Source organism: Hemiscyllium ocellatum, chromosome 12 (assembly GCF_020745735.1).
Source record: "Hemiscyllium ocellatum isolate sHemOce1 chromosome 12, sHemOce1.pat.X.cur, whole genome shotgun sequence".
Classification (NCBI taxonomy): domain Eukaryota; kingdom Metazoa; phylum Chordata; class Chondrichthyes; order Orectolobiformes; family Hemiscylliidae; genus Hemiscyllium; species Hemiscyllium ocellatum.
The window spans coordinates 58,167,271-58,239,359 of NC_083412.1; the positions used below are offsets into that span (position 1 = coordinate 58,167,271).

The 72,089-nt window shown below is 40.0% G+C and overlaps 1 protein-coding gene across 1 annotated transcript; it reads right to left on the reverse strand.

Annotated features, from left to right (window-relative positions):
• Positions 1–1,058: 1,058 nt before the first annotated feature.
• Positions 1,059–43,133, reverse strand: LOC132821070 (sodium/potassium-transporting ATPase subunit alpha). Its single transcript, XM_060833585.1, has 23 exons — positions 42,991–43,133; positions 26,800–26,916; positions 26,642–26,701; positions 18,496–18,699; positions 18,278–18,391; positions 18,047–18,181; positions 17,489–17,606; positions 16,492–16,760; positions 15,954–16,152; positions 15,059–15,168; positions 14,185–14,319; positions 13,383–13,575; positions 12,472–12,647; positions 11,176–11,312; positions 10,545–10,695; positions 8,414–8,582; positions 7,498–7,652; positions 7,194–7,317; positions 5,114–5,259; positions 3,615–3,745; positions 2,936–3,037; positions 2,694–2,785; positions 1,059–1,265 (listed from the first exon to the last, which is right to left on the reverse strand). The coding sequence occupies exons 1-23, from the start codon at positions 43,000–43,002 to the stop codon at positions 1,237–1,239; spliced, it is 3,078 nt and encodes a 1,025-aa protein (XP_060689568.1). The 5' UTR covers positions 43,003–43,133; the 3' UTR covers positions 1,059–1,236.
• Positions 43,134–72,089: the final 28,956 nt, after the last annotated feature.

The window sequence follows — 72,089 nt, forward strand, 5'->3', positions numbered from 1 at the left end:
CTTTTAAGGGACTTCACAGCTCAGCATTAACCATTTATACATGCATCGGATTGCATTTCTATCAAATGATACCCCTCATTCTCCCCACTGTACTAAATCAGGTTGTAATCTTCATTAATTTGTTGTCACATTCATGAATTGGGGATAGCTTATCCACAATATTATATTACCACAAAAGAAAAACAAGTCCACTAGGGAACCTTTGTACTCTGGGAGCAACTGGCCTCCACATAGAGCAACTATGATTAATTATATCCCATTAGTCTAACTCAATCATTTCCCTATCCACCCAAGGATACACCAGTATTCTGATACAGGGTGCCTTGCATCAGGTGCAGTCAATTTCTTTTGCAAATCCAAACATAAAACATCCACAAGATTAACAATATCTACTAATCTGTAACCTTTGATAAATTAAGCCAGGTTGATGAGCTTTAAATATTTCCCAAAAACATGTTAGTGTTGCTTAATAATCTCGGTGTGTCACGAATGGGGCATAGAGTACACTTAATGAGCTCTTCTGGCAACCAACCTGCAAGTCCCATCAAGCTAATAGGTCTATTAATAGTGTGTACATGGGCTTTTGTGTTGCAATGGAAGTGTCATAACATGCCCAAACAGATTTTTAAAAAATAATTTAAAGTGTACCTCAACACTTGACAGCAATCTGATATCTCAAAAATGGATTATTGGAAAGACTCAGGTTTGGTAAGACTACATGGGAACTCATAGGTTAGGAAATTAAATTGCAGAAGACTACAAGTGAATTAGCAGCACAAAACCATTCTGTCTCTAATGCCTGCTCTGCCACTTGATAAGCTCTTGATGATCTGATTGCAGCCTTAACTCTTCTTTCTACCCCTCAACTCCTTTGTCAACCAAAAATGCACTCTCTCTACTACAAAACTCTTCCCCAGACAGCAAAGGCTAAATTGATAACAGATACTTGAAAGTAAAAGAAATGAAGGCAAATAATTTAAAATAGTTTTATTACCCATTGCATTTGGTGTATATTAAATGGTTGTGCAATTAAAATACAAAAAGAGTACACACAACACTGACATAATCCAATTTATTTAAATTATACTTGTAAAAAGTTTATATAAAACCACTGACGTTTTCAGTTTTGTTTCTTACAAAACAGTCTATCTCCATTCACCACAATTAGCACTTTAGTAAATGTTTAATCGTTAAGGCAGACAAACAAACTGATGAAATTTACTAGCATTTGTTCTTCTAGTAATACGTTTCCTGTTCCACCCAACCTAGAACAAAAGAACAAAAATCAGTGCAAAGTACATAAACTAGACTGAGAAGTAATGTGCAATCATGCAATTCTCATTTATGTTTTCAAGATTTACCATCCTGGTTCCCCAAATTATTTTCTCTTCCACTTGATAAAGAACAGTTTGTGATCAGACAATCACAACAGTCCTGACTATGCTCTCACCCAACATCCACATTTGCACATTTCCAAGTAGGTTTTAACAGACAACAGTTAGAAGCCAAACTTTATGTAATTTTCTCTTGCCTGTGTTAATATCACTAGACCAGGGAAGTTAATGAATAACTGCAGGCGGAGTGGTGGACGTGATCTATATGGACTTCAGTAAGGCTTTTGACAAGGTTCCCCATGGGAGACTGGTTAGCAAGGTTAGATCTCATGAATACAAGGAGAACTAGCCACTTGGATACAGAACTGACTCAAAGGTAGAAGACAGAGGGTGGTGGTGGAGGGTTGTTTTTCAGACTGGAGGCCTGTGACCAGTGGAAATCCTCAAGGATCGATGCTGGGTCCACTACTTTTCAGCATTTGAATAAATCATTTGGATATGAGCTTAAAAGGTATAGTTAACAAGTTTGCAGATGGCGCCAAAATTGGAGGTACAGTGGACAGTGAAGGAGGTTACATCAGATTACAACAGGATCTTGATCAGATGGGCTAATGGGCTGAGAAGTGGTAGGTGGAGTTTAATTCAGATAAATGCGAGGTGCTGCATTTTGGGAAAGCAAATCTTAGCAGGACTTATACACTTAAATTGTAAGGTCCTAGGAGTGTTGCGAACAAAGAGACTTTGGAGTGCAGGTTCAAAGCTGCTTGAGGGCATAGATTTTGGGTGAGAGGGGAAAGATATAAAAGACACATAAGGAGCAACGTTTTCACGCACAGGGTGGTATGTATATGGAATGAGCTGCTAAGGGAAGCAGTGGAGGCTAGTACAATTGCAAAATTTAATAGGCATTTGGATGGGTATATGAATAGAAAGGGTTTGGAGGGATATGGGCCAGGTGCAGGCAGGTGGGACTAGATTGGGTTGGAATATCTGGTTGGCATGGACGGGTTGGACCGAAGGGTCTGTTTCTGTGCTGTACATCTATATGACTAACTGGCCCACAACAGGTACATCTGATAAACCTGTCCCAAACCACTGAGGAATGAATTTATTTAATATGGGTAGTAGGAACATAAATCCCCAAAACCATTAACTATTTAACACAATTTCAAATGTTAAGAATTGAGATCAAGCAACAAGCAGCAGTCTAGACTCTCACGACAAATAGAAATAAATCACAGCAGAGTCTCAGTAAGGCACATTAGCCTTTGAGTTAGAGACTGCACATGAACCTAAATAGATTACTTACAAATTTACACTAAACACTAAGATGCACTGTCACAAACAGTTGTAGATTACCTCCAGGGTTCCTACGGATGAGGAATCTTCGCATTTCATCATAAAGAAATATGATAAGACTGTATGGAAAGGCACAGAACCACCAGTTTGGTCTGAAAGAAAACAATAGTAAGGATTAACAAGGAGGATATCAACCAAGAGAAAATTCCAGTAAGAAAACCTGAACACAAAGGTGCTTGAAATTTGAAACTAAAAGCAATCACTATTGCATGAAGCAAAACAAAAAAAATGGGAATTCTTACTTGAGTGGGAACATCCTGATTGCAACATCAGTGCCAGGGCAGTATGAAAGGAAAGCAGCAAGTGCTGTCTCCTCAAACAAACCAAAGATGAGAATTTTGTTCCTGCAAAATAGGATATAGGTTATTGAAGCAATGCAATAGAAAACACTCAGAATACCTCTACAATTGGCACTCCTGAACATAGATACTCATATGGGGCAGTTTCACTGGTCCTGGAATAACAAGCTGAGTGACTTGTCGTCCATTTGAGTTTAGGTAAAATCAGGTTATTCAAATCAGTGGCACCAGACACGACATTATCCTTATGCTACTTCCTCTTCATCATTTCAATAGCAGAAATATTGGAAGATTACAACTCTCCCAAATTCCAGGTGAAGGTGACAATTATATCAATACAGGTCAAAAATTTGGTTGAGGCCTAATACTGATATGACTTTTTTAAAACAATAAAACATTTTGCAGGTGAATGTGTTGAGCAGTAATAACTAGATCACTTTGCATATACTCTAGCCCAAATTTAACCTGTAGCAGTTGCACTTCTATTCCATTAGATAAAAATAGAAAGAGAAGATTAAATTTCACAGTTAGCTTTATGACTAAAGAATTATGGTTATTGCATATTATACCATTAATTGCCAATAGCCAACCACTCTCGTGAATATAATTTTGAAATATTTACTTCATTCCCTGCTGGAAGATGGAGTTCCTTCTGGTCTTACAGATAATTAAGTCAGCCCACTGTACAATCACAATGCTGACAAAAAAGGAAGTGTGGCAGGTGTACTCCACAACTTTACGCTGTTGGTAAGTCTGAAAAAGAGTAGAAATATTGTAGACATGAGTTAAGTTATAAATATGCTCAGGGATAGTCAAAAAAATTCAAACTTGATATAGGAAAGAAGTGAAATAAGACTTTAAACTATTCTTATTTCAATGGAAGCACATTATAGAATGAACTCCCACTCAGTGATGGAAGTTTTCATTAAATCAGTGAGTGAGTGTAATACTCCACTTCTGACAAAAGAATCACATCAGACTCCATCTATGTCTCCATAATCTTGTTTCTCTTCTGAACAAAATTGTAACTCTTCCTTTTATCTCCATTCATAAACCTTCTCTAAATTATGGGAAAACCTCGATTATTCAATATGTTAAATGGATCCTCCAAGCACTGACTCATTAATGATCCATTAATGATACTTGTTAGACTTCTGGAGTATTGCTTACCATTCTGGGTGCCACATTATACCAAAGCAATGGAAGGGATGAAGAAGTGATGTATAAGGTTGATTTGAGGGATGAGAAACTTCAGTTATGAGGACAGATTTGAAGAAATTGGGACAGTATTCCTTTGAAAGAAAGTGACTAGAGGAGATTTGATAGAGATCTTCAAAATCATGGTCAGCTGGACAGCGTAGATAGGGAAAAACTATTCTCCCTTTTACAAAGAATGAGAAAGTGAGTGCACATTTGAAGTGATTTGCAATGGTTAGGGTTTGAAGCAAGGATGATTTGAGAAAAAACTTTTCACTCAACAAGTAGTTAGGGCATGGCATGAAATGCATTACCTGGAAATGTGATACTGGCAGGTTCCATTGAGGCAGAGGCCTTTAGATAAATATTTGGAATGTAATAATGAGCAGGGAATGGGGACATCATGAGATTGTCATTGGGCATGAATACTCTCATTTGAAGCATCACTGCATCACAATGGGCAAAATAGCCTTCTTCCATGTCATTAGGCTTGAGATTCTGTGAAATCTTTACTGAACAATTCTTCCATCTTAGAAAGAGGAATCAAAAATGAAATTATCAGTAGTCCCAATCCCAGTCTTTTGGAGAAGCAAGCCTCATCAGCACCAATCCTGCAACAGTCTGCTTAAACTAACTCAAAGACCTTGTTTTTGTAAACTAGTCCAAACCCAGTAAAAAAAATATGGTCTGTCAAGTTCCAACGTAAAGTAAGATTATTACTTCTGTTAATAAATTGCTCTAGATAATGTTTGAAGCCACTTGCCAGTTAAGTGCGTATTCTTTGATAAGGACTCAGCTACACTAATCATTAGCTACTATCATCACTGAGGGATGGTGTTCCCCCCAAAGTCAAAATTAACTATATTACTGGAAATTAGGCTTTGGTTCTCTCAAATACATGACTGTAAGAAGGTTTGTACATACCCACTGTTGACCATAACTGTCTTCTACATCACTGATCCACCGGTCATCCCATTTCACACGCAATCCTATTAGATCCAATGGGAGAAATCCATTCTCAGCCAGGATCACAAAATATGTGAAAAAACCACCCAATGCCTGGATCATTCCTGGAGAGAAACAAATCACATTGATTTTCATTCTTGCCTTTACATTTACTCAAAAAAACTGTTAGATAGTACAGATGAAGGAAATTTCATAAGTCCACCAAGAAACATTGATTAAATACAGTTTAGTAGGCAATGAAAACAATGTACAGAATTAAGGAAAATAAGTATGTAATTATGCAAAACAGTCAACTGAGGTACACAGTCTCATGCTAAGAGGGCAGAGACTATTGCATAAAAATGAAATAAAAAGTCGCAAAGCAAGCAAATTTAAAAAATTTGGAAAGAACTTACAAAGGGTAGAAAGACAAAAGCTAAACTGCCATTGTGAACACAGAAAACACATTTATAAAAGACAAGTGGGAAGTGATACTATAATTGGCATTAGGAAAGAGAGTAACTTGTTAAATTTGTATTTTATATCTTCACAGTAAATAAGGACAAAATCCCTGCACTGAAACAAAATAAATCAATGGAAGAAATTTAATTAGAATCATTCCAGTGAGAAAGTTGATCATTTGTGATCAGTAAGTTTGAATAATCTAGCTGCATTTTTAAAAATATTAACATGTTATAGAGTACTACTAACAGGATATTATCTGTACATATATACCCATAGTGAAGGGATTTGTGAGGGTTTCCATAGGAGTACAAATAAGTGCTCAGGAGTGGAAGTAATTATGCAGCATGAACTGAAGATTGATTGAAAGATAATAAACAGAAAAGAGTTGAGATAATGGGCATGTGTCTAGATTATCAGGATGTGACCAATAAATATTCTCAAAACTGTCCATACTGGGACCCCAACTTTTACATTTACCTCTTCAAAGTATGCCTACCATTACATCTGGTTGGACAGGTGCATGAATATGAAAGGCTTAGGAGGGATATGAGCCAAATGCAGGTAACATGGACTAGTTTAGTTTGGGAAACTTGGTTGGCATAGATGAGTTGGACCGAAGGGTCTGTTTCAGTGCTGTGTCACTCTATGACTCTATGAGCTGAGTTTGGCACGTCTCAGTTCTGCAACATTTAAAAGAAAACATTTCAGGACTTGGAGGACTTCAAGTTTCACTCCATGTAACAATTCCGTTTTAGAGTAGTGGATTAATTTGATTTTGAGACAGCTAACATGCAATAAATGCAATTTTTACATAGAAATGCCAGAAAGATGACAGAACTATTTAGAATGAACCATCCTGCTCTTAAACTCTAACAGAACTTTCTGGCAAAGCAGTATTCAAATATAAAAGAATGACGTAAAACCAATCATAGTTGGCAAAACTATTTGGCATGAGCAGACTGCGGAGTACAAAATATCGAGCGCACAAGAATTTTGCATAGATAGGTCAAAAACAAACCAAAGAATGATTTTAGTCTAATATTAATCACTTACTCCGATCATTCCACTATTCTGCTTTAGGTTCTACAATTAAGTGTGCCATTCATCATTTTACTGATGCTGTAATGTATTTCTCCCCTTCCACCTGGGGGTGCTTGCCCACAGCAAGTTGAGAAGGTCAACATGCATTACAATCTACATCATAGCATATTGCACACCTCCCAATACTTTGTCTGAACAGCTACTCTTTACACTTTAAATTCTGCAGAAGCAGCATATTTCAATGCAGCAGCTCAATCCAGTTTTCACGTGATAGCCATTCACAGACTCTCTCAGCAACAATCCAGGAATGGACACTTTGGCTTATACCCCAAAGCCTGAGAACATTTAAGCCAAATAGAACACTGTAGAGTTGACTGGATTCAACCCAGATTGGAGTGGGAAAAAGTCATTCTTCACAGACATGTCTGCATTGAATGGAACTTTGAATTTTACTATTTTTTTGAATAGGCTTCACCAAACCAAATCTTGTGAACAGTATTTGCATACTTTTCAATACAAGTCAAAAAAAATCAAAAAAAACACTATCACTCACCAATCTGTCCATAAGCCATACTAATCAATCGCTCATTCACTAGTTTGTCTGTTTTGGGATTGCGTGGTTGCCTCTTCATTATGTCACTTTCAGCCTGTTCATAAGCAAGTGAAATGGCAGGAACCTGCAATGGACAGCACAGAAATAGTTAATGAGTCATCCTCTTATGACTGGGTAAAATGAGCAATAAATAGTCTGAGGTGATGACAGCCATTGGGTGAAGAAAAAAGTATCAGCGTGTCACGGAATCTTAAATATCTATCTACAAGTAGTAAATACAACAGTAAGTGAAATGGAGACTCACCATGTCAGTACCCAGGTCGATGCAGAGGATTGTAACAGTTCCGAGTGGCAGTGGGACGTTTGCAATAATGAAAATCAGAAAAGGTGTGATTTCAGGGATATTGCTAGTTAAAGTATAAGCGATGGATTTTTTTAGATTATCAAAAATCAGGCGACCTACAGAGAGATCAGATTACAATTCGGAGAATGAAAATAATTCCTGTACAACCTGAGTTCTGTACTTTGTATTGATTACAAAATAAAAAAAAGTCTTCACAGCAAGATGGGATTTCAAAAAAATATAGGTAATATTCAGCTCAAGATGCAACTGTGACTGAATATTCTTCAACATTACTTAAAGAATATACTTATAGCACCCTTTGTCCTATTAAAACAAAGGTCTCATTGCTTTCTCTTACAACCCTCTACCCTTATCCTTCATCTCAAGATGATATATTATGCTGGAATACATGAACAAAACTAGCAGCAAACCTTCAGAATTTTAGGCTGCACAGCAAAGTGCCAATAAGTTACTGAAGCATCACAGCTGAATCAATTTTATTCTGGTTATATCACCACATACATTTTTTTTTAGGATTACTGAACACAAAGGAGGAGCTAAAACCGTGCTAACTGAGCTGCAGCCCTCTTCAATGAAGCATGATTTTTTTTTAAATAGCCAACTGTAACTTGGAATCTGATCGGGTAATAAACTTTCCATTTAACTGATTTCTACTCAAGTAGGACAAATAGCATCCATGCAGTAACAGCAGAATTAAAGGGGATAAGTACAAATCTGCAACATGGAAATTACTAAGTAAATGTTCTTTTGAAATGCTGATTTGATATGCTCTAAACTTCTATCATTTTCCATTTTTATTAGAAATTGAAATAGCCCAAACACAGATGTTACCATGTGTTCAAAATATTACCCTCACCTTCTTCTACACCAGTGACAATAGAAGCAAAGTTATCATCTAGCAGGATCATGTCAGCAGCTTGTTTGGACACATCAGAACCAGCAATACCCATAGCAACTCCAATATCAGCCTTCTTCAGGGCAGGAGAGTCATTCACTCCATCACCTGTCACAGCTACAATGGCACCCTGCAAGACGCGAAATTAAAACATTATCAATCTATCAGCCCTGGTTCATTTCAATTGTGCTTGAGTTGCAAGGTTGCAAGTTCTACTCCAGGATAGGATCTGAACTCGAAAAAAAAAACCAAGGATGCATTTCACCATTACAGAGGTAGTGCTTGCTGAGCTGTCATAGGCAACTCTTTTTGGGCAGGATGCTAAACTAAGGTCCTGCAATATTCTCTCAAGTCCATGTAAGAGATTTCAAGGCAGTATTTTGAAGAAAGGTGTAAATAAGAAAGAATCCAGAACATTATATAAAGCGCTTCTGATTGTGAGTTGACTGCAGAATCAGAGGGTGGGGACAGACAGAATCTGAGAGTAGCTGCTCCTCCAATCACAGATTCTCTCATACAGGCTGCTTTGGATCCTAAAGATATAGGTTTTCCTCGACCAATTACAATCTTGTTGCTCTCCTTCAACGGCAGAAAGGAATCTATTATCGGAAAAGCCTCCATTGAAGCAAAGAACCTGTAATTAGAGGAGAGCAAAAGGAGATAGAGGTGTCACAAGGTTGTAGCTGATGTAGTGGAGGTGAAGCCAGTTCTGGCTGAGACAAAGACAATGCTATCGAGATGGGGGAGAAAACAAAATGGTGAAAGAGGAGAGGAAGAATTCAAAGAGGCCTTTTAGGGCAAGGCAGAATAGGAGAGCTGAGGTCATCAACAGCCTACAGTGCTCACTTTCACATTTTCAGCTTAGGTTATTTCCTTTTAAAAGGAAATCTTTCTTCTTTTGAAACCCTCTGAATCAGGGTTTCAAATTTTTAAATGGTTGCTGGAAAATAACCAAAATAAACAATACTTTCCAATATCTTCCTTTCTCTTTTACAATTGTCCAATAAACTTTAATTCCAGCATGGAGAGATCTGGAATAGAGGGAGGAAAAAATTGTGGCCCCTAGCCTTTTTTTAATGTTGTTGCTTCAAACAAAAAAATTTGTACACGTTTCAACTAGTCATAGTTGATTCTATTTTTAAAATCTGTTTAATGGGCTGAAAAAGTCCAGTTGATCCAGAAAAGCCTGACCTTCTAGAACTGGGGCTTGCTTTATCAAGCAAGCATTGTGGTCAACAATGGGGATTTTGCAAATGTGGGGTGAATAATGCAAAATCCTTTCATTGTTGTTAGACCCTTAGCTGTGCGCCAAAGTTTCTAATTTCTTTAGTATTCTTTAGTGGAGTTATACAGCAAGTTTGCAAACTCCTGCTTGATGAACAATTCTAACTTAAATCTGCAGATCTCAGGTCTCTGAAAACCAAAACATACCTTCCAAAAAACACCAAAATACAGCAGTTGAGAAAATCTCAAAGAATCCATGAAAGGAAATAAGTTTGATCTCTGCTACATAACAATCAACTGGATAATATTCAAGAATATGGAACTTTCATGCATTTTGTGACATTTACTGGAATAACACTAGACAAGGAGGGCATCTAGCTCACAGGTACTGCTGCACATGGTTAGTTGAAAGAGGAATACTTTTAAAAAAAAGAATTTGTGCAATAAAAACCTCCATAGACAAATTGAAGTTTTACTCACACCTTAGAAGCTGCTAACTGAGTATAATGCAACCCGTGTGATCTATTCTGAGGCCCTTTACAGGACCCGTTCTTCAGTAAATATTGGAGAATCTCATTTGACATAATATAAAATGACTCCGATTGGAAAATGCATCAAAATGGGAGGCTTGTTTATGCTGCAGGCAGCAGTTCTGCCACAGAGGTGAGATCAAGGAACAAGATCTAGAATTCAGCACTAATCATAAATTTAGATTTGAGTAAATCCTGCACTCTGCAAAATGTAAATATAATGTAAATGCAAATCTCTCATTCTGCCTCTTTGTCAACTGCAATATCGTATCTTAAACAGGTTATTTGAAGAATGGGAAGGCATCTGCATCACGTTTACAAGTGCAACCATTTCCTACCTGTCGCTGACAGCCTTCCACGATAATCAGTTTCTGTTGGGGAGAGGTTCGAGCAAAGACTATCTCTGTATGATGGTGTAAGATTTCATCCAACTGTTCTGTGGTTAGATCTTTAAGTTCTGAACCATGAACAACACAAGCTTTGGCATCCCTGTATCACAAAGCACAAGATGAACCTCAGAAAAACTGCAATACTTACAGAAATAATTAGTGATTATCATTCATATTTAAATATAGCTGTAATTATCTTTTAACTCACCCACCATCCTCCCAACAGCAATTTCAAGCAATACTACTTGATTTTAAAATATCCAGCTGGAGAAAGGGCCCAGCCTTTTCTTTAGCTCTGTGACCCAGAAGTCAACTAACTCACAGCAAATGTCAAGAATCAAAGCTTATGATCTATTTGGTCCAGTTACTGTGCCTTTGAGAAGTCATTGGAGGAGTTATAATGAATTAAAAACACTGGTAACAATCTCCATCAGTGGCTCTCACCAAAGACAACCTCAAGGAATCTAGGTCTCAAATCTATCCAGTTCTGAGATAGTTAATGTCAGTCAATGTTACGACAAACTATCACAAACAGCCCCAAAAACAGTGAACCAAGAAAGGGATTCCATACTCTGCTTACCTGGGATTAACCTGACTACTGGGAATGTTCAGTCGAGCAGCAATGTCTTCAATGGTCTCATTGCCTTCAGAGATGATACCCACACCTTTAGCAATAGCCTTAGCTGTGATTGGATGATCCCCAGTTACCATGATAACCTTTGAATTACAAATTCAAAATAAGAGTCATAAACAAAGAAAATGACATCTCAAAAGATCCTAACTCCACATTCTCACTTAGAGACAATTGTAACAATTTACAGAAATCTCAAGACATTTTGATCAGGCGCCACACAATGAACTATTCAAGTTGTGGGAGAATGAAGGGCAGATTAAGGAGTCGATTGTATTCTTGTAAGTAGTTATCACTGACATTGGCTGTGTAGAGTGGTCACCCTGCAGTCTTTGGAATGTGAACATATATCCCTCAATCTTTGCTCAAAATAGTTTGGTAGTAATATGGCTTTAGGAGAACTGCCATTAGCTCAATGATCTCAAGAACTTAAACTCTGAAGAAATAATTGAAATCAGATTTCAATATAGAGTTGAAAATGAGCAGCTGTCTGACACGTTGTTTAACATAGGTAAATGCAATATTATGCCTGTTGGGTTGGCTAACGTCAACAATAGATACAATATACTGGCTCAAGAACTAAAATTTATAGACAAAACGATCTGAATGTTAGAGAACATTATTGTTTGAATGTACATGACCAAAAAAAAAAATCTTATAGTAAATGGACTATTAGATAAGCCAAAATAAAGCAATAAAGCCTGTTTTCCTTTCTTCAGCCTTATTTACAATACTGTTTCTGTATTTGGCCTTTCACACAAGACATGTGAATGCATTACACCCCTGAAATTTGATACTGGTGTTGGGTTTGCCTTGCTAAAACATGTTTAAATGCTAGGGAACTATAAAGATTGTTAAATGATAAAGAGATCAGCCCATGCCCAGGAATATGTTTAAATTAGAAATGAGAGAAAAACAGGGGACATGTATAGATTATGCAAACATTGAACTAGATTAATGTTAGCTTTCCTTTTTTGCAGGGCCACTGACCTCAAACAAGTTACCAGTTTGTGCGGTAAATGCACAAACTAATATTCAAAGAAGGGAGCAAAGGTGTGGCTGACATCACAAAGTAGTATCCGAGATACTAGGCAATAGAATACATGGAATTTATGAGTTAAATTTCAGATGTTTTTTAACATCTTTCGGGTTAGATGTCTTAAAAATCTACTTACGTTTTATGGAATTTTATAAAATCACTAAAATTAGTTTCAAACACTTTGCATCTCAAATCATTCATTTTACCTTGATCCCAGCACTTCTGCATTTGCCAACAGCATCTGGTACAGCGGCACGAGGTGGATCAATCATAGACATGAGTCCAACAAAGCACAGATCAGTCAGAGGGAAATTAGGTTCATCTGCATCAAATTCATATCCTTCTGCATATGTGTCATTAGGCAGTGCAAGATGGCAGAACCCTATGAGAGTGATGAAAGATTCAGCAGGGAAAACTGCACGTAACTATTTATGTCAAACTAATATCTTCAAGTATAATTTAAGATTTCCTTTAGCAAAGTGCAAGTTAGGAGCTAGTAGAAAACATTAAAATTGTTGTGCTGGAATATGGATTGCAATCCATCTCAGACAGAACTAAAGTTTCTCCTGTTGGCAGTTAGGTCCCTTACACTTTCAATTTAGGGATTTCTGTGTTAATCCAAAGTAAAAGACCCTGGTGCATAACTGCTGACAATTTGTGATATTTCAAAAAGCCGCAAAACCTGATGCCTGCATAATATTCATCCCATGTCAAGTAAAACTCCAATACAGGTTGAATTAAAAGATTCTAATGTCTTTTAAAAAAAAACTTTTGAAATTGGACTGATTTTCTGGCAATTCCGGTTGATTTTCCTCTCTGGCCTGATGTTTGAAATCAAATGTTACAAACCCAATCTTATTACTGATCAGTTAACTCAACACAGTAGGAAATAAATCAGTAACTGCATTGATATGGTTTGTTACACACTGCCTTAATCAAGCAAACATTGAAGACAGCTGCAAATTACCTTTTCAAGAACATTTAAAAGAATTAATTGCATTACTTTTCTGCTTCATAATCAACAGACACTTGCAGTTTAGCTTTCGATTGCTTAATGCATTTGTGCCATTACCCTGAGCACTTCTCAACCCTCCCAGATGCAATCCTCATTCCGTACCTAGCACACGCTCTCCCAAGCCACCTAGCTCCAAGTAAGCATTCTGGAATGCCTCTTTCACTTCCTCATTCATTGGCTGTTCTTCACCGTTAAGGAGGATGGTGGAGCAACGATCCAGTATGCGTTCAGGTGCTCCCTTCATTACCAAAAGGTAGTGGCTTTCACTGGATTTTTCATTTTTATGGATAGATAGCTGAAGGAAAAGTTACTGAAACTTAGGAAGAGTCAGGAACATTGCTAAAACACATCTGTTAAAATCACTTAAGGAAAATCACAATAACCAGATTATGGGATGTACTTAATCATATCAGACAAATGTTTCCAAGCTTCTGGAACAGGAAAACAGAACAAAGAATAAATTAAAATCAAACTTGGCTCTTCCCTCTATTATTGTACACAATTGTGAATTAGTCTCATGACAATCATGGAAAGATTATTACACCTCTGAATAAAACTGGGTTGCAAAATTAGTTTAAAAGAAAACTGACCGTATTTTCTGCTCATTGGGCCATCTTAATTATTGATAACCACAGGATAGCCCAGCATTACATGCTTTTACTCGAATTCTGAAACTTAATTTGTGTTGGTGTTAACTCTGGGTAGGAGAAGCTATCATCCACCAGCATAAACAATTCAGTGCTGCTGGAAAGATGATTTTTAGCATTCAGATTGTTTTTTCCCTACCATCAGCAACTACTGCTACAATGTTGCAAACTTTAATTTGCCCCATTCTAATTAGCATTCATCTGGTTTCTGGGCCTCCCCAAAACTAATTCTCAAACATGTAAAATTTTCGTGTTACCTGATATTTATTGGTAGAGTTGAACGGAATTTCCACAACCTTCGGATTTTGCTCCCTCATTTGCTGAACCGATCCACAGCATAGTTCAATACACTTCAGAAGAGCAGATTCAGAGGCATCTCCAGCAACAGTTCGCTACATGAAAATATAAATACATTATTATAGCTGATTTAACATCCCAGACCCAATGGGCAAAATCAAAACCACTAACACAGTACTCTAGTTTTCTTTCAAACAGTTCTCATTATTCAAACTGAAGTGCGTCTGTACATTAAAATGATTTCACCATGTGTTTATGGATATAGTTCTCACAATTTAACTATCCACCTCCACAAGTTTATTACCCAACTACACAAAACGCAAACATGCACAACATTACACCAAGAACAAACAATCTAAAATAAAACAACCTGCAAATCCTGATGGTCCCTTTATACCACTTAAGTGGCATTTATGCTCACAAACTCTTATCACAATGGCACAATATTGATTCAAGAGTCTGCAAGTCTGCTACTGAAAATGATCAGTTTAAAAGAGTAGTCTACGCTGCTACCAAACAGTACTGGAAATGCAGCGTAAGAGCTTGAGTGAAATCAGAAGACTGCATTTTGGGACCAAGCACAGAAAGCTATTTGTTTTAAAGATGTATCGACCACTAATATTAAAGTTCAGAACAGTTTAAAAGTAATCAAGTAAACTAAGATCCTCCTTAAAAGATGTACTACTATGCATGCTAGATACTTGACCATCACCTCTAAATAGAGCCTGATAAACTGTGCCCAAATTTAAATGCACTTTGCTGCAACCATGGCATTTCCACAGTTGAGGGCACACTTTGAAACTACTGGAATTCATGTGTCTCAATTAAATTCACCTTTAAGATTGGTTGATTTTCTTGTCCTGCGTGGAAAACAGCACGGTTGCACAAAGCAGCAATACGGGACAGTGCAGACCAAGTGGGTGAAGACTTATCAAAAGCAGCACCTATAAAAAGGCAGGCAAAGGTAGTTAGGTTTTGGTGATTCCAGATTTCAACTTAGAAAAGTTCAATTAACAAAGGTTTGTGTCACTTCAGCTTACGCAACTTTTAATTTTTAATGTATAAGTACAGTGCTGAGATGTGAGTCATTTAAGAAACAAGCCAATGAGATAGTCTCTAGCCTGATCTGCCCAGTTAGTTCACATGCTTATCCAGGTTGTAGAGAAAAGGAAAAGGTACTGAACTCTGCTTTACCGAATGCTAAAAGTCTGCAAGCTTCCCATGCATTACGTAATCGCTATGTCAACGTGTCAGACTGCTTATTTTGATGAAATGCTGAAAATGTGTTGCTGGTTAAAGCGCAGCAGGTCAGGCAGCATCCAAGGAATAGGAAATTCGAGCCCTTCATCAGTGGATGCTGCCTGACCTGCTGTGCTTTAACCAGCAACACATTTTCAGCTCTGATCTCCAGCATCTGCAAACCTCACTTTTTACTCGACTATTTTGATGAAATGGCCATTCTTATTTGACATGACTGCTAATGCTGGATAATTTTCAGTCCACACTGCAAAACTTTGGAAGATGCTAAGAACTCAAACAGGTAGCAGTTAGCAAGACTCAAAGCCACTGAATTCCTGGAAACAATGCAGATGCCTTATCAATAGGTATCTGAACCTACTTATCTCATGGAGATTTAATAAGGAAGCCTACAACCGCATATCAGTACTCGCATTATCAGCCAGTAAAATCTGAGATTTGAAATACAGTTAAAAAAAACTATTCTTCTAACCAGACTGGTTTTCAGTAGTATCAGCTTCGTGGATCTGGTTATCAAACCACATGTGAGCCACTGTCATTCGATTCTGTGTTAGTGTTCCAGTCTTGTCAGAGCAGATAGTGGAGGTTGACCCTAGGGTCTCCACAGCTTCAAGATTCTTAACCAGGCAGTTTTTCCGTGCCATACGTTTGGCAGTCAGAGTTAGGCATACCTGAAGGGACATAATTGATATGAGTTAATTCTGCAGACTGCTAGTGTGTCTAAGTGAAATCATTTACCTCTTGCTCTGAACAAAAGCCCAATCTCCCTCATCCTTTTAGTAAAAGCTCTTCAGTAAGTCTCCAAAAATGTTTTTAAAAAGAATAAAACTGCTAGACTTTTTATTCACTTTGGATGGAAATCCTTTCACTACTAATTTGCCTGGCCGCCCAAGACTTTTTCTTTCTATTTTTTCCAAAAATAGTTGTACTTTGCAATTACTGAAATCAAAGCTAGTTAAGTTTTACAATAGATAGAAAATCCACTCCAATTGATCCCATCCTTGACATACCGTGACAGTAGCAAGCAAGCCTTCTGGCACATTGGCAACAATGATTCCAATCAAGAAGATGACTGCTTCAAGCCAGGTGTATCCAAGGATGAGGGAGAGAATGAAGAAGGTCACTCCAAGGAAGACAGCCACTCCAGTGATGATGTGGATGAAATGTTCGATCTCAATAGCAATTGGAGTTCGCCCCACCTCCAGTCCAGATGCTAATGTTGCAATCCTACCCATGACAGTGCGGTCACCCGTATTGATGACAATACCTCGAGCAGTACCTATGCAAACAAGCAGTCTAACATCACTATTTTATGAAAAGAAAACTCGTGCATAATACCTGTCAAGTCCAAGAGAAGTTCGAAATGCTGCAAATTCAACTTAATGAATGCATCACTATTGGACTGCCCACTATTACCAGTAGTGAAAAACAACAGATCTTTGTAATGAAACGGATTGAGGGATAAAAGGTGGCTAGGACAGAGAGAATCCCAAGAGCTAAGAAATGCCTGGGAGTTTTTGTGCCAATCTCAAGTGATTTACCAAAGTGCACGCAGTACTAAATGGGTTGTTGGCATAGTAGTAAGGTCATTGGACTGGAATCTAGGTTAATATTTGAGTACATGGCTTAAAATCCCACCCTGGCAGATAGTGGAACTTTAATTCAATTAAAAGAACTGGAATAAAAAGCTAGTGCAATAGAAATATGTAAGAACTGCTGAATGATGTTAATTATACATCTGGCTCACTAATATCCTGGAGCTAAGGAAATTTGCCATCCCTACCTGATCTGTTTTACTTATGACTCCAGACCCACACCAAAATGTGGTTGATTCTGAACTGCCTTCTGGGCAATAATTGCTGATGACCCATATCCCACAAACGAAAAACTCCCTTGGTATAGCATTACAGCAGACCGATTATATGCTTGGGTCTCAATATAGCTGAAATGCAGTTTTGACTTTCATTACTTTAACACTCATTACTAACAAATGAAAGTTACTTATACCTTCAACACAGTTGGTGGAGAAAAAGACAATGTTTCGTGTCTCCAGGGGGTTTTCACTGGTAAAATCAGGCGATCGAGTTTGAGGCTCAGATTCTCCAGTCAATGAGGAATTGTCCACCTAAACGCATAAAAATGCCTTTATTTTTGGGTAAGATCATAATGGCTTTTGTACAACTGCTTGCTAACTGCAATTCCAAGTTCACTTCAAGGGCAAATTTATATCCCCTGCTCTTTTCAAAGAAAACCTAGAGTACATAACTGAACTGGGAATAATTAAAGATGCTTAGTAAGTTTACCATGTTGTTAATCAAAACACAGCTAAATACAGGATATACACAGACTGCATACATTGGCCTCTAATTTATTGTAAAATGACCGGCCTAGAGACCACTTCAAATTTGGTAAGCTAGATGTTTGTTCCAGTGATAGTCCCTTCCATTTTAAAGAACTCAGACCAAATTCTAGTTTCTTGTAGTCAGACTTACTTCATTAATACGATTACTGTAAGAGGGAAGTGATGGGACAAGATGATTATCCTGTTGCATTAACCATACACACCTTGCAACCATGTGATGAGATAATTCTCAAGTCTGCAGGGATCCTGTCACCACCTTTTACCTCCACCAGATCTCCAGCAACTACCTGCTCAGCATTGATAGTATTCTTCTCGCCTTCTCGGATAACGAGGGCTTGCTAGAATACAGAGAATCAAAATATCACCGCAGTTATAAAATTACATATTTTTCATAAAAATACCCTATGTTTTATTGGATCTTAGGTACTACCCACCTGGGGCACCATGTTCTTGAACGAGTCCATAATCTTTGAGCTCTTAGCCTCTTGGTAATATGAGAAACAGCTAGTTACTATGACCACGGTAGACAATACAACTCCCAAGTATAACTGCAAAAATCACAAGATACACATGAAAGAGAAATACCACACCAAGATGGCAACAATGGCAACAGCATAATCTCAACTATAGTGAGGAAAATAGTCTTACTCACATTATCATTTGCTGGCTCATCCTCTGTTGCAGCTTGAATGGTATATAATAGAAAGCAAAGAACTGCACCAATCCACAGAAGGATTGAAAAGCCACCAAAAAGCTGCCGACAGAACTTTACCCATTCAGGAGTAGTGGGCGGAGGTGTTAGTGCATTTGGACCATCACGAAGAAGAATCTCTTTGGCACGAGCATTGGTGAGACCCTGAAAAGATAAATATCAGATAAGACCCAAGGAGACAGCCTTCTTTCATATTTTTAAACTTCAATTTTTGAACACTTTCTCTCTCTCTCTCCCAAAGGTATAACATCTTAATTAATTTGAACTCCAAAAGCACCAAATGTCCACAGATGTTCAACTGTTTATTCTGAAAAGATAAGACAGATCTAAACAGTGGAGCATAACCGGGCTAGTTAACCTCTAAAATTTCACAGTCAGTCCTCATTCTTAAGACTCAGACACCTGGAATGCTAATCACAGGACAATATAAATTGGAAGTCTTGGCTAACTAGGAACTCTAACTAGGAACATTGATGCCTCATCTCAAGTTTTAGCAACAATAATTGGGAATTAAATTTGAAATCCTACTGGACAATCACATTTGCCACTGGGTTGATGTTTACTCCATGTTCACTGAACAATTTAGACCAGTAGAAAAACAGTAACTCCATATTATTTGGACAAAACGTTTCAGACAAGAGATATGCAGAAACAGTGTTGCTCTTTCTTCATTCTAGCAAACTCACCAAGGTGTTCCCTAGTTAGCTTAGTTAACCTTTTGTAGAACATGGTGTCTGAGGCCATTCATCATCATAATCAAATATTTGCTGCAGAAATAATTATTTTCAATATAAAGCTCAGGAATGTTCTTCTGAAGAGGGGTTATTCTACTGGAGACACAAAAACTTTGTTCAACTGGATTCTGAAGCGTCATAAGAGTTCATCAGTCCCTGGTTTATCTAACTAGAGCTTTCTAACCTTTTATTAGATTAGATTAGATTCATTAGGGTGTGGAAACAGGCCCTTCGGCCCAACAAGTCCACACCGACCCTCCGAAGAGCAACCCACCCAGACCCATTCCCCTACATTCACCCTTGACTAATGCACCAAACACTACGTGCAATTTAGCACGGTCAATTCACCTAACCTCCACATCTTTGGACTGTGGGAGGAAACTGGAACACCCAGAGGAAACCCACGCAGACACGGAGAATGTGCAAACTCCACCCAGACAGTTGCTCAAGGTGGGAATTGAACCCGGGTCCCTGGCACTGTGAGGCAACTGTGCTAACCTCTGAGCCACCGTGCAGCCCCTTGGAGAAACTGATCAATTTTTAATTACAAAGTCAAAATTATCACATGGCAGAGAGTGACTAAGCAAGAAGCAAAATTATGGCAAGGTTAAATTAGATTTTTTGAAGTTCCAGTGAATATTCGCGGTTATGAAACAACTGATATTACAATACAAAGCAATCGGTAAGACGCCATGTCAACAAACTCATAGTAAAAACAAAAATAAATTGCTGGAAAAGCTCCGCAGGTTCGACAGCATCAGTGAAGAGAAATCAGAAGTTCTGAGGAAGGGGTCACTGGACCAGAAACTTTAACTGATTTCTTCTCACATATGCTGCCAGATGTGCTGAGCTTTCCAGCAATTTGTGTTTGTTTTGATTTACAGCATCTGCAGTTCTTTCAGGTTCTCAAATATAGAAAACAATTCTAAATTAATTTGAATAAGAATAAGGCAGTTGATTTTATTCATTCATGAAATGCTACCAGTATTTATTACTGGTCTGTACAAAGTGGTGGTGAGCTGCTTTCTTCAACTGCTAGGTCCATGAACTGTAAGGACACCTGCAGTGCCTCTAGAGAGGCAGTTCCAAGATACTGTATAATGACAGTGAAGGAATGACGACATAGCTCCAAGTCACAATAATGTCTCTTGGAGCAAAACTTGAAGATGACTGCAATTAGATGTACCATCCTTCTAGGTGGTAGACATTACAAGTGTGGCAGGTGTTATTGAAATAAATTCTGATAAATTATCACAGTGCATCTTACACATGGTGTCTTCAGCTGTCACTATGAATTGATGGTAAAGAGTGTAAATATTGAAAACAGTGGATGTGGTGCCAATCAAGTGGGCTGCTTTTTTCGATAATGTCGAGACAAGTATTCCAGCAACAGTATTTATTTGTCTGGCAGGATTTAGTTTCTCAACAGTAATTCCTCGCAGATGCTAATAGTAGGAAATTCAGTGACAGTAATGCTATAGAATATCAAGAGGCAATGGTTCAATTCTTGTACATGGGCACTGCCTGGCATTTGTGCACACAAATCTTACTTTCTACTTTTTAAATCTAAGCCTGGATATTGTCCAGGTCTTGATGCACATAGATAGCTTCAGCAATGGAGTCGTCACAAACGGCACTGAACATTGCATGGTCAGCAAATATTCCCTATTCTGAAGGCAGCAATGTCCTTGATCAAGCAGCTTCGTTGCTGAAGTAGCTGAAGATAGTCAGGCTTTGCAGTGATGCCCTATGTGAGAGATGATTGCCATCCAAAACCATCTTTCTTTTTACTAGAAATGGCCCCAATCAATGAGGGGTTTTAACAATTTCCAATGACTCCAGATTTGGTAGGGATTCTTGATGCCATGCTCAGTTAAAAGCAGCACTGGCATCAAGGGCAGTTATTCCTCTGCCCATGACTGAACCAAGGATGTGATAAGATCAACTTGATGAAAGTGAGGACTGCAGATGCTGGAGATTAGAGTCGAGAGTGGGGTGCTGGAAAAGCACAGCAGGTCAGGCAGCATCCGAGCAGCAAGACATTCCTCATGAAGGGCATTTGCTCAAAATGTCGATTTTCCTGCTTCTCGGATGCTGCCTGACCTCTGCTTTTCCCATACCACACTCTTGACTCTAAAGCTGTGATAAGGCCAAAGTTCAATCAAACTGAGCACCAGTGAGTAAGTTTGTCCTTTGCAAGTGTCACCCCAGAGCTCAGTCAATAATCCCTTCCATTGTTAATTGAGAGTTACCTGATAGGGCAATACAGTTGGCTGGGTTGAATATGTCCTGATTTTTGTGGCAGGATATGCAATGGTAATACATAGGTGCCAGTAACGTAACTATATTGGAACTGCTTGACCAGGGGTACAGCTAGCTCAGGAGAACATGTCCTCAGTTCTACTGCTGGAATGTTTCTAGGACACACAGCCTGCTCAGTATCTAGTACTTTCTTGATATTAAATCAAGTTTATGAAAAACTGACATCTGCGATGCCATCTGTTGAAATAGCCACTACAGTCAGATGTACAGCATTGAAACAGGCCCTTCAGTCCAACGCCTCCATGCCGACCAGGTATCCAAAATAAATCTCGTCACATTTGCTAGCACTTGGTCTCTATCCCTCTGAACCATTCCTATTCATATACTCACCCAGATGCCTTTTAAATGCAGTGATTGCATCAGCCTCCAACACTTGACCTGGTAGCTCACCCCATACACGCACCCTCTCTGCATGAGAAAGCTGCCTTAGGTCCCTTTTAAATCTTTCCCCTCTCAACATAAACCTAGCGCTCTCAGAAGCGATTGCAAGGATTTAAACTCTCCTGCAAAAAAAGAGTCTGCAGGACCAAACAAGAAATGATCTGCAATACAAGTTTCAGCAATCCATATCACTAGATCTAAAAGTCTTACTCATGGCTGAAAAGAAATTGCTGACAAAAACTTTTATTGTGCGTGCATTTCTTCAGGGAAAAGGACACAATGACCTTGAACTCCTGAACTCATTCTTGCATAAACTAAAATAGACAGATTTCCTTAAGAAATAATATTAAAAAGCCTACTGTTTGATCAGATATGTAGCTGCTGTTGAAATTAGAAAATATTCCTTTGCAATTGGGCTGACTGAACCTGGCCCAAACAAAACTGAAGAAAGTCAAAGGATTCTGCAGAACACTCATCATGGGAACATCATAGTACTCAGCTACAGAAACCCCTTTGGTTTTAAAACTATTATTTTTGTGGCATTAGCAACTATTGTTAACTGAAGTACAGCAGCAAAATCTCTCCCTTAAATTCTCCATAAAATGGAATATTCTCACTGCACTAAAGAGAGTTATCGAGCAGTCATACAGCAGGTAATGATAAATCATTATCATGCACCAAAGATCCCAACCCTATTAAAGAACATAATTGAACATGAAGTTCAGAACATTCTCCAATTTAGACATCCCTTCAAAGCATAGCAGGCATTACAATTAATGAGCGGGCAGAACTGCAGGAGATCCTGACCAAGTGAAACTTTGTGACATCAATGCCACTTAAAAAAAATTTAAAAACAACATAGCTCCTAAAATCAATGTAAAAAAAAGCAAGTAAAAGAAAAGCAATGCAGAGGGTATACTTTATTTACAGCATAAATACTTGGTCATTGCAGCAGATCGTGGCTGAAGAGGTATATAATTTTTGCTTGTTCATCAAGAGCGCTAGTTGATAAGGTTTAAATAACTTTTGCTGTATTCAACTGTTCATTGTGGTCATTTGGAAGGTAAGAGAAGAGCATCATTGCCTATGGAACATAATATGGTCTCTGGAAACAATAAAAAAATCTGAAAAATTGAATGGGTTTTGATAAGTGCACCCTCAGTTCTCAAATGAGATGGCTACAGAGAGAATTGACACATTTGTTCTGTTACTAAAACATTCCTAGATTCTGGAAAGATTCCAACAATACAACAAACCAAAACTAGGTTAAAATTAAATGGATATGAATGCTGAGGAGGAAATAAAGAGGTTTCAGAGTAATTTAGACAGATTGAGTGAGTGAGCAAGCAAACACATGGCAGATGGAATATAACGTGGATAAGTGTTAAGTTGTGCATTTTAATACGAAAAACAGAAAGGCAGAGTATGAGTTAAATGATAAAATTGGAAAACTTTATGTAAAAAGTGACAGGTGTCTTTGTACACTGGTCATTAAAAGCAAGGGTGCAGGTGCAACAACCTGTTAAGATGACAAATTGTATGCTGGCCTGTACTGCAAAAGGATTTGAATACAGAAACAACTCTTATTGCAATTGTACAGGGCCTTAGTGCGGTCATACCTGTAAGTACTCCATACAGTTTTGATATCCTTACCCATGAAAATACATGTTTGCCACAGAGAGACTGCAAAGGTTTACAAGGCTGATTCCGGGGATGGCAGGTTTGCCCAGTGAGGACAAGTTGAGTTGACTGCGTCTGTATTCACTGGACCTAATGAGATGGGATCTCTGACAAAATTTTGACAGGGCTGCACGGACTGAAAACAGGGATGATGTTCCTCTGGCTGGCTCCAGAATAAAGAATCAGTCTCAGGGCATGCAGATCACTTCAGAATAGCAAGGGGAAATTTCTTTACTCAGCAGGCGGTGTCACAGAACACTGTAGAAATTGAAATCCTTAAGTGTGTCTCTGAAATAAATTTCTAAATGCTAAAAGATTCTAAGGGATGTGGGGAGAAAGGAGCATGGCATTCCAATAGTGGATCAACCATGACCATGCTGAATGGTGGAGTGGACTTAATGGGCCACAAGATCTACTTCTGCGTGTATTTCCTATTTCTACATACAGTTTTATTCCACAAAGAAAGGAGACCAATTAACACCAACATCTATTATTTGAAAAGTGCTAAAATCCATTTGCAAAATAGTAACATATTTATAAGATCATATGATAATCAGGTAAAGTCAATATAGTTTAGCAAAATGGAAATAGTATTTGACAAATTTATTAAAATTCTCCAAAACTGTAACAAACAAGACTAGATGAAGGGAAACCAGATAATGCAGTGCATCTGGATTTCCAAAGGTGTTTTAACATAACGCCACAGAAAAAGTGACTACACAAGTGTCGCTGGGGAGCAATACACTCGTGTGGATAGAGGGTTGGCAAATTAACAGGAAACAGAGACAGGATAAATAGATTATTTTCAAGTTGACAGACAATGGAGTGTTGCAGGAATCATGCTGGAGATTGAATAATTTATGACAACTTGGATTAGGCACTAGATTAAAGCCAACTTTGTGATGATACAAAGGTAGTTACGAAACAAGATGCAAGGAGTAACAGACTGCAAAGTTGCAGTACACAGGGATCGGAATGTACTTCTACATAAATGAGAAGACATCAACATGTTGCTATAGCAAGCAATTAGGGACAAATGGAATGGTCTTTATTTCAAGGGGACTGTACTAAATTAAGGAAAGTTCCTTAAACTATTTTGTGAAATTGCACCAAGAGCACTGAGTACATACTTGGGGTCTTCTCATTAAAGGAGTGATATATTTTTATTGGAGGCTGAGCTCTGATATAGGAATGAGAAAGGAAAAACTGAGGAGAATGGAGCAATATGTTCAGTGGAGTTTGGAAGAATGAAGGGTGATCTCCTGGAAAGATGATTTTGAAGAGGTTTTCCAGAGTAGATACTGAAAGGAAGTTACTCTAATGGAGGGAAATCTAGCACTGTGACAGTTCAAAAACAACAGGGTTCCACTTAAAGATAGAAAAGAGGAGGAATCTCTTCTTAGAGGGTCAATAAAACTAGAGGAGTCTGCATCATTGATTATTCTCAGTGTGGAGTTAAGAGAGATTTTGGATTGACATGGGAGTCAAGGATTATGGAGAGCAGACAGAAGAGTTATGTTTGAGGCCACGATAAGATCAACCATGATTTTACTGAATTGTACAGAAGATGATGGGCTGAATAGCATGGTCTGGTCCTACTTCTTAGGATCTTATGAAAGGGATAGAATTTGCAGTGAAAGCTGAAAGAGATGATTGTGAACTGCCCAACAATTAAATTTAAGGGAAATTGCTGCTCAGCCTGAAAAAATGCCTTAAGACAAGCAATTATACAGTACAGAGATAGAAATAGAGAGCTTATGAATGCAAAACAGAAATAAGCTTTTTTTTTTAAAAAACTGGTATTCACAGGGTACGGGCATTGCTGAGTAGGCCATCATTATTTCGAAACCTCAGATGTCCTTAATGCAGGATGGAGGGACATCCACAGTTGCTGGAGAGGCAGTCCCAGATTTTGATCCAATGTTAGGGAAGGAATGGAAACACTGCCTATGCATAGTGCACGGCTCGGAGGGGAAACTGAAAATGTCACTCTCCTGCATCTGTTGCCATAGTCCTTCAAAATGGGAGAGGACATGAATTTGGAACATGCTGCTGAAGGAACAGAGGTGAGTTGCTGTTACGCACTTGATAAGTAATAAACTGCTGTTACTATGCATTGCTGGTGATAGGAGTGAGATATTGAAATTGGGGGCCGGGGTGTCAATTAAGCAGGCTACCTTGTCCTAGGTGTTGTCCAGCTTCCTAAATATTGTTGGACGAACACCTAGTCAGGTAAGTGGATCAGAATCCATCATATTCCTGACATGTCACTCAAGAGACGATAAACGAATATTAGAGTGAGTTATTCGCCACATAATACCTAGCCTATGACTTCCACTTGTAACCACAGTACTTTTATGGTTCAGTGTCTGGCTAGTGATAACACCCAGGATGTTGACAGTGAGATTCAGTGGTAGTAAAATCACTGTCAATGGGTGATGGTTAGATTGTTGAAGATGATCATTGCCTGACATTTGTATGGCACAATTGTTATTTCCCACTTCTCAGCCCTAACCTGAATGCTGTCTAAGTCCTGCAGATTGTGGACACTGACTATTGCTTGAGAACATACAAATGGTGCAGAATATTTGTGCAATTGTCAGCAAATGTCCCCACTTTTGGCTTTATGATGGAGGTAAGTTGTTGAAGAAGGTGAAGATGCTTGGGCCTAGGACACTATACTGAGGAACTAAGGTAGTGACATCTTGGGACTGCGACGACTGACCAACAACCAATCTTCCATTGTGCAAGGGATAACTCCATTTTGCAGATATTCATGACTCCATATAGTCGATTCCCAATGATTCCAGTTTTATTAGAGAAATAATTATGATTCTCTATTGCTGGAGACAGTTATTTCCTGGCACTTCCACGGCATAGAATTAGTCAAGTGCAGAGACTAAACATGGGTCGAAAATGAAGACAAAAAAATTATAGAAACCCCCCACTCCCGTTAAACTACCCCGTACCTGAGTCAGGTCTGTACCATATTTGCGTGCAAGTTCCTCCATATTGAGTTTATGATCATCCTGGAACAGAAAAAGTGAGCATTAGAAAACTTCAAAGATTTTAGTTAGACCAGGTAGACAATAAAGTTTACATACTCAAGACAAAAACTGTTATATACCAATGACACTTCTTTCTTGAGTTCATCCATATCCCTTTTTTTAGATTTCTTATCTTTCTTTTTGGGTTTGGTAGCATTTTCGGATGTTGCCGCAGGTTCATATTTGTCACTTGCCGTCTGGAGAGAAAAATATTTCAGTTTATTACATGGATGCATATACACAAAGTAATATATCTTGAAGCTGGAATGAACAAGAACTAGAATTTCAAAAAATTACCATGCTCCTGTTTAAGAAACACAAACAATAATTCAAGACTGGCTTAACTCAGCCCTGCTTGAGCACTGATGGTCGCCCCTTAAATTCCTTTACAGCTGAGCATACCAGTCAGATCAGTTTGTTCACTCTACTCAATAAAATGAACTTGACATACTCCAGTGCTTGCCAACTTTGCCTTGGAGTTCAAGTGTAGCTATTGTTATACATCATCCTCGTTATGAGAAGCAAATCAACAAAAATTACTGCTAGTTATGCTGCCTGCTGCCCTCCACTGTTCAGACTGCAAAAATCTTCTGTTTTACAATCACATTTCCTTACACTTTGTGAAGGGAATAAAAGCCAATGGCTTTAGTTTTCCAGTATTTACTCAGGAGAAATTTCTGCTCATCCAATATTAGATTCTGGAGAAATAAGAAAGTGTGTGCAGCATAGAATGGTGAAACTGAGCAATGCCACTGGGACATGTGGAACCTGATGTATTTTGGATGATACCAATGAATGGTGGCTTGTAGGTAAGAAATAGAAGGTACATAAAGGATAGACCCTGTAGGAAACCCAGAAGAGACAGTGCAGAGTTTGGAAAAAATATCATAACTGATTTCCTAACTGCATTTTTGAGAAGGGTTGGATCTAAGCAAGGCCAGTTCCAGTCAACCGGATGGTAAGTACCGAGAAGGACAGCATGATTGAGAGATTGGTTTATCACAGTCGTATACAATATTTGCATTGCTGTCCAACCAAGCCGGAAAAGTGATTAACAGCTAACACAGGACCCAGGAAGGAAAGAGATGTTCAACAGTTTGGTCAGAATAGGCTCAGTGAAGTTGATTATGTTTCCATGGACAGAATGGTAGATTGAAGAGGGGGCTGTAGGAAATAGGAAAGAATCTACAAAAAAAATGTCAGTTTCAAGATAAGGAGCCAAAGGACATCGGCTCAGTGGGTTATGGGAAGGAGGTAAACAGCAGAAATTATTGAACAAAAGGTTGACATCTTTGAACCAAAAAGTCTGCAAGCTTCTTAGTTGTTGCAGGAGAGAAAGGAAAGATTTTAAAATATTGGTAGCAAAAAGCAAAGCTACCAATTCCTCATCAATGATTCTCAAATCTTCATTTTAGGGAAGCCAAAATGAGAGAAATATTACATGAATACTTAATGGGAAAGACAAGAGTTCCAAGGAGACAACTACATTAGAGATGGAGGAGAGTTTATGATTTAGTACATTGGTAAGATTTAATTTAAATTAGTTAATGGAATTAAGTGCACACTTGTGCATTTGTGTTGTTATGGACTGGGGCTTTAGTTGGAGTGGACCCTCCTGCATACAAGAACATTATGAAAAGAATGGCCACAGTATGATTAACGGAAGGGAGCAACTGGATTAAACACTGAAGGTAAAAATTGTTTTTGGATCCTAGCTTCAATCAGTTAAAAACTCCTGACTGTGGACCACTGGATTGAAAGTGTACCATTTGCTCTGCAACACGGTTTACCATTAAACTGAAAGGAATTGCCAAATGTTAACAAAGAGTTTATATTTTTAATCCCCACAGACTCTTGCTGTTTATTCCTTCCTCTTTTTATTGAGCAGTGCACACTCCTAACTGTAGCTCCATTGGGTTTAATTAATGTAAAACACCCTCACTCACTAGCCAGGCTACAGCAAACAAGGTTACTCAGGATGCAACATAAAACCAAGATAGAGGACGTATCTGAAATGTTAACTCTTCCTCCTTCCACATGCTGCCACACCAGTCTCTATTCAGGACACAAGCAGGACTTATCATTTGGAGGGGTGTTTTAGTTAGTAAAATTGCTTAGCTGCAGTCTTATTCAATATACAGATCTCTTCTCATGGTGGGAACACAGTCTCAGGATTTAACTTACTCAGATGTAAAATATCACTGAATGTGGTTAACGAGCAGCCTATTCCACCAGCTCTAGAGAAAAACAAGTTAAATCAGGATTCACCCCCCAAGGACAGACATTTCTCCACTTGAGAAGACATTACAATATGCATATTTCTGTTTCTGGGGATTTGGGCATAGCTGGAGAGATTAGCATTTATTGCCCATCCTTAACCGACTTTGAAAGGAATGGCTTGCTCAGCTATTTGAGAGGACAGTTGCAAGTCAACAACATTTCAGGGTCCAGAGTCACATACAAGTCAGATCAGGCAGGATAACAGATTTCACTTACTAAAGGACAGTGAACCAGATGGATTGTTATTACAATGGTTTCATGGTCACCATCAGAATACTTTTTAATTCAAATTTTATTTTTCTTCTTTTGGATTAAAAATAGCACTTTCCAACTTCCATTCTATATCAAAAGTTTGTTACAGAACATTTAGAAACCATACAACCTTTAAACAGCATGAGAAACTATCAAAACTCCATTCTATTGCTTTTATATTCTAATAATCAGTACCAATATTGTAGAAAAAAACATACACAATCTTCAACAAATTACTTGACCACCTTATAACAAGTACAGCAAAACTATGACCTACAGTGTAGTGAAACTAGATCTTGCCTCATTGAGGAAGAAAAAAATTAATCCACTGTAGCAAATTGCAAAATTGTGCTCAAAGTCAACACATTTACTGCCTGGTATTTCAAAATAGCAGTGTGTGCTAATTAAATTAGAATTTGAATACAGCAGTCATTAATTTGACTTTTTTTTTCATAGTTCAATATGTCAGTAACTTGTAACTAAATAGGAAGGACATATGGGGTGGGACCAGGAATATCCAGTACTTTAGTTCAAATTTTAATCACTTCAGAATGGAGAGGATTATTGAGTAAGATTTCTGTACAGATTCATTATTTAAAAGAAAAAAATCCATCCAATTAAGAAAAACTGCCCTCAATATCAGTACTAGACACTTAAGACATTTTAATCTCTGGCTAGACTGCAGGAGTTATAATTATTTTTTTCACAAATTGCAATTTTCACCACCTCAGCCTAAACATGAGCTTTCTCAGCAAATACTTACAGATAATAGCTAAATGTTTTGGAAACTCCAACCTCTGTATCCCTAAATAGATAACAAAGGTATCAAACAAACAAAAACAGGAAATAGGCAAACTTTAAAGGGATACAAAACATTAATGATCTCCCTATTCTCACATTAGATACAGAACCTCAATTTTACCACCAACCTGCACCTGCCCTCCCCCGCCCCCAAAATCAGTCCAGAATAGAGCGCTTTTGTGGCACAGTAGCAGGTTCAAGTCCCCACCTGCTCCTGAGGTGCATCGCAACACATTTAAACACAAACAAAAAAACTTAGAACAGAACAGAGGCTTGTGGCACACTGGTAGCATCCATTTCACTTCATGTGAACATATAGTTCAATAGGATTTTATTTTTTGACAGATGAAGAGTTTAGCTAACTGCACAGATTGCAAAACTTCTACATTGTGGCAGAGCTGGCAACATTCAATCAGAACTGAACTAATAACTTTCATACAGTAAGCATGCACTGTTAAGTACCAGATCTCAGCAAAAGTAGGTGCACATTAAAAAAGTAAATCAGCAGTTCCACAGTACATTGCCTTCTGCTTGCTAACTTGTCAGAACAGTATGTCCAATGAACACACCAATTAAAAAAAATAGTATTTTTCAGACCTGTGGCAACATGTGAACATAAACATTTGAAAGTATCAGTCTCGCCAAGTTTCAACCCAGTCTGTAATATCTCTCCTGATTCCAATGACATCAATTGATTTAGCAATCCACTTAAGGACTCGGAGGGCATAGTCTCAGAATTAAGAGATGGCAATTTAAGACTGACATGAGGAGCAATTTCTTCATCTTAAGGTTGTGTATCTTGGAAACTACTTATGACAGAGAACTGTGTGAACAAAGGCTTGTGCGTATTTAAGGGTGAAACTGATAGAACAGTGATCAGTAAGGGTTATGGGATAGTTCAAAGTTTGTGAGAAGATTTGTAGCTCGGGTGCTCGTTGTTGTGGTTCTGTTCGCCGAGCTGGGAGTTTTTCTTGCAAACGTTTCGTCCCCTTTCTAGGTGACATCTTCAGTGCTTGGGAGCCTCCTGTGAAGCGCTTCTGTGCTGATTCCTCCGGCATTTATACTGGTTTGAATCTGCCGTTTCCGGTTGTCAGTAGCTGTAGGCTGCAGTGGCCGGTATATAGCGGACAGCTACTGACAACCGGAAGCGGCAGATTCAAACCAGTATAAATGCCGGAGGAATCAGCACAGAAGCGCTTCACAGGAGGCTCCCAAGCACTGAAGATATCACCTAGAAAGGGAACGAAATGTTTGCAAGAAAAACTCCCAGCTCGGCGAACAGAACCACAACAACGGTTATGGGATAGGACAGGAAAATAGAAGTGAGGGTTGTCAGATCAGTCATTATTCTATTGAATGGCAAAGTGGGCTCAAAGGCTGAATGGATTTCTCGTGGTCTTATGGCGCAGTAGTGTCCTTACCTCTGAGCCAGGAGACCGAGGTTAAAGTCCAGAGGGGCGAAATAACAACTCTAAACAGGTTCATACAATCAGAATTATAGTGATTAGAAAACAAAAACTTTGAACTGGAATTTCCTACTCACTTACCACATTTAGACATCGAAAAGTCAAAGCTGAGAATAATATTTTAGGCAAAATTTGACTTAAAAAGTTTATTTGAGCCCAAAAAGGACCACTACATTGGAGTAAAGTAGAAGTCATTAATACAAAGCTATCATGTTTCATAATCCAGGGACTTCAGTAATTTAAACAAATAATTAAATGTCTGTACTTAAAAATATATAGAATTTCCAAATGGAGACTCTTGACCTCAATGGAGTTGCTGGGGCAGGATTTTGGGGTTACATGCTCCAAGGCAGCAACAATGGCCATTGAGTTTGCAATGAAGTTTGATAGCTGCAAGGCCATTTTAATTGTACAGATGCCTGGCTGAGCTTCTGTGGGTGTGGCTTCGTAATTTGTTCCTCAAGGCCCATTGGTATCATCTTTGTCGTTTTCAGGACAAAGTCAGATTTCTTGAATCCACCCCCATCATGCACCACCCCATCCAAATTTTCACGTTGGTATCATGCAAGATGGAATCATACTGGGGGAAAGATAACCTCTCCAGATTCTGTTTGAAAATGCTTGGGCATTATCCTGAAAAACTAGTGCTTTTTTTAAAAATGTGATAAATGAAAATTCTTTTGTTTTTAAAAGACAAAAAATGTGGTTGACTTTTACACTAATTTACATAGCATGTATGCAGTGCTTACAGCAAGACTTACAAAGCTCACCCAAAAGCTTCCAGATAAAGTCCAGCAAATGTTAGTTGAAAGAAATGAGCTGAGGATGCAAGTGATGCCAAAACATGCAAACTACAGTTTTAGGTAAAACCACAATGGTGGATCGCCAGGATTTTCAGGGTGTGCAACAAGTGTTATATCAATCCAATTCTTTCATTTCAAATACAATGTTGATCGTGGATCTTTGTAACCTTCCTATTTCCATGATATCTGTTTGGACAATTCAATGCAAGCTTACCCTCAAACATTTATGGGTCATATTTATGTTGGAGTAGGGTACAATAGAAACAAAACGTCTTTTAGTAACTTATCCAACCATTTATCATTCAAGACATTACCAGTGAGGAGTTGGAAGACAACAACGGAGCTTAATTGAGTTCTTGTATGATATTTATGCAATTTCAGAACAGAGGGTACTGGGCAATGAAGTGGATAATCAAAGTGAGTAATATTGACAGCCTAGCCAAGGAGACTAAATACTTGCACCATCACATCAGAGATCGACCAACTTCAGACACAAATAACTATACAAATTCACTAAGTAACATAATTCCATTTCAACCTATTCACAACTGTGGCTTTGTGCAAGCTTGAGGTTACCAGCAACCTTCACTGCTTTCCAACACCACAAAACAAGATAGCACTGAAGAAAACCATTCACATCATGTCAACATTTTGGCGAATATCCAATTAATCCCAAAAAGTTCTTTTTTTGTTCTTTCTCCTTTAATGATTTATGCAAATTCCCTTATGAAAATTGGTATTAAATGGGTCTCCACCACCCTTTTAAGGCAGTACATTCCAGATTGCAACCCACTTTGTAAACAAATGCTTTCTCATATCACTTCTGGTACTTTGACAATCACATTAAATCTGTAACCTCTGGTTATTGACACTGCCACTAGAAACAGTTCACCCTTATTCAAGAAAGGAGATAGGCAGTGGAAACTATAAACTAGTTTGACCTCAGTAGTGGTGAAATTGCTGGAGTCAATCATAAAAGAGAGGATACTGAACATTTGAGAAGAAAGGTCAATTCACCAGTGTTAGCACAGTTTCATGAAGGGCAAGGCATGTTTGACAAACTTGCTGGAATTCTTTGAGGATGTAAACCAGCAAGATAGATAATGGAGGTCAAATGGTCATGGTATATCTCGGCTTCCAGAATTCATTTAACAAGGTGCTGCATTAAAGATTTCTCCAGAAGGTTAAATCGCAGGGAATAAAGGGTAGAGTATTGGCACAGATAGAGGATTGGCTGACTGACAAAGCAGAAGATCATGATAAATGGGTCCTTCTCTGGATGGTGAGCTGTAACTACTGGTGTGCCGCAGGGTTCAGTTCTATTTACAATCTAGAGTGTACCGTAGCAATATTTGTGAAAAGCAGGCTCTGAGGAGATGAAGAGCTTACAGATGGATATTGAAAAGCTAAGGGAGTTGGCCAGCATCTGACAAATTAAGTTTAATGTGGATAAGTGCAAGGTTGCCTATTTGGTTGGAAAAATAATAGCAAATTACTATTTAAGGTTAATATTCAAAGTGCATCAGTGCAGACGGATCTGGGCATCTTTGTGCCTTATTCACAGACAGTGGGTATGCAGAAACAGCTTCTAGCAAGAAAGGCAAATTATTGCAAAAGGACTGGATTATAAAAGTAAAGAATTTTGATACAATTACTTAAGGTGTTAGTGAGACTACACTTGGAATAATATTTCCAAAGTTTTAGTCTCCTTGCTTGAGGAAGGATCTGATGGCACTGGAAAAAGATTCACAAGGTTGATTTCAGGGATGAAAGGCTGTTGAATGAAGAGCAGTTAAATAGCTCGGACTTGTACTTGCAGATGTTAAGAATAAGGAGGAGTCTGAATGAAGTATATAAAATGCCAAAGGGGATTGATACGATGGATGCTTACCAGATGTCCCCCCTTGTGGGAGAGTCTCGGACAAGAGCTCTAGACATAGCGCGAGAGGAAGTAGGTTCAAAACTGAGATGGAGAAACTACTTCTCCCAGAATGTTGTGAACCTGTTTAAGTCACTGCCTCTTTTCCATGGAAAGGGTAGTGTGTGTATGGAATGAGCTGCCAGAGGAAGTGGAGGAGACTGGTACAATTGCAACATTTAAAATCCATTTGGATGGATTGATGAATAGAAAGAGATTAGAGGGATATGGGCCAACTGCTGACAAATGGGACTAGATTAATTTAGGATAACTGGTCGGCATGGATGAATTGGACAGAAGGGTTTGTTTCCATGCTGTACATCTGACTACCTTGGACCTTCCATAATTTTGCCCATTTCTGTCCATGAAATCCTCACATATGTTTTGGTTACCTTCATCCTCAACTATCCCAATGTACTCCTCCTGGCTCACACCTCATCTTCTCCCTCGATAAACTGGCATTCGTTCAAAACTTCAATAGATTGCTCCTCTTCACCCATGACTCCTGTACTTGCTGATCTCAACTGGTTTCTGGTTTTCCTACACTTTGATTTGAAAATTCTTATTTTGTATTTACATCTGGCCTGCCGGCTCTACAGTGTTCACATTCTGAAATTCTTGAACAGTGATTCATTACCCATTTCACATTCCTCCAGACCCCCCCCCCCCCCCCCCAAATATGTTGCCAAACCTTCCAATAGTCGGGCTCCATTCACTGAAATTTCCTCCACAAAACTTAGATGCAGGCATTTGAGGTGAGACTAAATGTTTGATTGTATGTCAGAATGGCTCCTTGTCTGACCCAGTCTTTTCTGGCTGACATTTTCTTGCAAAATATCTTTTAGAAATAATGAACTATATAAATGCAAGGTCTTGTTGATAAAAAGATTTATTTCAAATACCCAGGCCATGATATGTATGCATTTAATTATTCAAGTAGATACATCTTGAGCAAATAATGCAATCATTACCATTATTTGAACAATTTAGCGTAAAGGTTTGAGAAAACGCAAAAATCTTGCTATGTACTAAATACTGCTATTTAACAAATTGGACAATAACTAGCAAACAAAAAGTCACAGGTAACATTCATAATACCCAAACAAAAATTTTGAAGAGATACATTTTGAAACTATTGGCCTGTAGTCTCACAATACGCTATAGGCAAGTAACCAGGATGCATCTCCCACTGCAATGTTGGCCTTTTTTGGATAAGGATCATAGCAACGCCAGAGTGAAGCACTGCCCTCTTCCTGCCTTTGAACAGTTTGCACTGTACAGACTTGTTCCTGTTCGCTCCATACCACACCCAATACAACAGAGATTAATTGCCTTAGGAGAGTGAAATTTAACCAAAGGAGTTTTTAAAAGGTTGGTCATCTGGATAGTTTACTGATTCATTCATGATATGCTTGGTGGCTTAAGACAATGAGGAAAATGCCAGTTAATGTTTTTGATCTTGACCTAAAACAACTTAACACATGAACAAAAGGAAATTATAATTTACCTGGTCAAAACATCTAAGACAAACTTTGAAATGTTCTCACATGCAACAGCAAGCAAGTGAAAACATTGTAGTTTGTGATTTGCCAAAAACAACATGGGAACCGTATACTAGAATCTCTTTACTGTGTCCCTTAACTCCCAAAAAAGAGCCTGAGTTGATCTGCTTTACTCTAAAAGAAATATCCATGAGCAATGTTTGAAAAATGTCACTTTTATGCTGTGCAAGTAACGGTATGTAACGCCTGCTTAGCAATGTATACAGCAATTCTGAAGTGCAAGGCAATAATAAACACATGTACTTCTTCCTTCATAACAGAATGACTGTATTTTTCCTCCTAGGTCTGCCACACAGCTTCTATTCAAAGATATTTATATTTTGTGGATGAATAGTTGGCAAATGCCTCACTTTTCTGTTGCCTGATTCAGACAACTCAGCCTGATAGTTTTTAGCAAAATTAGAAGGCAATTATTGATCACTTTTTCATCTGACTTTTCTCCACTCGAAATGTGAAAGCAGCTTACATTTGCAGTTTAAACTACAAATTGATTTTATCTATAGTGAGTTAATTAACTAACCATGGACACACAAAATTTGCAGCCTAACCTATATATACTTTTCAATTGTAAAACCAAATACATTTCCACTTTGAGCTAACTTGAAAGATTCTTCACATGGCACCAATCCATGAACTCAAAGCAGTTTCCAAATATGTCAGGTGAGAGATTAATTCCCCATTTATTGAGATATTTCTGAATGTTGATTAACTCAAAATTATGTGGCTTCCCTTAATAACTAATACAAAGACAATACAGAAGATATTAGCATTAAATTCTAATGTACATTAAATGAACTAACTATGGGAGCAGTGTAAAAACTATCAACCAACCTTTATACAGGGGATAGACATGCACTTGTAGACTTTGAGTTTGGATCAGATGAGCAGTAGTCCAGGTCTAAGAAGCATATAATAAGTTATCAAGGACCAATAACAAGTTACACAGGAACACTGGATGCCCTACATTGCATTAAAGCCATTTCCCAATCAACTGAAAGCATTATAATGGATTTGTGTAAGGTCATGAAAGAATATCATGGCTAGGTCTATAATAGAAATGGAGAACTACTTCCCAAGAAATGGAGAACTACTCTCACCTGTCACGGCACCAAATTCACAGCAATATACTTGCAATTTGCACGTTTTACTTTATCAACTACAGTTATCGAGAACAGTATTACTGAAAAGTGGTCCAGTATAGATAATTAGTTGAGCATGAGTTCTTCTCTTGTGCCTTCATTACCAACCATGTAATTTACCACTAGCCTTAGTCTGAACTATTTTCCTCCTTAGCTTTAAGTACAAAGGAACATTGGACATTTGGCCAAAATAGCATTCCTCAGCAAAGAGATGTTTTAAACTTTAGCATTATATGGAGGACTCACATTCATGAAAGCAGAGAGGAAGTCTAACAGAAAAAGACTGCTTGAGTGATCCAGACACTCACTTCCAATCCACTGCTTGGAGGTTTAATATTCCAAGAAATTACTTCAGGAAGCATGATTTGCAACTACTCCCATACAGGTTACATATCTTTCAAGATCTAAATTCCCCCTTGAATTAAATAGGAATTGGAAGATTTCTATCAAACGCTTCATATTACGATGCTTCAAATTTCATGAAACTGGGCTATCAGAATAAACCAACCAGAATAAAAAGCGAACACATTTAAAGGTACAACAAAACCAACAATAGCTGATAATCCATATCTATTCAGAAACATGATTTCACAACCAAACATTGCCTCTGGTAACATTCCTGAAAGTTAAATTAGAAAAAAATTCCCAAATTGCTGCCTGCTATACCTACATGAAAGGAATCGACAGATAAATCATAACTTGTCAGAAAGTAAAATTCTCACCTTTTCCAAAAGGTGACAAAACTAATTTTCAATCCCACCCACAAATATTATGTACCATTCTGAGTGACCAACCAGGAATGTTAACCACTTTTTGATGCAGTTCTTAAAATAACCACTCAAAGCATATGACAATAGTTCAAGTATCAACATCAGGAACAAATGTCAGTAAGCATGCATGTGTCTTATCAGTGCCTTTCTTGAATCTCAGGCATGAGCATATAAATTAATGCAACTTGTTATATACTTCAGTACTATTTTCATAGATATTTATCGATAACGGACTGCAGTATTTGCATATGTACGATGAATATTGTGTAGTTTAACTAACAAAAAAGCAACTCAAATTAACAAAAACTGTCCAATAATTGAGAGTGAGTCAGACTTGTGACAGAGAGAATGTTCTCAGGCATCTGTACTGAGCCCTCAGCTTTTCACCTTACATCCAAGCCTTGGGGAAAAAAAAAGTGTTGCATACCAAGCTTGTGTACAAGACTAAGTTAGGAGACGTAATTCATATAGGTAACTGGAGGTTACAAAGAAACAGATAAAAAGCGTAGGAAAATTATGACAGATCAGAATTAAAAGATGGAAAAAGTGGTGATTCACTTAGAAAATATGCGGACTGGATTTTCCAAATGGAGCTGGGGAAGAAGAAAATAACTATATTTCAAGATTTTAACAATTATAAGAATTAGATTTTGGGCATTCAGAAATGCAATTCCAAGGCAGGTTTTCATGTAAATTCTAGCGTAAACCTGAAACACATTCTAAAAGACTGTGGATGCTAGGTCAACTGAAATTTTCAGCACATACTTTTCACAGTTAAGGATCACAAGGTATACAAGACAAAAATGGATAAATGATGTTGAAGTAGAGGCCAGCAATGATTAAACTTTAAAGCAAAAACAGGTTAAAGGAGCTAACTGGCTACCTGCTGTTTTTCTTACATTCCAGAGTGAAGCTGAAACTGCATGAACTCAATAATTGATCTCACTGGTTTGTCCATTTTTTAATAAATAAATAAAATAGATATAGAAAAACAACATTTTGCATCATCCCCTTGCTATTTTTCATCTCTTACTTTACTATTTACCTGTTAGTGCAATTTGGAGACTGGCAGAGATAAAAGTTTAAGGAACATTATAGAAAAAAAAACAGCTGGTCCCTTTTGGAAAAGAAGTGGATGAAAAAAGGTTTATTTGCACATTTCTTCAGTTCAGGCACAGAAATGTGACCCAGTGATCGAGCATCACATATCAGAACTTCAAAAGATGGCAGGATTACAGCTTCTCATGCCAGAATCCTTTTGAAATTAAATTCAGTCTTAGACACAGCTATCACCTCATCAGCACATGTAAAATATACATACAATTTCTTGCAATCCCTCTGCCCACAATCCTCCCAAATGGACCCTGACCAATACCATTATTGTACATACCATTGAATTCACAACAGTAATGGCATTTGTAATGACCCATGATATGCACTACTTTAATCCAATAAGATCAACTTCGACTTTAGGATCAAGTGCTGACATTTTCTCTTACTAACAGCATTGCAATACAGAAATTATATAGCAAAAATTAGTTTGATTTATCGCTAATGTGCAAATCTTGCTCCTATGGAACTTGATGCTGCTGAACAGAGATATATTGCTTAAACTGTCTTGGACTCATCAGGACAATCACAAAAATGACAAATTGGATGATCACAACAATTTATACTGCAGAAGAAGAGTATTGATTGGTTAAAAATTAACTCTGATTAGCCAAGGCACTACCACACAGAATGCATGACTTCACAGGTAATTCAAAACAGATTCAAAGTTTGAACGTTCAACTCATTTAGAGGAAGATCACTGTTTGTGAACATGTGGTGTCTAGCCAGAGTAAAATGAGAAACTTTGTAATCTCGACCATTATCTTAAATTGGTTGCTAGTGAAGTTATTACAGCACTCAAGATTACTCAGCAGTGCTTCCCAATCTGGGAATCACAAGGACATTTTTCTAAATTTTACTTGAGTACACTTAACTGTTTACAACGGACAACCAAAAGATCGCATAAAAACATTAATTTCTGTGCAATGCCACATATGTTGTATGTCTCATCAACTAGCTGATCAAATCAGACATGTTCTTTTAATGCTTTTAATTTGTAAAGTCTTTTGTCATTGAAGTAAGCTTGATCAAAGTGACAATGTAGATAACAGGTGTCATGAATCAATCAGAACAGCTATGTTCAACCCTTATTTAACTAGGGGGCTCAGGAATATCACTTTGCTTTTTCAACAGTCATATAGTCAACTAGTCATTTTGACAATCAATGAGCACCTTTTTCTCCTGTGATATGAATTGTTGCAATCATTTGAAATGTAGTACTCTTGTACTTGCTCAGTGTGCTCAAGATGAAAAAGATTTGTCTTTTTTCCATCAATATTCAAGATCTGTTACAAAATGATTGTTTGGAAATTATTATTTTAGAGCACCTGGACAATGACTTTGATACACTTTAAGCATACAACCAAAACACACGAAATAAAGCTACAGTAAATGCTAAGGAGAACATTACAGCCATTTAAAATGTAACAGAATAGGAGCCACCATATAAACTGGTCTAACAGGTACAATGACTTCTTAAGAATTAAACAAATCAACATTTTAAATTTTTTAGGAAAACTAAAACAGGGCACTTTGCCCAAAGGACCTTCTGAATCTAACATACAAAATAGGCCCTAGAAAAAAGTATTTTATTTGATAAAATTGTGGCCTCAACTTTCATGTCAACCCTTGGACACTGATTCCCTTATTAATCAAGAATCTAACTTGGTCTTAAAAATAATCAACAGTCTGACCTTACTGCTCTTTAAACATTCTAGAATAAAAACAAGCTCTCCTCTATCTTAAAGGTGTGGGTGTTAGTTTCATGATTGCCTACATTATATTAGGTGTCTCACAACCCCTAGATCCTTCATCTCTCTGAGCTCCATTAGCTTATTCCTCTATTGCTTTACCAACAACATATTCATCTGGTTTCCCCTTAAATAGATCTATGCTAGTCATCTGAACTATTCTGGGGATAGCAGATTCCCCATTTGCTCTCTAGGTAAAGAAATCTCTCAATTCCCAATTAGATTTATTACTCTCATATTTGTACGGCCTGGTTCTGTCCACAAGTGGACCATCTGCTTCTACTTTCAAAATGCAAGACACTTAGGGCATTCCTTGAAGAAATCGCTGTTGCCTGTTCAATCTCTCCTAACTGGTATAACGTCAGGATTCAGTGTTCATTCTAGCAAATTATTTTTGAACTTGCTGACTCTACAGCCTATCATTTGGACACCTGAACATATAAACAAAGAACGAGAGTAGGCCATTATGGCTCCACCATTCAAAAAGAATAGGGACATTATGTTGAGGCAGAACTGGAGTAGTGTGAGCAGTTATGGCCACCACACTATAGGCAGGTTGTGACCCCACTGGAAAAGGTGCAGAGGACACTCATTAGGATGTTGGCAGGGATGGAATATTTTAGCGAAGAACAGACTTAGGTAAATTTAGGTCATTTTGTTTAGAACAGAAAAGGCGGTTGGGGCACCCAATTGAAGGGATATTTCCAACAACCTGACATACCTGGGGCAGATGGGGTTTGAACACAGGCCTTCTGGCCAGAGGTATGGGGCATTTTAATCAACTTGTTCAGATGTGCACCACTCCACATAAGCATGCCCAGGATTATGAGGGGAATGAAGAGGGTGGATAGAAAACAGCTAATTTGGCATAATTTTTGAGGTAGAAGGCCAAAGGCTTAGCAAGGTTTTCAGGAAACTTTTTCCACCTACCCCACACAGAGCGGGGTGAGAATCAGGAATACATTTCCTGAGAGGCTAGCTTGAGGTAGAAATCTCAACTTCTCACATGTAGTTGAAACATAATATTTAACACAGTCTCAAGCACTGGAAAGTGGGAGTAGCATAGATTCAATGGGCTGAAGGGCCTTTTCTGTACTGTAAGATTCGATGATGCCAAGATCATGGCTGATCTGATTTTAACCTCAATTCTACAATTCCTGCATATTCTTGATGCTTCATTCCCTTGGTATTCAAATATCTGACTCTACCTCGAAAATATTTGTTCTCTAAATATAGAGGAACTACAGCAGCATACGAGTTTAACATAGTACGCCCTTTCAATCCTATGTCTCCAGAAGGAAATCCCAGTACTTAGTACAAAAAAACCCGAAAGAACAGCGGATTGCTGGAAATCAGAAACAAAAACAAATTGCTGGAAAAGTTCAGAACGGAGAACTGGTCACTGGACCCGAAATGTTAACGCTGATTTCTCTCCATAGATGCTGCCAGATCTGCTGAATTTTCCCAGCAATTTTAGTTTTTGATCCCAGTACTTTTGGTTGCAACTTAGTGATTTGTATATCTATATCAATCTTTCGCTCTCCGGACCGACACACCCTCTTTAAAATCTCAACTTCGATCCTTCTGTTCCTCGTATCATTTAGACGTTTATTTCCTAAGTTATGTATGGTTTCCTTACTCTGCGACGAAAACGTATTAGCCGCACGACTGTCTTACACATGTGAATTCGACGAATGCCGACTCATTTCGCAAGTTCATGAACAGCTTCCTGTATTTTTCCACTCTCCAAAAATTACATGTTCTAATTGGTCACTTGCAACTAATCAGCGCTTACTACCAAATTTATAAAACCGGGGTGGGGGAAATTACCAATGCTCCTTTTGTAAGCAAGAGTCACAGAGGAAACCCAGCACCTACACCCTGCCCCATGTGGTTCCACCACGGTTTAGCTACAGAACAAAATGTGAACATTCATTCCCACCATATCTTCACCAGAAAATCCCAAAGAAAGACAGTAAACCTCTAAGTGGGGTGACAAACTGCGAATAAACTAGTTGACACTCAGATGGATACCTTGTGACACAAGACACAGTTAGGTTCACCTGGCGGGTCGAGGAGATGGTCCAAGCTTTAGGACCTGTACAATTGCCCTCAAAAGTAAACCATCCACTGACTGGGCGGCTGGGAGAACGGTCAGCCCCCCCCCCCCACCTGCCCATTTTAGGCTCCAGGACTGCTCTCTCCCCATTCCTCTCAGGATCACCAAAAAAAAAACAAATACCCGGGTGGACCAACGGTTCACTTTCCACAGGAGGCGAGTACAATGAACCCCGGCTCGGTCAATCAGAGAGGCCAGCCCGATTCTGGAAGGGGTTTGGGGCCTTCTCCAGCCCACCTCCCTCGGCCAGCCCGAGGAACTCTCACACACACACACACACACACACATCCCCTTACTTACCCCTCTCCCCATTTCTTCTTCAGGTTGCGGTCAGGCGACAAATAAAGTATGACTTCAAAACTACAGAAGGTAAATAGACCTGCCCGAAGCACTTTTTGTTTTCTTTTAATTTTTTTTCCCCCCCCACACGAGGCCCCCCTCACCCACCGGAAACGGATGAAAATGTGCGGCGGGGCGAATGGGGGGAGTGCCCCTTAAATCAACTCCCGGCACTCGCCGCCCCGCCCCCCCGGGGCAGCCGCCGCCAATGGGAAAGCCTCCTCCGCCTGTCAATCACACGGAAGCTGTGACGCAGGTACAGGGCTGGCCAATCGGAGTGCGGGACGCGCCGCGATTGACAGAGAGGGCATGCGGACTGAGCAGGCGCTATGGGCTTCCGGACACAGGGCACCGTGGCTGAGCGAGCTCCCAAAGCCAGAGGGGAGCTGGTTGAGTGCAATCCAGTCTGGTACAGACACCAACATTCACCCCAGGCGGGGGAGAACTATATATAATAGGCCCAAATAAATTTCAGCCGCTTTGCATGTTGCATTGGCCTTTAATCTGGAGGGATGTACTGTCTAGGGGTGGGGTGAGAGAGAGAGAGAAGGAAGAGCAGTGTTTTCCGCTTGGCGATGCATATTCGTCCCTAGCTTCCCACACACACATTTTACAGTAGATCATGTGAATATTTATCTGTTCACTGCAACTCCTAAGCCTGTGTTTGCCGGGGGAGCGGACACCCCAAGAAAGTTTTCATTGTTGGAGGACTTCAGTTCTGGCCAAGAACTGCATCGCCACTTTCTCCAATAAACTTGAGCGTAAAGTTTACAAAGGAAAGCGAATCCTTTCACAGAAACTTATTCTCTTTCAATATTGTACGGTACGCTGTGTGCGTGTCTCTTCGCGCCATTGTGTAACAAATCTTTGTCTTCTAAAACGCATACCTATCTTCTAACCAACACTTTTGCAATTTTTAGCCAGTGTAAGAGCCAAAATAATCATCGTCGAGAAAGTGTTTGAAAACCCTCAATGTGATTAAAATTGTCGGGGACGGGTTGACTTTGTTGCCCTCTGCTGGAAACAGAACTTTCTGCACAAAACCGGCGCAAATTGTTTTGAAGCATGAGTTCCTAGCTCTGTACAGAACTACATAACCTGTTTTCATGTTTAAAGGTACCAAATGACAGTATGCTATTTGACTGTTGCCAGTATTTTCTTAACATAGGTCATTAATTAGGAGCAGGAATCCTGGGTGGTTTATTTTCCCCTTACTTTAATCCAACGATCCTGAGACACAGCAGTATTGCAAACGTCAGGAAATTTTGCACAGAGAAGGAATTGAAACTGCTGCCTTGCTACACAGAAGATAGAAAAATACAGCACAGAAGAGGCCCTTCGGCCCACGATGTTGTGCCAAGGATCAAACCTAATCTAAAATAAAATAACCTCACCTACACACCCCTCAATTCACTGCTGACCATGTGCATGTCCAGCCTCCTCGCTTAAATGTCCCTAATGACTCTGCTTTCACCACCACCGCTGGCAATGCATTCCAGGCATTCACAAGTTTCTATGTAAAGAACCTACCTCTGATGTCTCCTCTATACCTTCCTCCTATCACCCTAAAACTATAACCACTCATGGCAGTTAATCCTACCCTGGAGAAAAGTCTCTGGCTATTAACCCTATCCATGCTTCTCATTACTTTGTACTGTACACCTCGATCAGGTCACCTCTCTTCCTCTTTTTTCCCCAGAGAGAAAAGTTTGAGCTGAGTCAACCTCTCTTCGCAAGAAAAGCCCTCCAGTCCAGGCAGCATTCTGGTAAACCTTCTCCAAAGCCTTCACATCCTTCCTATGACATGGCGACCAGAACTGGACACAATATTCCACGTGTGGTCTCATCAGTGTTTTGTAGAGCTGCAGCAAAACCTCACAGCTCTTAAACTCAATCCCCCTGTTAATGAAAGCCAAAACACCATATGCTTTCTTAACAACCATATCCACTAGGATGGCAAATTTGAGGGATTTATGCACTTGAACACCAAGACCCCCTTGTTCCTGCATACTGCCAAGAGTCCTGTCTTTAATCCTATAATCAGCATTCAAGCTCGACCTTCCAAAATGCATCACTTCGCAGTTATCAAGGTTGAACTCCACCTGCCATTGCTCAGCCCAGCTCTGCAACCTGTCAATGTTGCACTACAAGCCTACAAAGCTCTTGATACTATCATTGGCAAATTTACTAATCCACCCCTCAACCTCCTTATCCAAGTCAATTATAAAAACTATAAAGAGCAGAGGCCCAAGAACAGAGCCCTGCACGAGACCACTCACCACTGACCTCTAGGCAGAATACTTTCCATCTGCAACCACTCTGCCTTCTGTCAGCCAACCAATTCTGAATCCAGACAGCCAAATCTCCCTGTATCCAATACCTCCTGACATTATGAATGACTCTACCATGGGGAACCTTATCGAATGCCTTGCTGAAGTCCATATACACCACATCCACTGCCTGTCCTTTGTCAACTCTCTCATCACCTTCTCAAAGAACTCAATAAGGTTTGTGAGGCATGACCTGTCCCTCATAAAGCCATGCTGACTGCTTTTAATCTCACTATGTTTTTCCAAATAGTCTTAAGTTCTATTCCTCAGAATTCTTTCCAAAACCTTGCTGACCACAGACGTAAGACTGACTGATCTGTAATTGCCAGGGATTTGCCTATTACCCTTCTTGAAAAGAATGACAAAATGCACTTTCTTCCAATCCTCCAGATGATTCCTGTGGAGAATGAGGAAGCAAAAGTCTTCACCAGTGGCTTAGCAACTCCCTTTCTCATTTCCCAGAGCAACCTAGAATAAATCTGGTCTGGCCCTGGTGACTTATCAATCTTAATGTTTGCCAAAATTTCCAGCACATCAATTTCCTCAATCTCGATCTGTTTAAGCCTGTTTCCCGACTCTTCAAAGTTCTCATTCACAACAAAGTCCCTTTCCTTCGTGAAAACTGAAGCAAAAAAACTCATTTAGGGCTTCCCCTATCTGCTCAGGTTCCACAGACAAGTTCCCGATGTTATCCCTGACTAGCCCTACCTCTCCCTGAAGATTCTCTTATTCCTCACATATGAGTAAAATGCATTTGGGTTCTCCCTGATCCTTCATGCCAAGCCTTTTTTGTGCCCCCTCATGGCTGTCCTCAGTCCATTTTTGAGCTCCTTTCTGGTAAGCCTGTAATCTGCTGAAGCTGTGCTAGATCCTTGCTTCCTCCACTTTACATAAGTTGCCTTCTTCCTTTTGATGAGACACTCCTTTGTTCTCATCATCCAAGGCTCCTTAATCTTACCCCTTCTTGCCTGCCTCAATGGAACAAATTTATGCATCACTTGCAACAACTGCTCCTTAAACAGTTTCCACATGTCTGTTGTGCCCTTTCTGTGGGACAATTGCTCCCAACCTGTGCTTCCCAACTCCTGTCTGATAAAGTCATAATTTCCTTTATCCCAATTAAATATCTTCCCTTGGTAACAGCTCCTTTGCCTCTCCGTGGCTGTGGTAAATGTGAGGCAGTTGTGGTCACTATCACCAAAGTGTTCTCCCACTGTGAGATCTGACACCTATCCTGGCTCATTGCCAAGCATCAAATTAAAAATGGCTTTTCCCCTCAGCAGCCTGTCTATGTACTGAGTAAGGAAACCCTCCTGAACACACCTGACAAAAATGACTCCATCCAAACTATCTGCACTTAGGAGATTCCTATCAATATTGGGTAAGTTGAAGTCACCAATAACAACAACCTTGTTACATCTGCATTTTTCCAAAATCTGCCGGCCTATGTATTCTTTGTCCTCCCTACTGCTATTAGGGGGTCTGTAGAAAACCCCCAATGAGATGGCTGCTCCCTTGCTGTTTCTAACTTCCACCCATATTGCCAGCGTTGGAGGGTTTGAGCCAAAGGGAGAGGCTGAATAGGCTGAACCTGTTTTCTTTGGAGCATTGGAGGCTGAGGGGTGACCTTACAGAGGTTTATAAAATCATAAGAGGCATGGATATAACAAATAGACAAGATCTATTGTCCAGAACTAGAAGGCATAGGTTTAGGATGAGAGGGAAAAGATTTAAAAGGGACCTAAGGTGCAACGTTTTCATGCAAAGGGTGGTGCGTGTGTGTAATGAGCTGCCAGAGGAATTGGTGGAGGCTGGCACAATTTCAACATTTAAAAGACATCTGGATGGGCATATGAATAGGAATGGTTACAGGGATATGGGCCAAGTGCAGGCAAATGGGACTAGATTAATTAAGGATATCTGGTCAACTTGGACAAGTTGGACTGAAGGGTCTGTTTCTGTGCTGTACATCTTTATGACTCTGACTATAAGTGCTGAATACAAGCACTTATTACTGCCTGTGTGATGCCCTAACTAGCAAGAATATGGAAAATGTTTATAAGAATAGATTTTATTATTTTATTTCTATATTATGCTCAACAACTCACACTAGAGATTGTTTAAATACTCTGTATGCTTCAGTTATGAAGTATTCAGATAGACGTAGATTTTTTTAGCCAACTTGTTCAGAGATTTTATTTACATATCTCCAGAATAGATATGACTTGGACCAAGGCTACTTGCATTACCTTCAATCAGTTGCACCCTACTCTTAGAATGGATTGGAATACTCATAGAACATAGAACATAGAAAAATATAGTGCAGTACAAGCCCTTCAGCCCTCGATGGTGCGCCGATCCAAGCCCACCTAACTTACACTAGCCCACTTTCCTCCATATGCCTATCCAATGCCCGGTTAAATGCCCATAAAGAGGGAGAGTCCACCACTGCTACTGGCAGGGCATTCCATGAACTCACAACTTGCTGACTAAAGAATCTACCCCTAACGTCTGTCCTATATCTACCCCCCCTTAATTTAAAGCTATGCCCCCTTGTAATATCTGAATCCATACGTGGAAAAAGGTTCTCATGGTCAACCCTATATAAACCCCTAATCATTTTGTACACCTCTATCAAGTCACCCCTAAACCTTCTTTTCTCCAATGAAAACAGCCCCAAGTGCCTCAGCCTTTCCTCATACGATCTTCCTACCATACAGGCAACATCCTGGTAAACCTCCTCTGCACCTGTTCCAGTACCTCCACATCCTTCCTATAGTATGGCGACCAAAACTGCACACAGTACTCCAGATGCGGCCGCACAGAGTCTTATACAACTGCAACATGACCTCAGGACTCCGGAACTCAATTCCTCTACCAGTAAAAGCCAGTACACCATATGCCTTCTTCACAGCACTATTTACCTGGGTGGCAACTTTCAGAGATCTGTGTACGTGGACACCAAGATCCCTCTGCTCATTCACACTACCAAGTATCCGACCATTAGCCCAGTACTCCAACTTCTTGTTACTCTTACCAAAGTGAATCACTTCACACTTAGCGACATTGAACTCCATTTGCCACCTTTCTGCCCAGCTCTGCAGCTTACCTATATCCCGCTGTAACCTGCCACATCCTTCCTCACTGTCAACAACTCCACCGACTTTCGTATCATCCGCAAACTTGCTCACCCAGCCTTCTAGCCCCTCCTCCAGGTCATTTATAAAAATGACAAACAGCAATGGTCCCAAAACAGATCCTTGCAGAACACCGCTGGTAACTGCACTCCAAGATCAACTTTACCATCAACTACTACCCTCTGTCTTCTTCCAGCCAGCCAATTCCTAATCCAAACTTCCAACTCACCCTCAATGCCATACCTCCGTATTTTTTGCAGTAGCCTACCATGGGGAACCTTATCAAACGCCTTACTAAAATTCATATACACCACATCAACCGCTTTACCCTTGTCCACCTCCTTAGTCACCTTCTCAAAGAATTCAATAAGGTTTGTGAAGCACGACCGGCCCTTCACAAAACCATGCTAACTATCCTTGATCACATTATTCCTATCCAGATGTTCATAAATCCTATCCCTTACAATTCTCTCTAAGACTTTGCCCACTCAGTCATCATCTGCACACAACTCTCAATTCTGGCTCTAAACACCACAGACTGGCACACTGTTAGCTGGCAGGCATAACAGTGGACAAATTTTCATTATTCATTTGCAGGACATGGTCGTCGCTGGCTGGCCAGAATTTATTGTCTGTCCTTTGATGTCTTACCCAATAATAGTAACAGCCATATCATACAACCAGACGGTATAGGAACAGGAGTAGGTCATTTGACCCTTGACCCTACTCTGCCATTCAACAGGATCATGGCTGATCTGACATCCACAACCCCATTTTCCTGCATTTTCAGGAGCAAAGAGTCCTAAAGAAAGTCTGCATGGTTGCTCAGGGTGCTAACAGTGATTACGCCATCTGTTGATCATCAAAGTTAACAATATCCTGACCTTTTCCCTGCAACCCTTGATTCCCCTGATTAATAATTGATCTATTTCAGCCTTAAATCTACACTAGGTCTATGCAACCACATCTTTCTATGGCAAGGAGTTCCAAAGAATCACAACACTGAGTGAATTCTTCCTCATTTCAGTTTTAAATTGACACCCCTTTATTCTGCGACTACGCTGTTTGGTCCTTGACTCAACCATAAGGGGAAACATCCTCTCAGCATTTACCCTGTCAAGCCCCTTAAAAATCCAGTATGATTCAATGATATCATCTTTCATAATTCTCAACTCCAGTGAGTAGAGTCTCAATCTGTTTCACCTTTAGTCATATTAGATCCTTGCACATCAGGGATCATCCTAATGAACCTTCTCTGAACTGCCTCCAACCAAATGATATCTTTCCATGAATAAGGGGATGAAAACTGCTTATAGTACTCCAGATGTGGTCTCACCAACACCTGGTACAGATGCACTCAGACTTGTCTACACTTATACACTAAACCCCTTGCAAAAAGGGCCAACATTCCATAAACCTTCCTGATTACCAACTGCACCGGTATGCTATCTTTCTGTGTTTCATGCACAAACATTTCAAAGTCCCTTTGTAATGCAAGAGTCTGTGTGGATGGGTATATGAATAGGAAGGTTTTAGAGGGATATAGGCCAAATGCTGGCAAATGGGACTAGATTTATTTAGGATAACTGGTCAGCATGGACGAGTTGGACCGAAAAGTTTGTTCCTGTGCTGTACATCTCTCTGACACAATCATTCATTTTATTTGTTCTGCCTTCCAACATGAACATCTTCACATTTTCCCACATTATGCTCCAATTGCCAACTTCTTGTCTACTTACTTAACCGATCAATATTTCTCCATAAACTGCCTTTCCACCTATTTTTGTATCATCTGCAAATGTGGCTGCTATATGTTCAATTCCTTCCTCTAAATCATAGTCACCCAAGGTGGAAGGATTCCAAATGGTTCGAATGATCTTCATATTCTGGACGAAAGACATACCACACCATATTTTATGGACTATGCTTGTTGGCTTACTAACTTTCGATAAAACGGCAAGGGAAGGTCAGCAACCCAGCTGGGAGACAGCAAATCTGTATGCAAACCTGTGGCTTGGAGATCTCGCTGCTACTATTCACGTTCATTGGGCCATGATAAACGCTCAATGGGTGGGCGGCACTCTCCTTTTAAGCAGGGATGAAGTAAGAACTGATCGATCCCAATTGCAACACATGTCTTGTAGTGATGGAGAGGGGCAAAAAAGGAAGGTATAAGATGACATTGGGAACCTCAACCCCAATCCTGCAAACACACTGCTCAGGACATTGATAATTTTGATGATGACCTTGAGATGATATCATTACCTGGTAGCATCCTGAGCAACCATGCAGCCTTTCTTTAGGATTGTTTGCTCCTGAATTGAACAGAGGCCTAGAAAATGTGGCGTAAACAAACGTTCTATACCCAGCTCATGAAGCAAATGACATTATCCAAATAGATGAATTGTTTGACATCATTCAACTTAGTCTCTCGATGACAATACTTGAAGATCCATATTCTTCTTGAGGTGCAGCTTCTGCAGAATTTCAGATTTCTTTAAAATGAGTTTTAATCTGGAGAGTCGTTCCACCTTAGAAAAAGTGTTGTTATACATGGCAGGTCTGACTGACTGTGGACCAGGACAGTGCAGTCATCAGTGAAAAGAAGCTTATGGGTGAGATTTTCTGTTGTCTTTGTGAAGGAGACTTAGACTGAAAGGACTTTCATCTGATCAGAAGTGAACAAAAACAACAAAAATGCACATAACATTAAATTGCATGGGATGGGAGTAGCGTACTGACATGGATAGAGGAATAGCGGGCAGACAGGAAACAAAGCATAGGAACAAGCAGGTCATTTTACAAATGCAAACCAGTGACCAGTGGGGTATTGTAGAGATCAGTGCTTGGACCTCAGCTATTCACAGCATACGTCAATAATTTAAATTAAGGAGCTAAATGTAATATCTTCGAGTTTGCAAATGACTTAAAACTGGGCGGGAGCATGAATTGTGAGGAAGATGTCAAGATGCTTCAGTGTGATTAGACAAGTTGAGTGTGTTGGCAAAAGCATGACAGATGAACTACACTGTAGATAAATATGACATAATCCATGTTGGAAGACAGGAAGACAGATTATTATCCGAAAGGTGGTAGGTTAGAAACAAGGAGGTACATTAAAGTAAGCATGCAGGTGTAGCTGACAGCGAAAAAGGCAAATGACCTGCTGATTTTCATAGCGAGTGGATTTGAGTATAGAAGCAGGGATGTTTGTTAGAATTGTACAGGGCCTTGGTGAGATCACATGGACTATTTTGTGCAGTTTTGGTTTCCATATCTGAGGAAGAATATTGTGGTGATTGGAGAAAGTGCAACAAGCATTTACCATACTAATTCCTGGGCAGCAGGACTGATTTATGAAGAGATACTAGATCAGTCAGAACTATATTCACTGGAGTTTAGAAGAATAAGATACCATATAAAATTCCAGCAGGACCAGATAGGGTAGCAAGAAGGATGTTCTGGAAGACTGGAGAGTCCAGAACCAGGCGTCACCGTTTAAAGGTACCTGATAGGCCATTTAGGACTGAAATGAAGAGATATTTCTTCACCCAGAGAGTGGTGTGCCTGTGGAATTCCCTGCCACAGAAAATATTTGAGGCCAAAACTTTGAATATATTCAAGGAGAAATTAGATAGGAAAGGGATCAAAGGGTATCAAGAGAAAGTGGGAATAAAGTACTGAGTTGATTGATTAGCCATGATCATATTGAAGCTCAAAGGGCCGAGTGGCCTACTCCTGATTGTATTTTCTATTTTAAGATCTGCTGTTTGTGTCATCATCCTTCCAAAGAAAATAATGAATAAGCTAAGGTCCAGCTCACATCTTTGCTTCACACCACTGAAGATTCGAAAGGGACTCAAAGTCACTATTTTCCTTGTCTGTACTGATTTTACTTAAACTGCTTCCCCATGGCCAGAACCCTGAGGAGCATGCAGTACCATCCCATAACTTCCAAAGTGAGGCCTCAGGTGGGGATCTGGCGAATTCCTCCCATCAAATTAAGCTTCTGTTAAGCTCAATGACTTGGTAACAGCCTAGCAAAGGGCCAGAGGAAATTTATGGAGCAGTGACCAGGAGGAGGAGATGATCTGGGACATGTGTATGCATATGTAAAACCACAGCAAGAAGCCATGATGTGCTGTTGATACTGAACTGGAAGTGTTATTGTGAAACGGTTGTTCAAACTGAAGTGCATGAGCGGTGCCAAAAGTTACCATCATTTGAGCAGCGTGGATTAAATACAGTATGATTAAGCCACTTCTTACACCATAACACTGCTTGCTCTCTGAACTTCTGCCCAATCTACAGGAGGAAAATAAAATGGCAAGCCCAGTCATGCCTATTAGCTGGCTTTGAGCATTGCCTTAGAACAGTTCTCACTAACACTTGTCATACCGCTAATTGGAGAACTGGGTTTGCCTCAAGCACAATTGGGAAAGTTGCATTTTAAGATGGTGTCGTATCAGCATTGCAAGCAAAGTATGATGTCAGAAGTCCCATAGCGCATATTGAAAATCTCATCCTATAACATAAATTATTTTCTAAGGCGTTAATTGTGAAAGTTATGGGCGGCATGGTGGCACAGTGGTTAGCACTGCTACCACACAGTGCCAAGGACCTGAGTTCTATTCTAGCCTTGGGTGATTGTCTGTGTGGAGTGTGCACATTTTCCCCATGTCTGCGTGGGTTTCCTTCGGGTGCTCCGGTTTCCTCCCACAGTCCAAAAGATGTGCAGGTTAGGTGAATTGTCCATACTAAATTGGCCGTAGTGTTAGGTGTTGGGGTATGGGTCTGGGTGGGTTGCTCTTTGCAGGGTTGATGTGGACTTGTTGGGCTGAAGGGCCTGTTTCCACACTCTTAGTAATCTAAATCTAAAATGTTCTCTTCTTCTAATGCAGAAGTAAGAGTTTACTTCAGGCCTGCTTTTCTTTCTCATTCAGAAATACAAGTCAGAGCAAGTTATAACCGTTAAAACCAGCAATATCTGCCTTTAGCAATGCACTGCATTTCAAGAATTTCATCAATTCTATCACAGTGTATTGCAAAGGGAGTTAAAGAGACAGGCAAGATTTCCACATTTGAATTGCTGCCAATTCAAATCCTGTTGGTGGAACTTGAGCCTTCCTCATTTAGATATGCCCTAAGCAAGATTGTACTTCAGCCATCGTACTTAAAATAAAAGTTCAAAAACTATCAAATTATTGGATTTGGTTCTGATGACAGCATTTTACATAAGTATACAAATATAAATAAATGTCTTTATTCAAAGTACATTGAACTTTTGTGGAAATAAAAGATGTAATTTATAAAAGTGAGTAGGATATGGTGAATATGATGGAGAATTGAGGGGTACATACTAGATAAAAACTAATTGGTTGCTAGGGAAGTACACAAGGACATAGAACATAGAACAATACAGCACAGAACAGGCCCTTCGGCCCACGATGTTGTGCCGAACATTTGTCCAAGCTTAAGCACCTATCCATGTACCTATCCAATTGCCGCTTAAAGGTCACCAATGATTCTGACTCTGCCACTCCCACAGGCAGCGCATTCCATGCCCCCACCACTCTCTGGGTAAAGAACTTACCCCTGACATCCCCCCTATACCTTCCACCCTTCGCCTTAAATTTATGTCCCCTTGTAACACTCTGTTGTACCCGGGGAAAAAGTCTCTGACTGTCTACTCTATCTATTCCCCTCATCATCTTATAAACCTCTATCAAGTCACGCTCATCCTTCGCCATTCCAATGAGAAAAGGCCTAGCACTCTCAATCTATCCTCGTACGACCTATTCTCCATTCCTGGTAACATGCTGGTAAATCTCCTCTGCACCCTCTCCAAAGCTTCCACATCTTTCCTAAAGTGAGGCGACCAGAACTGCACACATTACTCCAAATGTGGCCTTACCAAGGTCCCGTACAGCTGCAACATCACCTCACGACTCTTGAATTCAATCCTTCTGCTAATGAATGCTAAAAACATGAATAAAGAGGGCCTGTTCCATGCTAAATACCTGCTTATCAACTGGAATGTAAGGGAGAGTTAGCTAGACTGCATCAATCATGAGTGAATGTTCTTGAATAGTGTAGCACTATGCTTCTTAACAAAGATTGCATGAAGTAAACAAGAAATGTAATCTCAAAGGAGTTAACAGTCTGAATGTCTGACTATACATCTTTGGAGTAAACAATCAGAATATATATAGAGGTGGAGTATGTCAGGTAATTAGAGAGAGAGAGAGAGAGAGAGAAATTCAAATAGTTGTTTTTCTCTTTTAAGGACATATCATCTATATGGCACAAACAAAGTATTTTCTGTACATTTAAGTTGTCTTGTGCCTAATCAAAATATGTGTCAGAACCAGAATGAAGCTACCAGATAGTTTTTATTGCTTTTGCAAAAATACAGATAGCAATTATTTTTGCTACTTTACCGACCAAATTACAAAATGGAAGTGTCATAGTATTACCCTTGACATGATAAACATGATGATTGCTCAGCTCTCCCTTTCATCATCAGAACCCCGGTACATATATCATTCTTGACCAGCTTTTTCCATCATTATTTCTCCTTTGAGTAGTTCTACCTATCATCCAGATATTTCTCATGCACTAACTAAAGGAAGGAAGAACTTGTCTCTGGATAGCATCAAAGGATACCTCTGCCCTGAACAAACCTCCACCATTCCTCAACCGCAACAAGGATAGAGCTTCCCCGTCCTCACAATCCACCCCACTAATCTTCAAATCCAGGACATCACCCTCTGCCCTTTCTGCCACTTGCAGTCTGATCCCACTACCAACTTGATATTTCTCTCTTCACCCCATCCGCTTTCCGCATGGACTATTCCCTCCGTGACTCCCTCGTTAGGTCCACACTCCGCACTAACTCCTCCTCCACAACTGGAACATTCCCTTGGGGCAACAGGAAATGCAAAGCCTGCCCCCACACTTCCCCTCTTACCTCTGTCCAGGGCCCAAAAGAATCATTACAAGTCTGGCAGAGATTCACCTGCATTTCTTCTAACCTGGTCTATTGTATCTATTGCTCCCGATATGGTCTCCTCTGCATTGGAGAGACCGAGCACAAACTCAGTAATCGCTTCAGGGAACATTTGTATGCTCCAATCAACCCCACCTTTCAGTTGCCAGCCATTTCAAATCCCCTTCCCATTCCCCCAATGATATGTCCATCCTGGGGCTCCTCCACCATCAAAATAAGGCCACATGCAAACTAGAGGAAGAACACCTTTCACTAGGGGAGCTTACAACCTTATGACCTTGAATTAGAGTCATAGAGTCTTGGAGACATATAGCATGGAAACAGATCCTTCGGTCCAACCCGTCCATGCCAACCAGATATCCCAACTCAATCTAGTCCCACCTGCCAGCACCAGGCCCATATCTCTCCAAACCCTTCCTATTCATATACCCATCCAAATGCCTCTTAAATGTTGCAATTGTATCAGCCTCCCACATCCACTGGCAGCTCATTCCATATACATACCACCCTCTGTGTGAAAAGATTGCCCCTTAGGTCCCTTTTATATCTTTCCCCTCTCACCCTAAATACCCTCTAGTTCTGGACTCCCTCACCCCCGGGAAAAAACTTGTCTATTCATCATATCTATGCCCTTCATAACTTTGTAAACCCTTATAAAGTCACCCCTCAGCCTCCAGCACTCCAGGGAAAACAGCCCCAGCCTGTTCAGCCTCTCCCTATAGTTCAAATTTTCCAACCCTGGCAACATCCTTGTAAATCTTTTCTGAACCCTTTCAAGTTTCACAACATCTTTCCAATAGGAAGGAGACCAGAATTGCACACAATATTCCAAAAGTGGCCTAACCAATGTCCCCTGTACAGCTGCAACATGACCTCCCAACTCCTGTACTCAATATTCTGACCAATAAAGGAAAGCATACCAAACGCCTTCTTCACTATCCTATCTACCTGCGATTCCACTTTCAAGGAGCTATGAACTCGCACTCCAGAGTCTCTTTGTTCAGCAACACTCCCTAGGACTTTACCATTAAGTGTATAAGTCCTGCTTTCCCCAAAATGCAGCACCTCACATTTATCTGAATTAACCTCCATCTGCCACTTCTCAGCCCATTGGCCCATCTGGTCATGATCCTGGTGTAATCTGAGGTATCCCCCATTGCTGTCCACTACACCTCCAATTTTGTTGTCATCTGCAAACTTACTAACTGTACCTCTTATGCTCGCATCCAAATAATTTATGTAAATGACAATAAGTAGAGGGCCCAGCACTGATCCTTGCGGCACTCCACTGGTCACAGGCCTCCAGTCTGAAAAAACAACCCTCCATCACCACCCTCTGTCTTCTACCTTTGAGCCACTTCTGTATCCAAATGGCTAGTTCTCCCTGTATTCCGTGAGATCTAACCTTGCTAATCAGTCTCCCATGGGGAACCTTGTTGAACGCCTTACTGAAGTCCATATAGATCACGTCTATTGCTCTGTCCTCATCAATCCTCTTTGTTACTTCCTCAAAAAACTCAATCAAGTTTGTGAGACATGATTTCCCACACACAAAGCCATGTTTGACTATCCCTAATCAGTCCTTGCCTTTCCAAATACATGTACATCTTGTCCCTCAGGATTCTCCCCAACAACTTGCCCACTACCAACGTCAGGCTCACTGGTCTATAGTTTCCTGGCTTGTTCTTACCACCCTTCTTAAACAGTGGCACCACGTTAGCCAACTTCCAGTCTTCCGCACCTCACTTCTGACTATCAATGATACAAATATCTCAGTAAGAGGCCCAGCAATCATTTCTCTAGCTTCCCACAGAGGGTACACCTGATCAAGTCCGGGGGATTTATCCACCTTTATGTGTTTCAAGACATCCAGCACTTCCTTCTCTGTAATACAAACATTTTGCAAGATGTCACCATCTATTTCCCTACATTCTATACATTAGAATTCACCAGCTTCCTAATTTCCCCTACCTCATCCCAGGTCCAGCCCTCCCTCTCCACCACACCTCCTTGACCTTGACCATGAACTTGACCTGACCTAACCTGTTCATCTTCCCTCCCACCTATCCACTCCACCCATCCCACTGACCAATCACAATCACCCCCTACCTGCATCCACCTATCACCATCCCACCTACATTTCCCCAAGCCCCACCCCATCTCTCTATTTATTTCTCAGCCGCCTTCCCCCTTCCCAGTCCTGATGAAAAGTTCTGACCTGAAGCATTAACTCTCCTGCTCCTCTGATGCTGCTTGATCTGCTGTGCATTTTCCAGCTCCATGCTTGATTGACTTCATAAAGTGCTGTTCACATCTTGAGGAGATTTCAACTATTTCAAGGCCAATGAGCTACTGTTGAAGTGTGATCACTGTTGCTATGTTTAGTAGCAGATAATTTTTACAAAGAAAGATTCCATAAACTGGAACAACTTGTAATCATATCTAGCATTTAGTAAAGTAAAATATCCCAGAAATCTTTTAAAGGACTGTTATCAAAGAAAACTTGACAACAAAGCATATTATGAGATATGAGGGAAACTAACCAAAAGTTTGAAAAAGGTGATAAGCTTGAAGTGTGTTTCAAAGGATGGAAGAACAGCAAAAGGCAGAGGGATTTGGAAAGAAATTCCAGAATTTTGTGTCTTTTTAGTTTAATCCACAGCAACACCATACAGGGATTTGAAAAACAGCGATGGATTTTTAACATCAAAGTGTTGCAAAACCAGGAACCAATGGAATTCAGTGGGTACAAGGATAATGTGTAATTGCATGCAACTTTGTGCAAGTCAAGGTGCAGACAGACAGCAGGACTTTGGTTTATTCATTGTTAAAAATAGAGCATGGGGTATTTGCCACAATTGCAGTTCTGAGATCAAAGAGGTCAAGGGGCCTGGGGGTGTTCAGCAGTATATCAACTGAGGTAAACTGGACATTGTCACAGAGGTGAAAATAGGAATTCCCGTAATGCTGTATGGATGTGGATGGAAACTCATTTCAACACAACTATGGCACCAAGATCATTCACCCTCAGACAGTTGCCAGGGAGATGAATGGAATCAATGGCTACAGAGTGATGGGGCCAAAGAACAATGAACCAATCTGCCCAATATCTAGTTGGAGGAAAGTTCTGTTCATCCACTGCTGGGTATGGGACAAGCAGCCTGACAATTTAGAAATAGAGACAAAAAAACCCTGCAGATGCTGGAAACCAAGACAGTCAAGAGGCTGGAAGAACACAGCAAGCCAGGTAGCATCAGGAGGTGGAGAAGTCAACATATTGGGTGTAACCCTTCTTCAGGAACACAATATATATGTCTAAAGTGATGGTTGTTTTTCAGTGATGAGGGAAACATATGTATTAGAACTGGAGAAACTAAGGAGAAATTCTTGGTGCCACCAAAGTTCCAAGTATTCATGCAGTAAGATAAACTATTGCAAATGATTCTCTGGCTGAAACAGGATAGATAAGAAACAAACCACAAGTACATGCTGATAACAGTGGAAAGTCACTGAAAGAGAATTGCTTACAGTGCTGTTGGACACACATGTCCTCCACAGGCTACTTGTTTCAGCACTCTTGTGAGCTTTTTTCTCCAGAATGAGAGAAAAGGAAGCATTGAGTGAGATGGAAGAGGGGGGCATAGCTATTAGTTTTGGTGCAGCTGGTGAAGAGGTAGTGAGATGGTGAGGTTTTCTGGGCTCACGAGCCGGCAACAATGGAACACGACCCTTAGGGGTCAATGGGTGCAGTAGCAGAGGTAGTATGGTGAGATAGCAGGGAGAAGGCCTTAGCAGAATTGTTGTGCATGTGGAATTGGTTAAGCAGAAAGAGAACAGTAAATAGTCCAGGAATGCTGCCAAAGTGCAGGAGCTGCATTGCTGGCTATTTAAGCATCATGATCAAGGTTTGTGGATACCAGAGTGTTCCAATGTTGGCAAGCCATGATTGAAACTGTTAGTTTGTGCACACAATCTCTGACATTGTTTTTTCACATACCAGAATTAGTTATGACACTTACTGAACAAAACTTAGCAAATGCTTTCTTGAGACAATGTGACTATTAAGTGTCACTTGGTAAATTATTTTTCTTGGAATATGATTGAGTGTGTTCCTTTTGAACCAAATGTTGGAAAAAAGATGAAATTCAGGAGAAAGGTTTTGAATAATGTTATCAGAATTGAAAAAAAATGCTAAAATTATAAAGGAGAAAAAAATTCCTTACAATTTCCTTACATATTCATTATTTGTTGCCCTTGAACTGAGAGGTTTGTTAGACATGGGGGAATCTGTTAGGAGAAAGTGAGGACTGCAGATGCTAGAGAGCAGAGCTGAAAATGTGTTGCTGGAAAAGCGCAGCAGGTCAGGCAGCATCCAAGGAGCAGGAAAATCGACGTTTTGGGCATGAGCCCTTCTTCAGGAACCAAACACATTCCTGAAGAAGAGCTCATGCCCTAAACATCGATTCTCCTGCTCCTTGTTTGCTGCCTGACCTGCTGCGCTTTTCCAGCAACACATTTTCAGCATGGGGGAATCTGTTGTCATATGTTGGTCAAGCTCAGTGAGCAGACTCTTTCCCTAAAGACCATTAATGAACCAGATGGACTTATACAATTGATGATGGTTTTATCATCACTATTACTGACACTAGCTTTATACTTACAAGTTATTAACTGAATGTAAATTCCATCAGCTTTTTAAAAATATTTCAATAATATGCTTTATCCATAAAAAAAATCTTTTTGGATATATACATTGTCACAAATGCAGTTTGGATCTGTACATTTGCATATCAAGTGGACAAGCAAACATGGAACTTTGACTCTATCCAAAAAATACAAAGACTTCTCTTATCCAAACAATAGTAATATTTACAGATATTTAAGGCACTAGGAGGGGTGCTGGGATTTAAACCCATTCCTTCAAAGTATTGACTTGGGATTTGTGGATTATCAGTCCAGGAACACCATGCGCTTAATTGAGCCACTGCCATATCTCCAGACTGAATACTAACCGCCATTGATTTTCTTGTCTAGTTCACAGAGAGAAACAAATCTATAAAAAGAGCAAGTGGAGTAGTTTGTATGAGTATGATCTTTAATGTGACTTCCATTAGCTGCTTTCTTGCTGATTACTGATGAATGGCTTTTGCCTAAACATCGATTTTCCTGCTTCTCGGATGCTGCCCGACCTGCTGTGCTTTTCCAGCACTACACCAACGTGACTGCTTTCTTGCTGTTCGCCCATGCTCCCAAAAAGCTTTGCAAGACGTTTTGGATCATGGAAGCAGGACTGGGATTGGGTTACTTGCCATTTAATAAGATCATAATTCACCATCAATTTTAGTGCCTCTTTCCCTTATCTCTTCGTCATTGATATTTAGAAATCTGTCAATCTCTAAACACATACAATGACCGAGCTTTCACAGCCTTATGTTATAGAGAATTCGAAAGAATCACAACCCTCTAATTTCCTTAATGCCCACTCTCTAGATACCAACACTACAGCCCCCCACCTCCTGCTGATTCTGCTTCCCTGCTCCAGATCTGGCCTTGTTATATGTTCTGGAAACTGAGCCAGAAATGGAAGTAATATCGGTTTCCCGAGCAGTGGGTGTAAAGTTACAACTGAAGGAAACGGTTTTCACCCAGAGAGGCAAGCAATCACTGAGGAGAGAAAAAAAAATCACCTTTGATTAATCTGGAATAGGGTGGTGATGGAAATGTTGGATGTAGTGTCCCTACAGTGCAGTAAGAGGCTATTGACCCATTGAGTCTGCACTGATGCTCTGAAGAACATTCCACCCTGACCCCTATCCTATCCCCATAACCCCACATCTGGCTAGTCCCTGATTAAAATTCTGTACCTCATTTTTATTGCTCTCTTTAAAATCCACTTATTCTTTTTTCCCAATAATTTATTTTTTGTTTCAGAATCCAGTGTTGTCTTATTATGTTTCAAAGTGTGTGGTTATGTTAAAGTTGCTGTTTAAAATGAAAATTGCTTTAGGTGCAAGGACAAGATATCTGATTAGCCATTTCCTCTTTGGGGTTACTGCTGCAATTACCTACTCAATGGTTCATTCACTGTAAAAGATGGAAACTTCCTTTCCTTCATCTATGTCTCTTTATGCTTGGCAAGTTATTATTTGACCAGTTATTTACAAGTTAATTCCTCTTAAAGGCATAGAAGTTGTTCAAATTATGAGATGTAGCCCAATTTCCAGTAACTGTTTTCCCTGTTTAATGTTCAGCTTACATAGGTTTCACATTTGCAATCCCTGAATTAATGGATATCTCAGGATACCTGGTTGTCAATATCCATTTGCTGGCTATCCTATTGCCATCTCCTGCTTCCTGTTACTGGAACAACTAACTGAAGCAGATAAACATTTGAAGCAAAGGAAGTTAAAGGAACACAAAGAGAAAACAGTAGGATTCATGTTGGATTGTTTCAGCAAAGAGTCAGCACTGACGTGATGGATTGAATGGCCTCCATCGATGCTGGCAGATTTTATTATTGGAAGGAGTGAACACTCCATACAAGAGATAATGAGATATGAGGAAATATTATAAACATAAATGTAGCACTTTAACAAGGCTTCTTATCAGTGCATATGTTTTTAGGAACTAAAATTGAGAGTGTTTAGTGATTCCGTCATCTTACCTCCAAACAACATATTCCAGCTGCTTAGGCAGGAAGGTATTGCTGACAGTTTAGTTGCACAGTCCAAACAGAGTTGTCTGGCAGACACCAAGAAGAACCACTGAGAAATAAGACAGTAACATTGATGCTCAGTGGAAAAAACACAAGGTCATTGGAACTATAATGAGAGGAGTTTGCTGTAATGAATGTATTTATCTGACAGTGCTAAAGCTGAAAGACTGACTTCATACGAATGAGTGCTGTGGCTCTAGATAGGGAGCTGTGTTAGCTTGTCACATCCTATTTGTTTTAGAAACCCTGTCAGCAACTCATTGTTTTCATTGAAAGCTTTTGTAGTGCTGCTGAGCTTTGGCTGCTGGGAGGGTTTGTTTGAAGATTTGTTTTTCTTTAGTACCAGACTGTTGTTTTGGCTTGAATGATTCTTTCCAAGATCCTTAGGTTTGATGAACTGTTTATTCCCAGACTTCTACAGAATTAAACATGTATAAAGATCTGGCTGGGAAGTAGTCACGTGGACAGCTCAATATTTCTGACCTAAGGTTTGGCCAGGAAACATTATGAAACATGAACAGCTTATGGTGACTGGTGTACAATTCAGATCATTCTGGAAATTGCCACTTGTTTTCATTAAGGATAACATAACAAAAAGCTGATTACATATAAGAAATAGTGTTTTTTAAATATACTGTTTTAACCAAGCTTCAGAGTCAAGGAAAGGATCAGGTTTGATTCTTAATCGCTACTGATATTTTATCTCAGCTGACTTTGGAATATGGTTGTTATAAATTGCCTGGGTATTGAGGGAAATATGCATGTAAAGTAATCAGCTAGCCTTTTGACTTTTAGTACAAGCATGTGACTTCGCTGCACTTTACATGTGCATTCATTAGATGTGCACTCAAATGTAACATCTCTACACAGTCAGTATTCTGTGGGAAAAGATTTAGGTTCGCACATGAGGTAGAAAAATCACCATAGTCCTACCAGACCATAAGGCTGCTTTCTCATTAGACAGAGATCACTGGCAATGAATAATTTGAGGGTCACCACATCTCAGGTGAAAGGAGTGGTTGATAAGGAGAGTCTTTCATGTAAACAACAGCCAGTACAGGAATTGAACCAATATTGCTGGTATTACACTACATTGCAAATTGACTGTCTAGCCAACTGAACTAATAAATTCCCTATGGGCAGGGATCTAGGAAAGAAATGGCCAATAGCTAAGAGAAAAAAAAAGTTATTTTTCGGAAAAAGCATGAACAAGTATTGGAAGAGAAACTAACATATTTTCCCAGAGATTAATAAAGTTATAGGTGATGAAAGATAAGCCGTTCATCTGCCAATGTTCAGAGAAGTGAGTGGGAGATCCACAGACAGCTGACTCCTTGACTGACACTGAAAGTTGTGTACTTTACTGAACATACTAAAAATTTCCAACTCAATGAATGACATTTATTTATTACTATGATGAAGTCTGTGTAACATATGACAAAAAGAGGTATTTGGATCACAACTAGGGACAGAATCCTACAGGTGCTTAAACAATGTGGGCTATCATGAGAAATGTGTTAGACACGTGAAAAATCAGCAATGTCTTTCTCAATGTTTGGAGCAAATCACTGCATCTTTTAACTAAGCTCTGGGCATCGAAGCAAGAATCTGGTTAGGCAGCTGCAAATTGCTTACTAACTAGCTTATTAACTACACATCACATCTCCTTAAAATGCAACTTCCTATTCTACCATCCACCGTGAGCAAATGAGACACAGAATTCTCAACATGAAGATCAGAGTAGATTAGATTAGATTACTTACAGTGTGGAAACAGGCCCTTCAGCCCAACAAGTCCACACCGACCCACCGAAGCGCAACCCACCCATACCCCTACATTTACCCCTTACCTAACACTACGGGCAATTTAGCCTGGCCAATTCACCTGGCCCATACATCTTTGGACTGTGGGAGGAAACCGGAGCACCCGGAGGAAACCCACGCAGACACGGGGAGAATGTGCAAACTCCACACGGTCAGTCGCCTGAGTCGGGAATTGAACCCGGATCTCAGGCGCTGTGAGGCAGCAGTGCTAACCACTGTGCCACCCACAAGTAAATACCTGCCAACTTCAGCTCATCATTGGTTCAACACACAACAGCATCCCAAGGCATCAGTGCAAATCGATCAACTTGGTAGTTTATTTGAATGCTTACACATATATGACAGTTTGTGGAATAGCGGGGATCTATTACTGTTACATTCTTCCCAAATAAGTCGTAACACTTTCAACAAACACAAATGCATCATACTCCAAGTCCAACTGATAATCCTATATTGGTTGGCAGCCAATACTCTTGACAGTATACTTTGCATTCTCTGGATTATGTAACAAATGTTGTCCAGTTGCAGAATCATGTTGGACACTGTTGTGAGCTCTGTAATTGTGTGCTGGTTTAATATAGTCAGTACTTTACTTATTGCTAACAGCAAAAGAGATATGTTGTTTGATATAATCTTCCAGTCTTTGGAACATACTGCCTGCACCTAAGCATTACATCAGCACTGAAATTCATTTACCACATTACTTGTCAATGTGATAGGCAGAATGTCTTTTTAGCTTGATGGCAGTGTTCAGTTAATGGCGATCATCATAGAGTCCTACAGCATGGAAACAGACCTTTGGTCCAACTCATCAATGTTGATCATGTTCCCAAACCAAACTTATTCCACTTGCCACTTTTAAACATTTTAATCGTACCTGCATCCACCAGTTCATCTGGCAGTTCATTCCACATAAGAACTATTCTCTTTATAAAAAGGTTGCCCTCCACGTCCTTTTTGAATCTTTCTCCTCTAACCTTAAAATTATGCCTGCTTGTTTTGAACTTTCCCACTCTAGGGGAAAGATCCTTGCTATTCCCCTTACATAAGCCCCTCATGACCTTATAAACCTCTAAGATAACCCGTCAACCTCTTATGCTCCAGTTAAAAAAGCCTTAGTCTATCTTTATAAACTTTCCATTCCCAGCAACATCCTGGTAAATCTCTTCTGAACCTTTTCTAATTTAATAATATCCTTCCTACAGAAGGGTGACAGAAGTGTACACAATACTCTACTAGAGGCCTAACTGATATCCTGTATATCTTCAACATGACATCCCAATTCCTATACTCAAAGGTCTGAGCAAAGAAGGCAAGAATGCTAAATGCCTTAACCATCCTGTCTACATGTGATGCAAATTTCAAAGAACTATAAACATAAACCCTCGGTCTCTTCACAGCACTACCCAAGGCCCTACTTTTAATGGTATGAGTCCTGCCCTTGTTTGCTTTACCAAAAGTAAAGATAAAGGCTCCCTTTATCTAAAGAGATCCGGTGCAGTGGTAATGTTGCTGAATGAGTAATCCAGAATCTTCGATGAATGCTCTAGGTACACTGGTTACAAACCCTGATCATGGTGAAATTTGAATTCAATAGAAACTGATTAAAATGCTGGTGGTGACCACGAAGCTACTTCTGATTTAAGAGTGGCACAGTGGCTCAGTGGTTAGCACTGCTGCCTCACAGCACCAGGGACCCAGGTTCAATTCTCACTTCGGGCAACTGTCTGTGTGGAGTTTGCACATTCTCCCCGTGTGGGTTTCATCCAGGTGCTCAAGTTTCCTCCCACAGTCCAAAGATGTGCAGGTTAGGTGAATTGGCCATGCTAAATTGTCCATCGTGTTAGGTGCATTAGTCAGGGGTAAATGTAGGGGAATGGTTCTGGGTGGGTTGCTCTTTGGAGGGTCAGTGTGGACTTGTTGGGCCGAAGCGCCTGTTTCTGCACTGTATGGAATCTAATCTAAATTGAATTCTATTTGTCACCTTTCAGTGTATTGACCAATTGATCAAGATCTCTTTCTGATTTTAGATAACCTTCTTCACTATCCACTGTCCACCAACTTTGGTGTCACCTGCAAACTTACTAACTATGTCTCCTAACTTCTCATCCAAATCATTTCTATCAACGACAAACAAAAGTGGATCCTGTACCGATCCCTGTAAAACATTGCTGGTCACAGGCCTCCAGTCCAAAAAAAACCCTCCACCACCACTCTGTCTCCTGCCATCAAGCCAATTTTGTATCCAATTGGCAAGCTCACCCTGAACTGTCAAGCTCATCCTGAACTGTCAAGCTCACCCTGAATCTCATATGATCTAACTTTAATAAGTAGTATACCATTCAGAACTTTGTCAAAGCTTTTACTAAAGTCCCTGTGAGCAATGTTTAATGCTCTGCATTCATCAATCTTTTGACTACTTCCTTAAACTCAATCAAGTTTGTGAGACATGATTTCCCTTGTACAAAGCCATGCTGACTATTGCTAACCAGTTCTTGCCTCTCCAAATGCGTGTAAATCCTACTGGTTGCTCAACCCTCTGAGTTTTGTTAACCTTTGAGTAATTTGAAGAGACTGGACACTATTCAAAAGCAAATCTGATGGTGTCAGATCTATTCATGATTTTGCATGATACACAAGAAAATGATCTTGACATTATAGCCATTATCCTTCAGAAGGCTTTGATGTACCGTTTCTCAGGATCAGGCTTGCAAAATGAACAAATGACTGAGGTCCTAATTCTGAAATTGCTGCTAAGACCCAACTTATAACATGTAGGATTCCCAGCCGAATTTCAGCAGTAATGTATTTGGGCCTTGCTGTAGAAGTGATATTTTACAGGTGCAAGGGCTTCCAGCCCTTCCAGCAGGAAGGGCTTTTACTAAAGACCTACAGAGCTTCCAGCAGGGCTGGGGGGTAGAATGGGAAGTATGTTGTCCACTCACGGTTGCCTTTAAACATGGAAAATCAAGTAATGGCAGCTAATTTACTTTGAGGGGGTCACAGCACCCACTATGGTGTCTAGGCTGGGATATCAGGCAGGAACAGGGTTACACTGTGAATGGCAAGGCTCTCATTGATATCAACATAAAGGCTCCTCCATTCTCAATCTCTCCTTATTTGTTTTTACAAGCAGTGAATAAATAAAATTTAATAACTTGCAATCTGTTCCTGTTTGTTGGCTTTCTCCTCCACCTCTGTCACATCATACCAATCACTCCCAAGCATCCTCCTATCTAACTATTGAGAAATTGAATGTGCAATGAGAAGTTTTAGTCTGTCAGTTCTTTAACAGTTTTAACAGCTTGTTATTCTTTTTTTCAAAATGCTGGACAAGCTTTCAAGTCAGGTACCTGCTGGCATTGTATAACATTGGAGACTGGTAGATTGCTGACCTTGTGCAGTGGAACCAAATTGTCCAATTAGCAATTATAACATCGAGTCTCATGGTTTTAGTATTTGCATGCTGTGAAGGTCAGACCGGGGAGTACAGTTCACCTAGTTATTGCGGGTACAGTCTCAAATTGTCAAACTCCCAACTGATGTGGGATGAACCGTCTACCCTTCATTATTCGCCCAGCCCTCTTAGTTGCTCACAAGGTTAATTTAAAAAGAGTAGACAATAATAGTTGAACAGGGGGTGCAAGCGGAGAGGTCGGGAAGAAGATTGCAGGTCAAGAGGGTGGTGCTGAATACAGGGGTTGGGACTGAGATAAGGTGGGGGGAGGGGAAATGAGGAAGCTGGAGAAATCTACATTCATCCCGTCTGGTTGGAGGGTTCCTAGGCGGAAGATGAGGCGTTCTTCCTCCAGGCGTCGTGTGGCCAGGGTCTGGCGATGGAGGAGGCCAAGGACTTGTATGTCCTTGGTGGAGTAGGAGGGGGAGGTAAAGTGTTCAGCCACGGGGCGGTTGGGTTGGTTGGTGCGGGTGTCCCAGAGGTGTTCCCTGAAACGTTCCGCAAGTAGGCAGCCTGTCTCCCCAATGTATAGGAGACCATATCGGGTGCAGTAGAGTCCTCTACATTGGGGAGACAGGCTGCCTACTTGCGGAACGTTTCAGGGAACACCTCTGGGACACCCGCACCAAACAACCCAACCGCCCCGTGGCTGAATCTGCTGCACCCGATATGGTCTCCTATACATTGGGGAGACAGGCTGCCTACTTGCAGAACGTAACAGGAAACACCTCTGGAACACCCGCACCAACCAACCCAACCGCCCCGTGGCTGAACACTAACTCCCCCTCCCACTCCACCAAGGACATGCAGGTCCTTGGCCTCCTCCATCGCCAGACCCTGGCCACACGACACCTGGAGGAAGAGCACCTCATCTTCCATCTAGGAACCCTCCAACCACATGGGATGAATGTAGGTTTCTCCAGCTTCCTCATTTTCCCTCCCACCACCTTATCTCAGTCCCAACCCCCAGATTCAGCACCGCCCTCTTGACCTGCAATCGTCTTCCCGACCTCTCCGGCCCCACCCCCACCCTCACTTCCTTCCACCGATCGTATTCCCAGCGCCCCTCCCCCAAATTCCCCCACTCCCCCTACCTTTTATCTCAGCCTGCTTGGCACACTAGCCTCATTCCTGAAGAAGGGCTTATGCCCGAAACGTCGATTCTCCTGCTCCTCAGATGCTGCCTGGGCTGCTGCGCTTTTCCAGCACCACACTTTTCAACTCTGGTCTAAAGCATCTGCAGTCCTCATTTTCTCATAATAGTTGGACAGTCAAATAAAGATTCTTGGCTTTGCAAGTTAGTTGAAATCCTTTTCTCCTGCTTCCTTTTGATGGTAGTTCACTCACAGCACTTATAGCAAGGGGGTCCTTTAATTATCCTGTTTCCTTTTGACTGACTTATTGGCTATCTGGCTTCTAGTGCTCAGAGAAATGGAGACTTCTACCTCCAAGTAGAGGATGGTTCTTTGTCTGTGACCTTCACAACACACAGGCACTCAAAGCCAGGCTAGTACACACAAGTACTTCAGCTCACTAATGCACTTTTTCCACTAGCACACTCAGACCGGGGTTGACCTGACTGTCAACTCCAATTCTTGTATACAGGGTATTTTGGAAAGGGAAGACACGGGCTCTTGCCCAGAATGCTATTTTTTTTTGCCATCATATTCACAGGCTGAGATAACAGTTCAGTTTGAAATGCAGTTCTCCCTTATAAGTCTATCCTTCTGAAACTTAGGCATTCCGTGTTTCTTTCTCTGTCCAGACAGTGAGTGAATTTATATCTGAAGTCATCTTTTGACCATAAAAGACTGTCATTAAAAGTTCACTATGTCCAACAGTACCTCAGTGTTCCTCTGTCAATATGATAATGCCTTTCAATCAGCTTTACCATTTTAGATGTTTTTCCTTCCTGGTTTGGAATTACTATAACTGAATTATTTTCAACCTTTTTCCTCCAAACTGATTTTTCTGGTAACTGCAATTTGGATTTGTCAATCTTTTAATTTGGAATCTCACAATGCCTGCAATAACACAGTAACTAAGTGAATTACTGGTGAATGTAACAAACCACACAACTTAACTAAGTCCCTGATTTGAGAGTGTGGTTCTGGAAAAACACAGCAGGTCAGGCAGCATCCGAGGAGCAGGAGAATCGACGTTTCGGGCATAAACCCTTCATCAGGAATTTCTGATGAAGGGATTATGCCTGAAACGTCGATTCTCCTGCTCCTCGGATGCTGCCTGACCTGCTGTACTTTTCCAGCATCATACTCTCGACTCTGATCTACAGCATCTGCAGTCCTCACTTTCTCCTAAGTCCCTGATTTGTATTGCATTAACCAAACATTAGAATGTCAATTCAGGTGTCAGTGGCCCTCTATTAGCAAGAGGAAAAATTGTTTAATGTTTATATTTCTGATTATGATAAGTTCAGTCGTTTGACCAACAGCTGTGAGAAAGATTTGGCTTACCTACAATTTCTTACAGCTGACTTCAAACACCAATTTTAAAATTCTCAACCTTGTTTTTAAATTCCTCCCATGATCTCTGCGATGACTTCTTCGTACATCCTTCCAGGATATTTGCGCTCTTCCAATTCTGGCTTCATGCATTTTTAATGCTCTGCTATTGACATCTGTGCTGCCAGTGACAAATACCCTAACCCCTCTGCCACTTTATTTCTCTTTCTACCTTTAAGATACTCCTTAAAAACTATTGCTTTAACAAACAGATACAGTCAACTACTGTAACATCTCCCTTTGTATTGCATTATCATTTTTCTTCCTGATAATTTTCCTGTGATGTACTTTGAACACTCTGTGACACTAAAAGGTATTACGTAAAAATGTCTGCTGTTGTTGTAGTAATCTCTCAAGATGTACAGTCAAAACATCAGCATGAAGAACTTCATAGAGATAAGCGATTATAAAATTGACATTCTGGAATTGTGCACCGGCAAATGAGAAGCTGTGTTGTTTGCAGAAAGAAAAGTCAGACAGAAACTGTTCAATCTGAGCTGTGAATTGATCCCAACTTCAAGTAAGTCTTGCCTTTAAGCAGGGTTGTATGTTGGAACAAATTTGGTAGCTGTGGGCTACATTAATTTTGACTTTTGCCATTCTTTCTATTTAATTCAATGGGGAAATAGTTATATGCTCATGCTACAAGAATTTGATTCATATACACCTACATCCAAAAACACTTCACAGTGCTATCCAACATTTGCTTGCAGCTGAAAATGTGTTGCTGGAAAAGCGCAGCAGGTCAGGCAGCATCCAAGGAACAGGAGATTCGACGTTTCGGGCATAAGCCCTTCTTCAGGAACATTTGCTTGCAGACCACATAACTTATATTTTTAATCTTAGAAAAACAGAGGTTGCTGGAGAAACTCAGAACATTCTGATGAAGACTCAGCAGACTTGAGGTTAGTTCTGCTTTCTTCTCACAGCTGCTTTCAGACCTAGTTAGTTTCTCCAGGAATTTTTTTTGTTGTAGATATCCACTATCTGCTGTTCTTTGTTTTATTATATTCTTATACTATCTTTAAGATAACTAAAACATCCTAATACATTTTGCAGGAACATTATAAAAGCAAGTATGGCACTGTTTCACATCTAGGTCATATTAGCCAGGCATGAGTTGGAACAGTCCAATCTAACAATTAGCAAAACACATCGATGGGGGTTTCAGCAATTGATGAATTTAGGCATATGCGAGGTCCAGTATAGTTATAGGAATAGAAGTAGACAATCTTACGTATAACACTAAGCAGAATTGAACCTTGTCTTCAGATCAAATATGACACCAAATTTGTGAACAGACAGACCTAATCGCAGATTGTGATCAGGGAGAGAGATGAAGTTGGTAGCTGAGGAACAGGTTCTGGAGAATGGACAGGGGAAATAAAGAGCATAAGAACTGGGAGCAGGAGCAGGCAATCCAGCTCTTTGCACTTGCTATGCCATTTAATATAGCCATGGCTGATCTCACATTGGTCTCAACTCTACTTTTCAATTTGGTCCTCATAACACTTCAACCCATTCACTCATTAAAAATCTGTCCATGTCCTCCTTAAAATTACTCCATATCTCAACATCCACTGCACTCTGGAATAGTGTATATTTATATGTACCGTATACATTTATTTGGAGAAAATTTCTGCTTGTCTAGTAAGGAACATCAGATAACCAGTCTCATAACTGAGCAACAGAGAGGTGAGGAATAAAGAAGTGTTACAGTCATAGCCACAACTTTATTGGAGGAGTGGGTTTCAGAATTTGAGGTAGATTGTGAGCCAGCGAGACGTGCAGAATGGTAAGAATGAAGATTTCTTGGTAGTAGGGCTGAATGAAGTTATAAGTTCAGGCCATGGATGGATTTGAACACAAAGATGGTCATTTTAAATGTGAGGACTTGGAGTGAATGTAGGTTAACAAGCACAGGGTTCATGGGGAAAGGAGGCTAGGTACAAATCAGGACACAGGCAGTAGCATTTTAGGTTTACAGTGGGTGGAAAATTGGAGGCCAGCCAAGAGACTTTTGGAATATTCAGATTTGGAGGTAACTCAAACAACGATAGACTACAG

Excerpts from the sequence above, each read along its gene's own strand:
- LOC132821070 (XM_060833585.1), bottom strand. Across the intron at positions 11,313-12,471 it reads GCAGAAGTGCTGGGATCAAG|GTTATCATGGTAACTGGGGA; the intron begins GTAAAATGAATG and ends TGTAATTCAAAG. Across the intron at positions 5,260-7,193 it reads TATGGCTTATGGACAGATTG|GAATGATCCAGGCATTGGGT; the intron begins GTGAGTGATAGT and ends GTTTCTCTCCAG.